Source organism: Cucurbita maxima, unplaced genomic scaffold (genome assembly GCF_002738345.1).
Source record: "Cucurbita maxima cultivar Rimu unplaced genomic scaffold, Cmax_1.0 Cma_Scf00199, whole genome shotgun sequence".
NCBI classification, from domain to species: Eukaryota; Viridiplantae; Streptophyta; class Magnoliopsida; order Cucurbitales; family Cucurbitaceae; genus Cucurbita; species Cucurbita maxima.
The window spans coordinates 1-52,656 of NW_019272215.1; the positions used below are offsets into that span (position 1 = coordinate 1).

At 34.1% G+C, this 52,656-nt stretch overlaps 1 protein-coding gene across 1 annotated transcript; it reads left to right on the plus strand.

Annotated features, from left to right (window-relative positions):
- Window positions 1-13,300: 13,300 nt before the first annotated feature.
- On the plus strand, window positions 13,301-13,648 carry LOC111473959 (S-protein homolog 1-like; the record flags this gene model as incomplete). Its single annotated transcript, XM_023119250.1, has 1 exon — window positions 13,301-13,648. A coding segment is annotated over exon 1 (348 nt), but the record flags the coding sequence as incomplete, so codon positions are not given.
- Window positions 13,649-52,656: the final 39,008 nt, after the last annotated feature.

Consider the following 52,656-nt stretch of genomic DNA (forward strand, 5'->3'; position numbering starts at 1 on the left):
ACTCCTGTTTATTCGAAATTATCCTTAGATTTTCATGTGTGAGAGTGGCTCAAGTTCGCCGACTCAATAGGTCTCCAATTTTAGGGGTAAGACTAGGTGAATGGCTGGGGACGTGGGGTATAAGATGAAATTCACTCCTACCCACTTTTAAAGATAGAAGAGAGGTAGTTCCCTTAGTACTGACTCAAGGTCTTGAACAAGGGGCCCCACCCTCTCATTGGCGTAAGAGGAATTTGGTTTTTGGTTGGACCAAAAACCAATTGTTCATTAGAGAATCAGTGGGACATAAGAAACATGAAGTAACTTCAAGGGTAAAACGATAAATTGACCCAGCTCTAGTTATGAACAACCTATGAAGGATCGACCGACTAATCATGATTATATCAAATGGACAAAAATATATCTATAGTGAGGGGAGTGCAACTACTAGGCTATAGTGGAGTGTCCTAGTAGTTAACGAATGTTGGTTAACAAGGTTAATGAGTTTAACCAGTTAATCTTGAATCGTTGGAGAGCATGAAATATAGGTCCATTAGATCCATCTGCTAGCTCATATCTGACAAAACCATAGAATAGTGTGATGAGTGAGTTCGAAATGTTCGAATTCAAATTAGGAAATATGCGCTACATATATACGATATATTTAATTGCATTTTTTTTATTTACGAATTAAACAAAAAGAGAGAATATGAGATATTTAAATAATATTTAAATATTTTAATCAAATATATGTCAGAATTGATTGGGATTGGCATTTGAATTAATATTAAATATTAATTAAAGAGAAAAATTAATGTTTTAGTGATTAAGGTACATGGAACTTCTCCCTTTAAAAAACCTCGGGAAAAACTCTCACAAACTCTCTCTTCATATATACTAAATCCCTTACAAGTTTAGTCCCTCACCAGATTTCTCAATCCCGTTCTAAGACCGGAGAATAGCGGAGAAGACACTAGTGGTTGTTCGAAACTAGTTCGTGAGTAAAAAGGAATTTGAACTACAAAAGGTTAGTACTCAAAGACCTTGAGTTTTAATAATTATGAACAAGCTAGTTATATTAACTCCATCAAAGAAAAATGTTGGGACCTCGTGTATCATTGTGTGTTCATGCATCGAGGGATACCCCTTCATCTTTAGCGATGGTACGAATGCGTACACTACAAGACAAGGAAACGACCATTATATTTGTTATAATGCTACGAAGGTTGCTATTTCTAATGGGTGTCCGACATCAACAGCTCCCAGATAATGCTCGCCTAACAAGAAAGGGGCCCAAGAGGTGTATGAGCCGACTTGTGGGTCCATACTCGTACGTGTAGACAGTGTGTAGAGCAGTAAATACACATCAAATTGACCCCGCTTAGTTTAGCTGCCTAAGAAATATAGATTGATATGATAGGTCTCACTCATGATTGCATGTGCTTGCATTTAATCCCAATAGTAGGGTGATTTACTGAGTATTTATCAAAATACTCAAGTCATGTGCTACTCTTATTTTTCAGGTAGAGGCAAGGCTCCCCTGCACGACTGACGATTGGGGAGTTTGCAAAATTTTAATTTCGTAGACTCTACAGTGTAGTAACAGTATGCATTTAATTTTGTTGCATATAGGTTAGTATAGGGCAGTTTTACTTTGTCTTTTTAATTTTTGGTATTTTATTTTAAAGACCTTCTAGAAAACATGTAAGTCCACAAAAACGTTTTATGATAAAGTTTTGAATGAAGTATTTTCCCATAAAATATTTTATGATATGTATATAGTAGCGGCTTTAGGTTAAATAGGAATCAAGGGCCATTATAGATTCTAAAACATCAAAAAATGAATGCTATGAATTGTCTCTGTGTGATTTTGTTGTTTACTTTTGCATCAACTTTTAATGCCTTCACTTGTTTATCTCTCCAATCTTGGGGGTCACCTTGGAAAGTGACAATTCTCAATTATAAGGAAGGAGAACTTCTAACGGTCTATTGCAAGTTGAAGGTCAATGATTTAGGTAAATAAGGGTGATGTATGATTTCAAATTTTCAACGACACCGTCTTTATATATATATGTACGTTTATATATATCTCTAAATTTATATAATTGATCGTCTTTATATATATATGTACGTTTATATATATCTCTAAATTTATATAATTGATGGTTTTTTTTAAAAAAAAGTTCAACCACGGGAAGTATAATATACAATGGAAAAAAAAAGTCTATCATCGATATTCAACTTCTATTGCGATTTATAAAAAAAATAATTATAGTTTGAATGTTTAAATAGAAGTTTAATACTTTAAGTTCAAAAGTGAAGAATTCTTAATGCTTTATGGTTTATTACAACTCCGGGTTATTATTATTATTTTTTTTTTTTGTTAAAAAAAAAAGTGGCAAGATCAATTTTTTTATCTCTTAATCTATGTCTTTTTTAACTTAATTTGTGCCCATCTAACCTAAATTTCTAATATAAGGAGCATGTCCTTCGGTTCAAACAAGAATACTATAACGACCCTAGATTTCTACTTATCTAGAGTCACTACCGTCTATCATAACTTAATCATTTTGTGAAAAAATTCTAGTGGTAGTGGGTCATGCGATCAATGGTACAGGTGGGCCGAGCATTACAGGTGGGCTTCAGGGATTTGTTCTGGATGCTGGGCTTCGCACTAGTCATGGGTCGAGGCTTCGGTTTGTCTTAATGTGAGTCAGAGGTTGTAATCACGGTTTACAAGAATCTGACCCGACCCGATGGATATTTTCTTCAACACATGGCTATATGTGAATTTACCGAAACTTTTATTTGTCTTCTCAAGAGCTCCTCACCGTTGAATTTTGATCCCTTTTTCATTCTTCCTGTCTTTCCTCGCTCTCCCATGAATTCACAAAGTCATGGATGGGACTACCATTCCAGACCCATGTTTCATTTCAGATTTCCAAAGCACACTGACGATTGCGGGCGTAACACCCAAAAAATGAAGGGAATTAGTTCTAACAAGAATAAGCCGCCCATGAAAGATCCAAACGATTAAAAGGAAAGAAATTAAAGGATTAAGCAAGAACAAGGGGATACTTATGGTCAGGGTCTTAAGGTTATCTCAAATCTTATCATAAATAATAACCCTACAATCATGCACCCAGTAACTTATAACCTTGGGAATACTTGACCTAAGTCTTAGAGGTGTACTTGCTTGGTCTCGGTAAGGTGTCCCTTGAGCTGGATCATAGAGAAACCTTTGGCTCTAATACCATTATTTTCATGACTTCATTTTTGAGCTAGAACAATGCATAGATTGCAACTAGAGTTGACTCCATAGTATAAAAAGACGACAGAGTTTTTACAAAAAATAATAATAATAATAAATAAACAATTTTAAACATAATATACAATATCTTTACATTATATAAAAATATAGTTCATAACAAAACATTTAAAACAAAACTATGTTAGACATGGATTCAGGTCTTCAAGTTTCTCAAATTTGACTACCTGAGTTTGAATCATTAAGAGAACTAGGGCCACAACTCTTGTTGTCTTGTAAATTTCTACTCGCTCAGACTACTAGAGACATTCCATCTTAGGCTACCGTCTAGCCAAACTAATACCCTAACCCTAGTCTTAATTTGTTTTATTTACCTACTCTCTACAGGGAGAATTACACATTTAATCACTTGAAGTTAATATATAGATATTCATGCGTACAGTCACACGTATGCTTAATGGGGCGATAACATCCATCAAGCACCCGGAGGCCAACGATAACATCCATCAACCTTTCAGGCACATGAAGAAAAGTTCGCCATTAGAAAAATTTGAACTAGTAAGTCTTGTTTTCAAATCTCTACTTACCTTAATTTGGTAAAGTTTCATTATAATTCTTAAATCTAGCTCAGAAGATTTAGTTTTGGATTGGAAAATACTATTGAATAAACTAATACAAATAGAAATAAAATGAAAAACAATCCAAGTGAAATGTTCTAAACTAATTTATATGTTACTAAATGGAAATGCAATTAACCTACACTAACCTATTGTCTACTAAAAATTAAATACGAAACTATCCAAGCATCTGTCACAGTCTCATGATTGCGATCATACAGAAGCGCCTTGCCTTTACCTGAAAAATAGAGTAGCACTTGACTTTAGTATTTTAAGAAATACTCAGTGCGACCCCCTATTGAAGTTAAAATACAAAGACACATAGTTACTTGCATGGGACCTATTATAATAGTTTATTTTTCTAAGGTGGCTATCCTAACGGTTGGATGTGTAATTAATTTCTCTACACAGGCCCACATGTGTGAGTATGGACCAACTAGTCGTTCGCACACCTCCTAGGCTCATTTATAGTCTGACGAGCATTCTTTAGGAGTTGTTGATGCTAGACACCCGTTAGGAGTAGCGACCTTCCGGATGTCAAACATAATGATCGTTCCCCTACCTATTAGCATACACATCTAGACTACCGTAAAGGAATAGGGTTACTCCCGATGCATCAACACACAATAATGCACGAGGTCCCAATATCTTTCCATTTTAATTATCCTTAATACAATCCCACTAGCGTCTTCTTCATATCATAACATTTTTCATATCATTTTTCATAACTTTTATCATATCATTTATCATAACTTTCATGCATTTCCCGGTGTTGTACTTCATGCTAGTTGTCATTTCTCATGTCAATCATATCATTCATCAAACATATAACTCATATCATATCGTTTTTATGCTTTCAGACACAATAATCCATATCGTGCACAAATCATATCATATATCATAACAGTCACATAATATATCCCAAGAACGTTTTCAACAAATCATATTGCATAGTATTTTCGTACTATTTCATAACGACATACATATATGATCTATGACACGTGCAAAACCACGAGCACGTGTCATCATTGATGGTGCTAATATAACACATGTGGAAGAAATTTAGATCTTAGGCACTTTTAGAAAATCAATTATAGTAAATAACTAGCATGTTCATAAGTATTAAAACTTAATGGGTTTGAATACTAACCTTTTGTAGTTCAAATTCCTTTCTCCACTACCCTCCGACCTTAGAACGGGATTGTGGAATCCGGTGAGTGACTAAACTTGGGGAGATTTTGTATATATGAAGAGAGTGTTTGTGAGAGGTTTTTCTCAAGGTTTTTCACCAAGAAGAAGACATTTCATGTATAATGATCACTCTATTTATAGAGTCATGTTTGCATGTTCTTGCAAATTTGAGATCACCAAATTTTGACACTCAAAATTCCACTCAAATTTGTGAGGTTTATTTGGCAAGCATGCAAGTTTAGTTAAACCAAATTTTGACACCTCAAAATTCCACTAACATGGATTTTTCCATTAATTGAAGTCAACATTTTGACTTTCTTCTTTTGATTCAACAATCCATTTGAATTATTAATTTCAAATAAAGTAATATTAAATGATTAATTAAACTATTTAATTAATATTTAATATTAATTCAACTATTTAATTAATATTAAATATTAATTAAACCATTTAATTAATATTTAATATTAATTCAAATGCCAATCTCAATCAATTCCGACATATATTTGATTAAGATATTTAAATCTTATTTAAATATCTCAGATTCTCTCTTTTTGTTTATTTTGTAAATAAAACAAAAATGCGGTTAAATATATCGTATATATGTAGCGCATTCTTCATAATTTGAATTCGAACACTTTGAACTCACTCGTCACACTGCTCTATGGTTTAGTCCGATATGAGCTAGCAGAAGGACCTGATGGACCTCTAGATCATGGGCTCCAACGATCCAAGATTAACCGGTTAAACTCATTAACTTTGTTAACCAACATTCGTTAACTACTAGGACATTCCACTATAGCCTAGTAGTTGCACTCCCCTCACTATAGATATATTTCTGTCCATTTGATATAACCATGATTAGTAAGTCGATCCTTCACAGGTTGTTCGTAACTAGAGCTGGATCAATTTACCATTTTACTCCTGAAGTTACTTCTTGTTTCTTATGTCTCACCGATTCTCTAATGAACAATTGGTTTGTGGTCCAACCAGTAAACCGAATCCCTCTTAGGCCAATGAGAGGGTGGGGCCCCTTGTTCAAGACTTGGAGTCAGTACTTAAGGGAACTACCTCTCTTCTATCCTTAAAAGTGGGTAGGAGTGAATTCCATCTTGCACCCCACGTTCCCAGCCATTTACCCAGTCTTACCCCTGAAATGGGAGGGCTATTGAGTCGGCGAACTTGAGCCACTCTCACCCATGAAAATCTAAGAATAATTCCGAATAAACAGGAGTTCATGGTTAGCTTAGGATTAAGATCGAGTTACCTAGGTCATTGAATGAAAAGAAAATCAGTCTCAACAGTAAAATTTATAACATGAAACTTCATTCTTATTCAATGTGGCATGAATTGAAATATCTTTTGATAATTTAAACAATATTTTCTTCACATCTTCATTGAAGCATATTGTATGATTGATGTCTCTTGGTTCATATCACCAAGTCAAGAACAAGTGGGCCTAAGTACTTAGAATAAGAAACAAGAACAAGAACAAGACAAGAAAGAGTGTGGTATCCTAGCATATCAACGACATACATTCACGTTCCAAGCTAAGCGCCATACATAGTATGCATTCACGTTCGCATGATTTAATACTTAAGGACATTAAACTAGCATACAATTTAATGACACGTGCAAATCCACGGACACGTGCCAACATAAAGCAAATAATGCGTAAACTACGATGGGTGAGCCACTTACTTGGTAGGCTTTAGCCGAAGTACTCCCTAGAATATAATGTAAGCTCCTAGCTCCTCGTGATCGTTCTACACTTCCATTGGTGGTCGGTTGCTATTGGTTCATTCGTCACTTTCGTTAGTATTTCACAAATATAATTAATTCCCAACTTGAATTTGTGAAATACTAACTTAAAATGTTCTATTTTACCTTAAATAGGGCCAAAACTAAGTCCGGGATGGTCGGAACGGTGACAAACGGGCTGGAAATAGGTTTCCCAAGCTGAATATGCCGTCGAAGCCGAGAAACCACCACCGAGCCGATTGAGCCGCCGGAGTCTAGGGGAGCCGCGCTGCAGACGTGCCACGTGGCACAATCAGAGAGCGACGTGTGTGCAGGGGTCTCAGGTCGAGGCGCGGGTTTTCAGATTGCTCACGGGTTTTGGGTCATACGCGGGTGACTGGCCATTTGCGGGTGATGGGTTGTTCGCGGGTGATGGGCCGTTCGTGGGTGATAGGCCATTCGTAGGTGTTGGGTCGTTCGTAGGTGACAGGTCGTTCGCGGGTGAAGGAAAAATGTAGGCGAGCTGGGCTTATGAGCTGTAGGCTGATTTGAGGGGACTAGGTTCGGTTTGGGTTACGAGATTCAAGCCTCGGGCCGAACTTTGTCCTCTTTGCTCGATTGCCTGCACATTTTTTCGGCGACCTTTCTCTCTCCTCGATAACGTTGTCTCGACGTCCTTTTCTCCTCCTTTTTTCTCTGTTCCCGTGTCTCTTCTTCACTCTAACCCCATTTTCGGTACAGATTTCTTTTGTAAGGGCCTCACACTCCCAGATCTAGAGAAGTTCGAAAGTCCGACGTTCCGTCTTCCTTTTCGATGGTGTTCAACGTAAATGATTCATCTAAATCTACTCATGATGGGTGTAAAAGGTTATGGGATTACTTTCGTGAGGTAGGGTGGAGGTTTTGACGTTGATCTCGTATGGTTCGGCTTTGTCGGACTTTCGTCGGAGTTTTCTATTCCTTCTCGTTTTTTTTCACTGTTTTCGTTCTTTGCAGGTCGTTTCGGGGTGGTTGAAGGTCGGGGTCGAGTTCTATGGCATCCCAGCCTTCGACTTCCCTTTGTGGGTTGTGTGCGAGCGAAAATTTTGGTTCAGTTTTTTACTCTGCCGACGACCCCCTTTTTTTTCGATTCCGTTACAAACTCAACTCGACAACGCGCCTCTCCACGACCAGGTATTCAGTCTAACCCTATTTAGTAGGTTATGATATGATGTAAAGCGTGTGAATATTATATTTGCCTTGGGTTACGTGGTAACTATAATTATGCCTATGCTACATGCGAGTTATTGTGAGGAGGCCGAGAGAGGTTATTTTATAGCTTACTAGCCTTAGGAAGATAGAGAGGTGACGCCGCAAAGTGCGAGACGTCCAAAGATGTACATGAGACTTTCTAAGGTCTAGTGATAAGAATCACGGTGTTCCAAATGAGCCTATTGCCAAGAAGATTCAAAAAAATATGTCAACAACACCTACGCACAAAAAAACTCAATTGATTTCAAACCTATCGCATTAGCCACTCAAGCACATCAACATTTGTTTAAAAAATCTATGTTTAGTTTCATAAATTATGTAAAAGTCAAATGGTCAATTTGACTTATTCTTTTGTGGAGATTAAAGAGAATCGGGAATAAATCTCATCCACAAACGTCTCGAATAAATCTCGTCCACAAACGTCTTTTGTCGGGAGACTATAAATACCCACAATATGTTATGTAAAATTCAAATTCGTTGATGAATGTAATTCAGATCTCAAATTAAGACGTTTCCCTTAGAAATCCGAGCATCATATTTTCCATTTCTAAGTTTCAAGCAATTCTTGTGGTTGAATTGCACCCGAGCCATTCAATCAAGCCTATCAAGTTAGATTGTGGAGTGACTCAATTTAGAACAAGGTTCCAAATCTTGCTTCTAGATATTCGATTGTAAGAGGTAATCTAATTCTAGCCTTATCTCTTGGTTGATCCAAATTTTGTATAAGGAGGTGTTAATTACTTTGATACAAGGATTCTCGCTAAAACCAAAGATTGGATCGTTGGGCCGAGGATTAGGGTTGCCTTATCAATTTGGTATCAGAGCGTAGATTGCATCTTTGTGGCTGACTCTAGAATTGATTTTATCTTTAATTTTCACTATTATTTATCGTTTCTTTAAAGCTGTTATTTATTTTCTTACTGTCATTTCCATCGTTCTTCATTATCTTTCTATTTTGTTCTTAGCATCCTCTTAAAGATCCTATTTAGATCTTGAAAAAAAAAAATCCTTATCATATTTCTCTTAATAAATCCTTATTATTAGATCATTTGCACATTTATTTGAAGATCAAATAAATTTCAATTCTCATTTTTTCCTAAAGCATATAAATCTGGAATTGTTGTGTTCGATCTTCACGACCATTCTCTTTGAAATTCTTTTTTTCAGTGTGCAATTATATTGAAAAATATCTTTGTCGCTTATTGGTTTGTTCACTTGTTTTATTTTGTTGTTATTTCATAATTAACTTATCTTGATTGCCTTGAATAGCTTGCTACTATCATAATTGTTTTACCCATATATTAGCCTACCTTGATCATAATTTAGTCACTTTCCCAAACAACCTACCTTTGTGTGTATAAACAAGAGTGCCCCTAAGTGTAAAATCAGTGAGTTCAGTGTCTGAGGTCCTAAACATATTTTACTACTGTGTGTACAATCATGAACCAAGACAAGGAAAATGGAGGGGAGATCAATGATCTAGTTGAAGAAGTCCAGAAGAATGAGGAGGAATTGGAAGATTGGATTCATTTGGCACTTATTACAAGAAGACTTGTTAAAACTCAAGTTACGGATGTTGATGATCAAAGAGGCAACTTGTTCCACACGCGGTGTTTAGTCAAGGGGACTGCTTGTAGTCTTGTCATTGATAGTGGAAGTTGCACCAATGTTGTAAGTACCATGTTGATCAAAAGGTTGCAAATTCTGACCTAAGATCATCCTAAATCTTACAAGCTCCAATGATTCAATGATAGGGAACAATGAAGGTAGTTTCTCAAGCTTTAATATCTTTTACTTTGGAAAAATATAAAGATGAAGTTTTTTGTGATGGCAATTTGATAGGAGGGTTATGTATGATAGCTATTTGAATAGGTATTCTTTTGTAAAAGATGGTAGAGAAACCATTCTTGTACCTTTGAGTTTTGCAAATGTATTTGCTGATCAATTAAAGTTGGAGAAAAGAAAGAAAGAGTGTGTGAGGAAAAAGAGTTAGAAAAACAAGAGTTGAGTGAAAAAATAGAGAAAAATCTAAGGAAAAAAAAAAGAAGAATGAAAAAAGAGATGAAATTGAAGAAAAAAGGAAGAGAGAGTTATTTGGCTACGGTTGTAGAGGTGAGAAGGTTTTCACAAAAATCGATTTTTGTACCTGTGTACAATGGAGGATTTTTGGTCTCTAACTATAACAACATGGCTTTGCCGGGTATTTTTCAATCTCTTTTCCAAGAATTTGAAGAAATGTTTCAAGATAAAGAAATACCTCTCATTGGAGGTACTGAACATAAAATAGATTTCATTCCAAGGACTGTTATTCCTTATAAGCCAGTTTATCGAGTCAATTCAACCGAGACAAAAAAAATTTGAAGGCAAGTGGAGGAGCTCATGGAGAAGGGCTATGTACGGGAAAGTTTGAGACCATGTTCTATACGAGACTTATTGGTGCCAAAGAAAGATGAAACTTGGTGCATATGCATGGATAATAAAGTCATCAACAAAATCATGGTAAAGTATCGACATCCTATTCCTAGGTTAGATGATTTGCTTGTTTATTGCATGATTCGTGTCTAGATATAAAAATTATCTTGAAATCTGGATATCATCAAATTAGAATGCACGTAGAGGATGAATGGAAAACAACTTTCAATATTAAGTTTGGATTGTATGAATGGCTTGTTATGCCTTTTATGTTAACTAATGCACCCATGCGCTTAATATATAATGTTTTGAGAAAATATATGAGAAAACATGTTTATATTGATGATATTATAATTTATTTGAAGATTTTGCTTGATCACGTGGAACATGTTAAACTAGTTTTGATTACACATAGAAAAGAGAAATTTAATTTTAATAAGGGTAGTTTTTGCATAGAAAAAGTTAACTCTATTGGCTTCATAGTTCGTAAAAGTAGAGTAGCTTTAGATAGAGACAAAGTTAAATTCATTATGGATTTGCCAATACCAAAAAGTGCACGTAAATTTTGGAGTTTTCACGAGTTTGCTAACCTCTATAAGAGATTTATAAATGATTTTAGAACCATAACTGAACTATTGAATGACTTAGTGAAAAAGAATATTGTTTTTAAATGGGGAGAAATGCAAGAGAATGCATCAAATTTTCTTAAGAAGAAATTAAGCAAACCATCATTTGTTATGGCTAGCTTTGATAAAATTATAGAAATTGAATGTGATGTATGTGGTTTGGGCATAAGTGTTGTTTTAATTCAAGATGGAAAGTACTTAATATATTTTAGTAAAAAACTAAATGAGCCAACATTAAAATATGCTACCTATGATAAAGAATTATTTGCTTTAGTTCATATATTGCATGTGTGGCAACCCTACTTATGGCCTAGAGAATTGGTGATCCATTTTGATCATGAAAGCTTAAAGTATGTGAAGGGTCAAAGCAAACTGAATCATAGACATGCAAAGTGGGTGGAATTTATTGAAACATTTTTGTATGTCATCAAATATAAGCAAGGTAATATGGTAGCTGATGTGTTATCTAAAAGGTACGATCTCTTTACTTCTCTTAGTGCAAAAATTCTTGCACTTGAGCATATTACTTAATTATATAGAGATGACCAAGATTTCAAAAATATTTATGTATCTTGTCTTGCAAAAAAAAAAGCTATGGATGGTTATTATTTGTTTCATAAATTTTTTATGCTTTGTATTCCTAAATGCTCTATAAAATATTTGCTTTTGAGAGAAGCACATGGTCGTGTCTTAATGGGACATCTCAGGATTAATAAAGTTTATAAGATGTTGCATAAACACTTCTTTTGGTCGAAGATGAAGCACGATATCCAAAAGTTTTGTAGCAAATGTTTTAAACGCAAAGAAACTAAATCTAGATCACAACCAAACGAATTTTATACTAATTTGAATGTACCTAACAAACCTTGGACTAATATATCTATACAATTTGTTCTTGGTTGACTGCACACTAAAAATGGTAAAGATTGTATTTTTGTTGTGGCAGATATGTCATTTTTTTTTCTGATTCGAGGACGAATCCGATTCAAAAAAATATGTCAACAACAGAATTTAAACATATGCGCAAAGAGCTCAATTAATTTCAAACCTATCGCATTTGAATGTACCCAACAAGCCTTGATCAAGTTACATTATGAAGTGACTCAATTTAGAACAAGGTTCCAAATCTTGCTTCTAGATCTTCGATCGTAAGAGGTAATCTAATTCTAGCCTTATCTCTAGGTTGATCCAAATTTCATATAAGGAGGTATTAATTACTTTGATTCAAGGGTTCTTGCTAAAACAAAAGCTTGGATCGTTGGGCTGAGGATTTGGGTAACCTTATCACCTAGTACGAGGTGAAATACCTTGGACCCAGCCCCCTATGACCATAATTCTAAATGGCAAGCATGCCTCCGTGGAGAGCACGTAGTAGCCCTAGACAGTATAGAAAATGCCTTGGTACAAACCACATAAGTAGACCTAAGAAATATTGTTCATACAACCAAAGACGATCACTATAGGAATTAAACACCCCTCAAAGCAAACCACTACCTCAATTGAATTGAGTTTTGGTTAAGTTGGGAAGTTGCGAGATAAAATCCACCAATAATGAGAATGAAGCAATGGAAGTCATGACTTCAAGGTTTGGTTGGAGGCTTCACGAACTAAGTTCAAGTTTATGGACTTCCAAAAGTGTGATGTGCCCTTTATGCCACTAATGAGATATGGGGTGTAGGATATTCCTATTGATGGATCACCTAATGGATGACAAGTCGTTGGACCTTATGGATGACAATTCTTATTTGAAACTATAGTTCTAGAATTTTTTGAACTTATCTGTTCTCCCTCACCTTAAAATTTCTAAGGTCCTCGTAAAAAGATTGAAAGTTCAACTTAAAAAAATAAATCAGGAATTTAATACCTTGAGTGCTATACCATATGTAATCTATGAATTGCTTTCTCTATTTTATATTTTCTACTGGAAAGTATGCATATTTTGTTGTCCATTTTATGAAAGTATTTTAAAAAGCAATCAAATATTTATTATTCTTGGGCTAGTAACTCAAGGAATTTTGTTATTGAAAATCTAATAAATCTCTAAAATTATCCCAAAATTAACCTTAAATTGTGTTGCATAACCGAAATTAGTTAAATCATTAAGTTTTTTACAACCATAGCATGCATTTACATAGTTTCTTGCATGTACTATAAGTATGTATATTTATTCACATGTCCAACACAAATTGGTAGTTAAGCTAAAGGTGTATTAGGAAATGATAAAGAATATTGTCGTTTTCTTTCTTTTCACGGTGGCTTTAGTGGGGGCTGAGGTTCCAAGGGTCGCGTTACCACCACCAGGACCTTCTAGATATTACATTCATGTGGTTAACGGGCTAAGCAAACTTGGGTTGCTTGTGCATTGTCAGTCTAAAGACGATGACTTGGGGTATCATCGTTTGCTTAATCATGGAGATGATTACCAATGGAACTTCAAGGTTAACTTTTGGGGAACAACCCTCTATTGGTGCAAATTGGAGACGCCACATGCGTATGTCTCTTTTGAAAGCTTTTGGCCTGAACAGCAGCACTTATGGCTCCGTGATAGGTGCAAACATGGAACTGTAGGAACTTGTATTTGGACGGCTAAAGATGATGGAATTTACTTGAGAAACTTTCTTGCTAATGTTGATGAATTGATACACAAGTGGATCTATAAAAGATAGAGAAGCTTTATTATCTCCTTTTGGTGGAATTATCCTTGAGGAACAAATGAAAAATAATGGGATAACACGAAAAGGGTGTTCGGATGATATCGATTTCATGAACATACCTTAGTCATATCGTTATAGGAATATATCTTAACACTATCGTTCTATCAATCTTTCATGATCCTATCCCTTTCTACCCATAACCTAACCATATACTTTTATCAATTGATTATAACCTTATCATTTTTATCAATCTCTCATATCAATTGCACTTCTATACGTAACCTAACCTTAACGTTTCATCAACATATCTTACTCCTATCATTACATTACGTTCAATGCATTATTTTCGCATCCTATCTCAAACATATCATTGAACACATCGTACCATAAATATTAACATACAATTAACATATTAGAACATATGAATACCATAGCATAAGCATATCGATCAATGAACAGTTCACACATATCAATATATATGACACGTGCAGAACCATAGGGCACGTGTCAACATCAAATATAATCATGCCGATAGTAAAGCCACTTACCTTATTAGCTTAGGCTGGTGTCACCAATTTATCATTGAGAAAGTTCGATTTTGTCCTTTATATTCAAGTCAATCTATAAGAACCATGACATCAAGTTCAATGTCAATTCTCTAAATTTTACAACGCTCCATGTGTTAGACTTCATGTGAATATTAGAGACTCTATGAGCGGAGTCTTGGAGGGTTATATATATATATAATTCCATTTTCATTAAATATGTTATTTTCTATTATTATTGTTTTAGGAAAGATATTATTACTAGAAAGAATTTGATGGAGTTTCTTGACATGACATTTCATCGGTTTTGTCTTTTAATTTTCACCAAATCCTTAATTTTTTCTCTATTAAATTTCCTCTATGTATTTTTAAAATTAATCGTATTTATTTTAATTCTTCAAATTTCCTCTTTTTCTTTTAATCAATTATTGCTCCTACATCTTGGCTTAAATTTTCTTACCATATTTATTTATTTTTTTTTCTTTTCTAGTCTATTCTTTTCCATTAACCGTTTGGCTCTACAATATCTCCTTTTTCTTTCTTTTTCTTATTGTATTTTTCTTTTATTTTTCTATTTTATTTTGTTCGGAGTATTCTTGATTTCCATTCGTATTGCATTTTGCTCGATTTGTGCTAATTAAGTGTCGTGAACTCGCATAGATTTACTTGGATTTCAAAAGGAAAAATTGAACTAGCTCCAAGTACAATTTAGGGACTTCAACTTAACTACCTTGGTAAGTTTCTTCACTACTGTTTTGGTTTGATGAATTGTTTGAAGCACGAGTGGCGGATTCCCCGTGGCCCTTGCTTGTGTCGTCCCTTGTGATTTCTATATTTGCATATTATGTTATGACGTGTTGTTATGATGACAAATGTTACGTTTTGTAATTTCATGTTTACTTATTATGCTATTGTGAATGTGACATATTATGAAAGTATGGTAGCATAGATTACATTCACTTTATGTAATGATAAGAAATGGTTATGTAATGTATGAAATGAACAAAGATATGCATTGCACCAAAGATATATGCCAATATTTTAATTGGGATAGCATGGTAAGTGCTAGGCTGCTCTCATCATCCATGGGAGGTTCGTTGGCGAACCCTACCCACAGGACAATCTAGTCACCCAAGGTTAGGGAAGTGATCCCCTATGCTTGTCAACTATTAAGATTACCCTCATAATCCTACGTCCCCTCTTTTGACGGATCAACTATGCAAGATAATCAAAATGAACTATCGTTCACACAATCCTGGTTGGCCTAGGCCTGGGTCGACAGTACTTGTACCAAAGTGTAAAAGGAAGTTGAAGTAACGGCCTAGATGCTACCTTTTCTTGCTTAATTTGTACCATCTTTCTATTCTTTGACCATGGAAACCTTCTTTGCTTATGCAATGAGGGATCGAATACCTAGATTGAGGCACGTCTTCATAAAATTCTAATCAGATATTATGGTGATTTCTAGTATGAACATCTTGGAAAAGAGGTTGGTTGGTTTCTTCCTTATGGCCAGAGAGTCACCTATATTTGGGGATGTGATAATTCTACACTAGCCAACAGTTAGGCTATCTCATGGTATCCCACACTCCCTTTTTAAGGAACAGGTTAACAACATAGTGGCTATATTCAAGAGGCTGCAGGCCATTCAACGGAACAAAAGCTCAAACTACTAGCATGTGCTTAGCTCAATAGTACTAATATTGTAGTGGAAAGGGATTGGAGGGTCTAAAGATAGCGTATCATCCACGCATCTCATAGCCTAGATAGTTACCTTGGTCATTCTTTGGAGTCGTGGAGATGTACCATTTTATTAGGGGCCTCTAATCACATCTTTGGGTAAACACAAGTCTAGATTTTTTATCACCGCTCACTATCCTACGGTATTTTCATAAGGCAACCCTAATCCTTAATCCAACGAATCATGCTTTTGTTGAAGCAAAAACACTTGAATCAAAGTAATTAACACCTCCTTATACAAAATTCAGATCAACCAAGAGATAAGGCTAGAATTAGATTACCTCTTACAATCGAAGATCTAAAAACATGATTTGGTAACCTTGTTCTAAATCGAGTCACTCCGCAATCAAACTTAATCAAGGCTTAATTGAATGGCTTGGATGCAATTCTATCACAAGAATTGCTTGAAACTTAGAAAGGACTAATATGATGTTCCAATTTCTAAGGAAACGTCTAAATTTGAGATCTCAATTTCATTCATCCACGATTTTGATTTTTACATAACAATTTCTTGGTATTTATACTCTCCATAAATGCATAAATGATGTTTGTGATCATGATTTAATCCCGATCCCCTTAAATCTCCAACAAAGACGAAGTCAATTTGGCCATTTGACAATTCCAAACAATATGAAACTAAAAGTAATAAAGTTTTCCACCCAACTTTGATACGTTTAAGTGGCTAAGGAGACGAACATTTTTTATTCTTATTATATTTAGTCCACTAGAAATCTATGGACCTTATCAAGATTCTACACACGCTATCTCGTCCTAATCTTATCACGATTTTCTAGTGCTTGCGAAACACATGTCGCTCTTACCAATTCTAATTTCCTATGCAATGGAAAACATAGAAAACGACATTCATACGAAATTTTATCATAGGGGAATTTTGGTAATTTCTTCCATCATGCATGATGTACTCATCCATATTGCTCAATTTTTATTTTAATCAAGCATATAATACATAAGAGACATACATACAATACATACTCACAAAAATAAAGCTTTTCTGAGGTCGTTAACATGTATTTTTGACCATCTAAGTTAAGGAATGCTCGTTGCATGCTATCATGTCCTAGCGATCTTTACAAGTATTACTTGCCTAAAGTCTATGTGGTTACTTACTTGAATGACGCTTACCTTCTTGAGCCAGCTATTCCACGTGTTTGGAGCTCAAGAATTTATGGAATTTCTCTCGTAGATCCTAATTCAAGCATAATTATGTTAATATCGAAGTAAAGACAAAAAACTGACAAATGGAGGTCGAACGAACAAAATGACACTCACATGCACTTACACACGTTGAGATAGGGTTTTCACGTGCAATTTCACGCATGGAGATTTTTTGTAGATCTCGGTTACTCATTGAGTCATTGGATCGGTTTCTGGTTGCATTTTTTGTTATGGTCAAAGGCTAACGAGTTGCACACGCAAGCTTTTTGATCGAATCAAGGTTCAGGGATCGAGTTAATCTACATGCACGTCACCATTAGTAGCTGAACGATTCTCTCTGCTCAGCATTTGCCACTTGTCCTGCTGAGCTTTAGACTCACTACGGTCAACGTCGTCCAACGCGTGCCTTCTCCCTTTTAGCCAACATTCATTATTTTAGAAATAGGATGAGGTTTCTATTACCTATCAAATTTCTTCTAAATTTTGTAACTTCTTATGGGTACACATAGGTATTTTCTCTTAAGTTTATTTTAGACACAAAAAGAAAAATAAAATGCAAATTCGGTCCAGAATTTAAAACTTAGGAAATTTACCATTTCTTTAAATTCAATGAAATACTGCCTTTAGATCGTAATGTACTCTAGCTTCGTGTATGAATCTTAGGTGAAATTCCCCCAATATGAACCTACTAAAAGTTTAGAACTTAATTTCAAGAAGCTAAATTAGAAAAAATGAAATGCTTGCCTACACTTCATTTATTCTTGACGGATTTGAATAGTAACACCCGAGCCGCAACAGATACATAACTCTTACTTTAATACCTTAAATTTGGAAATTTTTGGATTTTATTATTGACATAGAGGGTGAATCTCAAGAAAGGAAAAAAAAATACTTGAGAAGCCTTAAGGAACCTTTGGAGCAAAAATTCAATATTTATCAAATTAAGAAAAATTTAGATAAAAATCCACTAGACAAAAAGGTAATTTTTTCTACCTTATAATTTGAGGGGTCTGGGTTGACCGATATAGAAAACAAAGAAGAGAGAGGAAGGTAGAATTTCGGTTTTTGTGGAAGGAGGAAAAACAAGAAAGTAAATAGGACGTCAATCGGACACTTTAATGAAAAATTTGGCAAAGGATTTATCTCTAGTCCTAGTAAGAGGATCGATGAGTGTCAGTTTTGGTTGTAGGATAGTTCAATTTGACTACGATGTCCAAGAAAAGATTCTTACAAGTTTCATGTTGAAACTCGACCATGATTTGTTTCAGAATTAGATTCGAGAGATTTGTAATTTCCATAAGAAAATATATTTTTTCCAAAATTTGAACTCAATTAATATGGTCTCTGTCTTCCTAAAAATTAAAAAAAAAAAAATGGCATCAAATTGGTTGATTCGAGATCTTTATTTTTCGTGAATAAACCAAGTCATTTCTAGTTAACGATCGGAAGATAAAAAGCAATCCAAAAAAATTATTGAGATGCGTCGCTCACCGAAATCTTGAAAAATTGAACGTTGGAAGAATCGACCGTGGATACACAGCTGCCGAAGAGGAGAGAGAAGCGTAATAGGGAGAATGCACTACATATATACATTGAGTCATGTTTTTTTGGAAAATTGAACTTGGAAGAATCGACCGTGGATAACAATTTTTCTCAAGGTTTTTCCAAGGGAGAAGTTCCATATACCTTGATCACTCTATTTATAGAGTCATGTTTGCATGTTCATGCAAATTTGAGATTACCAAATTTTGACACTCAAGCATCCAAGTTTGAGTTAACCAAATTTTGACACTCAAAATTTCTCTCAAATTTGTAGGGTTTATTTGGGAAGCATGCAAGTTTGGTTACACCAAATTTTGACACTTCAAAATTCCACTTACTCAAACATTGATTTTCTATTAAATGAAGTCAACATTTTATTTTTTTTTTATTTTATCTCAACATATGAATTTCGTGGTATGAATTTTCCAGAGAGCGTAAAAGGAAAACGATGTATCTCATATACCTTTTTCCTCCCACTAAGTATTTTAGACGGTTGGGTATACTTATTACTTAGGTATATTCTGGCTAATTAAATATAACTCAAGTCTAGGTGATTTTTCTAAAACTTGTATCACTTAAGCATGCTCATAAAACTGGGCTAAATAAACTCAAGTACTTGTCCGATCTCCAGGTAGTAGGTGTTCCGTAAACCGTCAACTTAAGTACCTCTAGCCTTAGACAAGATCGTGTCAGGTGAGCTTTCTTGTAACTGCAATTTTGTAAGACATCGACCTATTTTAACTATTAAAATTGATCGTGCTTGGTTCTTAAACCTAAGTGAGCATGCACTTATCTTTATTATAGATTTTAACGTCTATCTCGTTTTATGAAATTGAAAATAACCTATAACATGCATCTAAAATGCTTTATATAACAATTATATAATCATCCATTCCATGCAATAATATAAGAATTTATATCTATCACTCATGGAACCCTCAACATGCATATTATAAATTATAACACTTATAACATACTTGGAATGCATGAAACATGCTTAGCCTATAGTGGGATTTTAAAAAAATATGACATACTTTATGCATATACATTTTCTATTTAATTCAAACATACATTCATAATGCATAATTAATTAAACACGCTAAAGTTGATTGGTTTTGGCATTTTAAAACAAGCAATTAACTAAATTATTACATTAATCATTAAAAATAACTTGAACCGCTCCCAAGGATCACGAACTGGGCGAACTAACCCTTAAAAACGTTGAACCGGACCCCAAAGGTAGAAAAACCACCCGAACCACCTCTTCCATCTTCTTTTTCGGTTCAGCTTGCTATTGCTTCTATTTTCAATCAATTACAACTTAAAATGGACTCTAATGACTCCATAAAAATTACAGACCTTTCTTCATTCATTAAAGCCCATACACATTAGGCTTATTACAAAAATTGTATCAAATGGAAGCATAAAAAAATGTCAAAACAAAAACCATCCACTTTAGCAACCACAAAATTTCATTCATGAAATGGTACTCACCATGATGAAATTAATGTAAATAAAGTGCCTAAAACTTGCTCTGATACCAATTGATGGTGTTAATATAACACATGCGGAAGCAATTTGGATCTTAGGCACTTTTAGAACATCAATTATAGTAAATAACTAGCATGTTCATAAGTATTAAAACTTAATGAGTTTGAATACTAACCTTTTGTTGTTAAAATTCCTTTTTCCTCACGAACCGGTTTTGAACCACCACTAGTGTCTTCTCCACTATCCTCCGACCTTAGAACGGGATTGTGGAATCTGGTGAGTGACTAAACTTTGGAGGGATTTTGTATATATGCAGAGAATGTTTGTGAGAGGTTTTTCTCAAGGTTTTTCACAAAGAAAAAGACCTTTCATGTTTTATGATCACTCTATTTATAGAGTCATGTTTGCATGTTCATGCAAATTTGAGATCACCAAATTTTGACACTCAAAATTCCACTCAAATGTTTGGGATTATGTGGCAAGCATGCATGCTTGAGTTAACCAAATTTTGACACTCAAAATTTTACTCAAACTTGTGGGGTTTATTTGGCAAGCATGCAAGTTTAGTTAAACAAAATTTTGACACCTTAAAATTCCACTAACATGGACTTTTCCATTAAATAAAAGTCAACATTTTGACTTTCTTCATTTTGATTTAACAATCAATTTGAATTATAAATTTCAAATTAAAGTAATATTAAATGATTAATTAAACTATTTAAGTAATATTTAATATTAATTCAAATGTCAAACCCAATTAATTCCGAGACATATTTGATTAAGATATTTAAATCTTATTTAAATATCTCAGATTCTCTCTTGTTGTTTAATTCGTAAATAGAACAAAAATGTGGCTAAATATATCGTATATATGTAGTGCATTCTCCTTAATTTGACTTCGAACACTTTGAACTCACTCGTCGCACTGCTCTATGGTTTAGTCCGATATGAGCTAGCAGAGAGACCTAATGGACCTATAGATCATGGGCTCCAACGATCCAAGATTAACGAGTTAAACTCATTAACCATGTTAACCAACATTCGTTAACTACTAGGACATTCCACTATAGCCTAGTAGTTGCACTCCCCTCACTATAGATATATTTCTGTCCATTTGATATAACCATGATTAGTAAGTCGATCCTTCACAGGTTGTTCGTAACTGGAGCTGGTCAATTTACCGTTTTACCCCTGAAGTTACTTCTTATTTCTTATGTCTCACTGATCCTCTAATGAACAATTGGTTTGTGGTCCAACCAGTAAACCGAATCCCTCTCAGGCCAATGAGAGGGTGGGGCCCCTTGTTCAAGACTTGGAGTCAGTACTTAAGGGAACTACCTCTCTTTTATCCCTAAAAGTGGGTAGGAGCGAATTCCATCTTGCACCTCACGTCCCCAGCAATTTACCCAGTCTTACCCTTGAAATGGGAGGCCTATTGAGTCGGCGAACTTGAGCCACTCTCACCCATGCAAATCCAAGGATAATTCCGAATAAACTGGAGTTCATGGTTAGCTTAGGATTAAGATTGAGTTACCTAGGTCATCGAATGAAAAGAAAATATGTCTCAACAGTAAACGACATTATAAAGTGAGAGTGATTTTCTTCATGGTCCGATCTTATGCAATACTCATTGCATAGGACGCCCCCACTCACATGTCTCCACTTGTACAATTTCAGTGATCACATTGTTTATATCATATACAAAAGTGGGCCCCAGAATAAGGTACTCAGCCTTATCCTTATACTAAAGATCATTTTGACTATATACTTGAACTTGATCAACTCTTATGTCTCTACATATAGTTCAAGTAATCGTACTATAGCCAAAGTGTTCTTAGTTTATTGAATTTAGATTAATGATCGTAAAGTTCACTTTATTCAATAACAATATTTACTAAATAAACAACAATAATAACTTTATTAAAAATAGAATATGTTTTTGTTTACAAACTATGAGTTTTAGGACATAAAATTCAACCGAAAGAAGGTTTCTTCATAGTCCACCCCCTCTCTTTGGGTATAACCCTTTGCTACAAGTCGATTTTTAAAGGTCTGTACCTTACCGATTTAGTCTCGTTTTCTCTTATAGATCCATTTGCAACCAATAGGTTTTATCCCATCTGGTTGATCTACAAGTTCCCAAACTGAATCGAAGTACTTTGACTCCATTTCAAGATTCGTGACTTTGATCCACTAATCTTTATCTTCATCATTCATTGCCTGTTTATAGGTCAATGGATTCTCAACGCCATCATCAGGTATGATGACTTGTGTTTCTGCCAAACCCAAGTAACGATTGGGTTGAGTTATAACCCTCCCACTACGTCGAGGCATTCTCAACTCTTGAGAAGGAAGTGATTGACCAGAAGTGCAGCTCCATCAACAACTCTTGTTGAAGGACAAACCTAATCAACAACTCTTGTTGTTTTATCAGTAGCTTCTTTATAAATCTCACTTAATACTAGTTTGCTGCGAGGTTGATGATTTCTTACATGGTCTTCCTCTAAGAATGTAGCGTTTGTTGATACAAACACTCTATTTTCTTGAGGGTCATAAAACAAACCACCTTTCGTCTCCTTGGGGTATCCTACGAATATACATAATTTTGAACGACGTTCTAATTTCTTGGAGTTTTGCAACAACACATGTGCTGGGCATCCCCAAATCCTGAAGTGACGTAAAGTACCTTTACGCCCTTTTCATAACTGATAAGCTGTTTCTGAAACACTCTTAGAAGAAACCATGTTCAAAATGTATGTAGCAGTCTCCACTATATATCCCCAAAACGGATCAGGTAATTGAGCGAAACTCATCATAGACCGAACCATGTCTAACAGAGTTCTATTTCTTCTTTCTGATACATCATTCTGTTGAGGCATACCAGGGGCTGAGAGTTGAGACGTTATTACATGTTCTATCATATAGTCTTGAAATCTTAAGTCCATATACTCTCCATCTCGATCTGATCGAAGTGCTTTAATAGTTTTACCTAATAGATTCTCAACCTCAGTCTTATACTCTCTGAATTTTTCAAGAGCTTCAGACTTGTGATGCATTAGGTAAAGATAGTCATACCTTGAATAATCATCAATAAAACTGATGAAATATTCATACCCTCCTCGTGCTTTGACATTCATTGGACCACAGAGATCTGTATGCACGAGTTCTAAGGTTTCTTTGGCTCTATAACCTTTTTCGAAAAATGATCGTTTAGTCATTTTACCCTGAAGACAAGACTCACATGGAGGTAAAGAGTTGTCTTCTAACTCATTTAGAAGTTCTCTTTTAACCAATATCTCAATCCTATTGAGATTAATGTGGCATAGTCTTAAGTGCCAAAGATAGGTATTAGGAGAAATCTTTTGTTGTTTATTTTGAGTTTCAACTGTTTTAAACATCTCGGTATTTAAAATAGCTTTTGTTTCACTCGGTTTTAACATATATAAGTTGTTTTCTAGTTTTGCAGAACAAATATGAATACCTCTTTTGCAAATGAACACTTTATTGATTTCAAAAGATACTTTATACAATTTTTCTAATAAACAAGAGATAGATAATACATTTCTTTTTATTCCAGGAACAAAAAGTACATTATCTAATATAATGAATCTATCTCCAAAAAACAATTTTAAATTTTCTATTGATCCTGCTGAGACAACCTCTCCTGTTCCAACCTTGAGTTTTATCTCGCCGTCCGCAAGCATTCTTCAGGAGCTAGTTTCCAGGTAAAAAGAACAAATATGATTAGTCGCCCCTGAATCTAGTATCCAAGTTGAGGTTTCATACTCTACTAAACATATTTCTATAATGAGTAAATCATATTTACCTTGTTGTGTCTTTTTGGCTTTTTTCTCTGAAAGGTATTTTGGGCAATTTCTCTTCTTGTGCCCGTTTTCATTGCAATGGAAACATTTTCCTTTATCTGCTTTTTGAACCTTGTATTTGCGGTCAGTAGGAATCCTATTTTTCCCTTTACCCTTCTTCTTTATCAAAACACTTTTAGAAGTTGAAGGTCCGGACTTATTTTTGGAAGACGATCCTCGTAGTAATTTCTTAGAGATAACAACATTTGCTTCTCCTCTTTGTCCCTTGTTCGTTAAGAGAGACTGATAAGTCTGTAGCTCATTGAGAAGAGCAGTCAAGTTATATTTTATCTTGTTCATCATCAAATTTGTGCAGAACTTGAAGAAGCTCTTAGGAAGAGACTCCATGATAAAACTGACTTGACTCTTCTCATCAATGACATCTCCATTTTCTTCTGCCACATTGAAATGGACCATGATGTCCAGGACATGTTCTCTAACTGAGGTCCCTTCTTTCATACGGCAGTTGTAAATGTATTTTATGGCGTCATGTCTAAGAGAGAAGGACGGTTGTCCAAACATCCATTTCAGAGATTCCCTAATCTCTTTAGTAGTACCCATGACGTCGTGTTTCTTAGCCAAAACATCAGATAGGCTGGCTAAAATGTACACTCAGGCTTTGTAATTTGCCTTTGCCTATCTGTCATATACATCCCGAACTGTTCTGTTTGCATTTGAGATGGGGTTTGGAGGACATTCCTCAATTAAAACAAACCTTAAATCATCAATTACAAGTATTGTCTTTAGGTTTGATCTCCAAGTTGCGTAATTGTTGTCGTTTAATTTATCAGAAGCGAGTAATTGTACTATTGAGTTTGTCATGTTGTGATATAAAGAAAATTCTATTAGTGATTTGATTTAATCCTTTTTAATCCAATCAGGTTTAGCAAATGTAATAATGTACCCAAAAATTATTAATTTGCAACGATACTTTAGTGAGTTAGAACAACTGCTACCGAGGGGTAGTCAATCACTCCACTAAACCAAGACAGTCTTGACTTAAACACTAATCCCAGAATAACTCTTGTTCCTATAGTGTTTTAGTTATCGCTATTTTGGTAAAAAATATACTAATTCTTAGTAATTCTTCGTAAATGTGACCCATCAATTTCAAACCTCAGAGATCGATCCCAACAACGCTATCGAATAAAAAAGCCAAAGTTGGGAATGGACCTAAGAAATCCTATCCATTTCTGAAGTTTGCATTGTTTCGACTCCCATGTTACGACCCTCCGAATAGGGAGTTGCTCTAGGACAGCATGCAGGTGGAACATGGGAATCTCACGGTGAAACCTAGTGGTGGAGACCATAGGACGTGTTGATATACTATCTCATATACATTTTTCCTCACACTAAGTATTTTTTACGGTTGGGTACACTCATTACTTAGGTATATTCCGGCTAATTAAATATAACTTAAGTCTAGAAGATTTTTCTAAAACTTATATCACTTAAGCATGCTCATAAAACTGAGCTAACTAAGTTCAAGTACTGGTCCGATCTCCAGGTAGTAGGTGTTCCATAAACCGTCAACTTAAGTACCTCCAGCCTTAGACAAGATCGTGCCAGGTGAGTTTTCTTGTAACCGCGATTTTATAAGACATTGACCTATTTTAACTATTAAAATTGATCCTGTTTGGTTCTTAACCCTAAGTGAGCATGCACTTATCTTTATTATAGATTTTAACGTCTTTCTCGTTTTATGACGTTGAAAATAACCTATAACATGCATCTAACATGCTTTATATAACAATTATATAATCATCCATTCCATGCAATAATATAAGAATTTATATATATCACTCATTGAACCCTCAACATGCATACTATACATTATAACACTTATAACATACTTGGAATGCATGAAACATGCTTAGCCTATTGTGGGATTTTAAATCTATATGACATACTTTATGCATATACATTTTCTATTTAATTAAAACATACATTCATAATGCATAATTAATTAAACACGCTAAAGTGGATTGGTTTTGGCATATTAAAGCAAGCAATTAACTAAATTATTATATTAATAATTAAAAATAACTTGAACCTCTCCCGAGGATCATGAACTGGGCGAACCAACCCCTAAAAACGTTGAACTGTACCCCAATGGCAGAAAAAAACACTCGAACCACCTCTTCCATCTTCTTCTTCGGTTTAGCTTGCTTTCTCTTCGATTTTCGATCAATTACAACCTAAAATGGACTCTAATGACTCCATAAAAATTACAGACCTTTCTTCACTCATTAAAGCCCATACACATTAGGCCAATTACAATAATTGTATCAAATGGAAGCATAAAAAAAATGCCAAAATCAAAAACATCCACTTTAGCAATCACAAAATTTCATTCATGAAATGGTACCCACCATGCTCAAATTAATGTAAATAAAGTGCCTAAAACTTGCTCTGATACCAATTGATGGAGTTAATATTACAAATGCAAAGAAATTTGAATTTTAGGATCTCTTGGAACATTAATTATAGTAAATAACTAGCATGTTCATAAGTATTAAAACTCAAGGTCGTACCAACCTTTTGTAGTTCAAATTTCTTTTTCCTCACGAACAGGTTTCGAACCACCACTAGTGTCTTTTTTCAATTCTTGGCAGAGTTGGATGCATGGTACTTTTCAACACACGCCCACGTACGCATACATGGACCCATCAGACGGATTAGTATACGTGCCCCTTAGGCCGGACTTTGTTGGGCACAACACAATACACGTCACTGAACCCTCATAAAAGAAAAGGTCTTCATGATAACATGTCGAACATAAATATCGAAGGTATGCATCCGTACTAGCATAACATAACGGGAAAGTATCCCGATACACATGACATACATACATGCACGATGTCCCATGATTTTTATTCATAAGATAACATTTATTTCATTTCTTTTCTCCTTCCCTCCATAACATACTTCATGTATGTATCACGCATACACGGATAAACATCACATAATCCATCACATAACTTTACGTGGAAAGATGTAACATTTCATACCTATCATACCATAACATATACCATCACAATATATCATATCATAAACATGTCAGTTATCACATGTCTCGTACCATAACATATTTCATATCATTCTCATATCATATCATAATGTATATATATATATATATATATATATCTGTCATTCACGTGTCGTATCATAATCATATCGTATCGTAAACACTTCATGGTCTTATCGTTCCTTAGTTTATAATAGCCTTAACATTCTTATACCTAACTCAGCGATATCGTTTCATGAACGTGCCTTAATCATATCATTACAGGAACGTATTCTAACGCTATCGTTCTATCAATCTATCATAATTTTATCCCTTTCTACCCTAACCTAACCATGTACTTTTATCAATCGATTGTGACCATATCGTTTTTATCAATCTCTCATATCCATAGCACTTCTATACGTAACCTAACCTTAACGTTTCATCAATATATCTTACTCCTATCATTAGATTACGTTCAATGCATCCTTTTCACATCCTATCTCAAACATATTATTGAACACATCGTACTATAAGTATTAACATACAATTCACATATTATAACATATGAATACCATATCATAAGCATATCGATCAATAAACAATTCACACATATCAATATATATGACACGTGCAGAACCACAAGGCACGTGTCAACATCAAATATAACCATGCCGATAGTATGGCCACTTACCTGATTAGCTTTGGCTGGTGTCATCAATTTATCATTTAGAAAGTTTGAGTTTGTCCTTTATATTCAAGTCAACCTATATGAACCATGACATCAATTTCAATTTCAATTCTCTGAATTTTACCATGGTCCATGTGTTAGACTTCATGTGAACATTAGAGACTCTAGGAGCATATTCTTGGAGGGTTATATATATATAATTCCATTTTCATTAAATATGTTATTTTCTATTATTACTGTGTTAGGAAAGATATTGTTACTAAAAAGAATTTGATGGTGTTTCTTGACATGATATTTCTTCAGTTTTATCTTTTAATGTTCCCAAATTCTTAATTTTTTCTCTATTAAATTTCCTCTTTTTCATCTACTTCCCTTTTTATTAATTTTAATTATGTTCACCATTTACTCTATTAAATTTCATCTATGTATTTTTTAAATTAACCGTATTTATTTTAATTCTTCAAATTCCCCTTTTTCTTTTAATTAATTCTTGCTCCCACATCTTCGCTTAAATTTTCTGATCGTATTTCTTTCTTTTATTTCTTTTCTATTCTATTCTATTTTTTTCAGTTAACCGTTTGGCTTACAATATCTCCTTTTTCTTTGTTTTTCTTCCTGTATTTTTCTTTTATTTTTCTTTTCTATTTTGTTAACAATATTCTGGATTTCCATCTGTATTTCATTTTGCTCGATTTGTGCTAATTAAGTGTTGTGAACTTGCATAGGTTTACTTAGATTTCAAAGGATCATTCTTAATTCTTATCATATTTAGTCCACTAGAAATCTATGGACCTTATCAAGATTCTACACATGCTATCGCGTCCTAATCTTATCAAGATTCTCTAGTGCTTGCGAAGCACATGTCGCTCTTACCAATTCTAATTTCCTACGCAATGGAAAGCATAGAAAACGACATTCATACGAAATTTTATCATAGGGGCATTTTGGTAATTTCCTCCATCATGCATAACATACTCCTCCATATTGCTCAATTTTTATTTTAATCATGCATATAATACATAAAAGACATACATACAATACATACTCATAAAAAAAAAAAAAAAAAAAAAAAAAGCTTTTCTGAGGTTGTTAACATGTATTTTTGACCACCTAAGTTAAGGAATGCTCGCATGCTATCATGTCCTAGCGATCTCTACAAGTATTACTTGCCTAAAGTCTATGTGGTTACTTACTTGAATGATGTTTACCTTCTTGAGCTAGCTATTCCACGTGTTTGGAGCTCAAGAATTTATGAAATTTCTCTCATAGATCCTAATTCAAGCATAATTATGTTAATATCGAAGTCAAGATAAAAATTTGACAAACGGAGGTCAAACAAACAAAATGAGACTCACATGCGCTTACACACGTCGGGAAAGGCTTTTGACGTGCAATTTCACGCATGGAGGTTTTTTGTAGATCTCGGTTACTCATTGAGTCATTGCATCGGGTTTGGGTTGCATTTTTTGTTTGGGTCGAAGGTTAACGAGTTGCACACGCAAGCTTTTGATCGAATCCAGGTTCAGGGATCGGGTTAACCTACATGCATCTCACAATTAGAAGCTGAATGATTCTCTCTGCTCAACATTTGCCACTTGTCCTACTGAGCTTCAGACTCACTACTGCCAACGTCGTCTAACGCGTGCCTTCTCCCTTTTTGCCAACATTCATTATTTTAGAAATATGATGAGGTTTCTATTTCCTATCTAATTTCTTCTAAATTTTGTAACTTCTTAAGGGTACACATAGGTATTTTCTCTTAAGTTTATTTTAGCCACAAAAAGAAATAATAAAGTGTAAATTCGGTCCATAATTTAAAACTTACGAAATTTACCATTTCTTTAAATTCAATGACATACTGCCTTTAGATCGTAATGAACTCTAGCTTCGTGTATGAATCTTGGGTGAAATTCCCCCAATATGAACCTACTAAAAGTTTAGAACTTCATTTCAAGAAATTAAATTAGAAAAAAGGAAATGCTTGCCTACGCTACATTCATTCTTGACGGATTTGAGTGGTAACACTCGAGCCGCAACAGATACATAACTCTTACTTTAATACCTTAAATTTGGAAATATTTGGATTTTATTATTGACATAGAGGGTGAATCCAAGTGTAGAAGGAAAAAAAATGCTTGAGAAACCTTGGAACAAAAATTCAATATTTAACAAATTAAGAAAAATTTAGATAAAAATCCACGGGACTAAAAGGTAATTATTTCTACCTTATAATTTGAGGGGTCTAGGATGACGTGTATAGAAAACAAAGAAGAGAGAGGAAGGGAGAATTTGGGTTTTTGTGGAAGGAGGAAAAACAAGAAAGTAAAGAGGACGCGCAAATAAGACACTTTAATGAAAAATTTGGCAAAAGATTTATCTCTAGTCCTAGTAAGAGGATCGATGAGTGTCAGTTTTGGTTGTAGGATCGTTCGATTTGACTACGATGTTCCAGGAAAGGATTCTTACAAGTTTCGTGTTGAAACTCGACCATGATTTGTTTTAGAATTAGATTCGAGAGATTTATAATTTTGATAAGAAAATATATTTTTTTTAAAATTTGAACTCAATTATTATGGTCTCTTTCTCCCTAAAAATTAAAAAAAAATGGCATCAAATTGGTTGATTAGAAATCTTTATTTTTCGTGAATAAACCAAGTCATCTCTAGTTAACGATTGGACGATAAAAAGCAATCCAAAAAAATAGATTGAGATGCGTTGCTCAGCGAAATCTTGAAAAATTGAACGTTGGAAGAATCGACTGTGGATACGCTGCTGGCGACGAGAAAGAGAAGCGTATTAGCAAAAAGTTGAAATGTATCACAACGTGGCAAGAATGACGGGTCAACCAGTCAACGAGGACGTATTGTGAGACACCACTTTACTCGCTAAACCGCACATGACCCAGTCTTCCCTTTGTAACTCAAACAGTACCAAAGAACTGGAATTCGATCCGCGTGCTCAAAATCCTACCCGACTTGTTCACTAACCAATGACACGCGTCCCCCTGATTGTACCACCGCCAGACGTGTGGTAAACGCACGTAGAGAATATCTGTTGTGCTTGAAAAGCACGTGAGCACGTGCATGGACTTTCTTTTTGTCCTGTAATCCTACTCGAGAAGGCACATGACAAATCTATTTATGTTGAAAGTCATTTTACTTCTTTTTCTGATTCTTTTTGCCGTTGGCTATGGGGTGAGGAGATAATTGTGGGGAGGGATGGGAGGTTAGTGGAGAGAAGGAGAAAATGTTGTTTTTGTTTATTTATTATTATTATTGTTATTTAACTATTTATTTTTATAATTATTTTTATTTATTAATTTTATTTTGGGCTATTACTTTATATCTCTCTAAAAGAAACTTTGTCCCTAAAGTATTTTTGTAATAGCCAAAAAATAAATAAAGAAATAAATAAAACAAAAAAAATAGTTAAAATAATAATAATAATAAATTAATTAATTAATTAAAATTAGAATTAAAAAAAAAAAAAGAAAACTTCCTCACCTCTCTCCACTAACCTCTCATCCCTTCCCACAATTATCTCTTTTTGTCCGTTATTACCGTAAAATCGTATCTCAGATTTCCTTTTTCTCTAAAGTTATGGTTAAAAGAAATTAATTTAGGATCTTGCATATTTAGGGATTTTTCTCATATAAAATTAATTAGATTTTTGTTAGTATTTTTAATTATAAGAAAGAAGGTTATAAGGTTAGATTCAATAAAATTTTAGTTGGTAGATCTATAAACAATAGACTTAAATTGGCCAATAATATCTGTGTACACAATTGAAAAACAAAACCTATTTACAAAATGAAAATAACTAGAGAGAGAGAGGGAGATTGAGAAAGATTGGTTAAACAGTATTTAACAATCAAATAGGAAATATCATAGTGGAGTGAGCTTCTTTAAATTTTGTCTAAAAGACAAGATCAGAATTTTGATTAGAGGGCAGTGTGACCAATGTAAATTAGGGAAATAATTTTATAGGGTTCAAACTTGAAACAGATGTCATGAGCTCATATAGGTTAACTCGGATATCAAAGGACGGAATTGAACTTTCATTAAAGATAGATTTGTGACAACGACTTAAGCGAGCCAGATAAGTGACCTTACTATCGGCATGGTTATATTTGAAGTTGACACGTGCCCTGTGGTTCTGCACGTGTCATATATATTGATATGTGTGAATTGTCTGTGGATCGATATGCTTCCTATATGATATGTTATGTTATAACATGTGGATTGTATGATAATAATTATGGTACGATGTGCTCAAGGATATGTTTGAGATAGGATACGAGAATGATGCACAAAACCAAATGTAATGATAGGAGTAAGATACATTCATGAAACGTTAAGGTTACGTTACATACCGGAGTGCTATGGATAGGAGAGATTGATGAAAGAATACGGTTAGGTTATGGGTATAAAGGGATAGGTTTGTGATAGATTGATAGAACGATAGCGTTAGGATACGTTCTTGTGACGATATGACTATGAAGTGTTTACGTTATGACTTGTTTATGATATGATACATTGTATGCTAGATTATTGTGCTTAAGTACGTAGTCATGTGAACGTGAATGTATGCTATGTGTAATATGTAATGCATGTAACGATATGTTGTTCTTGAATGGTTATGGCATTATTGTATGGAATGTTTGAATGTAAACAGCATGAATTGTATGACATGAAATATGGTAAACTGTCTGGAATCATAACCTCGATAGGAATATGTATGAAATGTAAATTGAAAATGAGAAGGACGTGAAGCATGGAACGTGACAGGGGGGTTATGTTCATTAATGATAAATGTAGAAGTAGTAGGGACCTCATGCATTATGTGTGTTCATGCATCTGGGGGGATACCTCTATCACATCACGAGGGTATGGCATGACAACGATCGTTATGCTTTGCATAGCGCTGCCGTGACGGTTACTAGTTTAACGGGTCCCGACATAAGGGGCTCCCAGAGTATGCCCACCGGATAAGGAAAGTGGCCTAGCGGTGTGCGAACTAGCTGGTGAACCCATACTCGCACGTATGGGCTGTGTGTAGAGTATATGGTACACGTCCACAATTACCCGTTAGGACAGCACCGTAGGGAAAACGAAACGAAACGAAATGAAAGATAGGTCCCATCATTTCATTGCATGTGATTGTTGCATTTAACCCCAATAGTGGGGTCACTTACTGAGTATTTCTTTCAATACTCAAGCCACGTGCTACTACATTTTTCAGGCTAAGGCAAGGTATTCCTGTACGGCTGACGACGGCATCGCAACTCAAGACCATGAAACATGCATAGGGTAGTGGTATTTATTTTCTTAGTCTTAGGCTAGAGTAGATGTTTTTTTAACTTAAATTCTTATTCATTTTTATTTAGTCTTTTTTTGTGTCATTTTAAAAATGTTTTCGAAACACGTAAGTCTATAGCTGTGTTTTAAGATAAAGGTTATGTTTTATGGAATTTAAATGAAGTCTTCCACATTCAATGTTTATGCTATGTTTACAGTAGCGACCTTAAATTAAGTGGAAAATTTTGGGTCGTTACAGTTGGTATCAGAGCCAGGTTATAGATCTTGTAGACTAGCCTACAATCTAGGCTTGGCATGTTCCATGGTCCCACCGTTGATGCCCTGTCTCCATCAGGTATGTCTTGCTTAAGATAAAAAAAATGAAATGTCGTTAATTGTGTATGTTGTTAATGCTTGGTCATTATAAAATATAACTCGTAATTGGACTTTTACACCATTGATTGTATTATAATTTACTGCATTATTATTGGCTTAATTCTATATTTATTAGAATGTAGAATATGTTATGTTTTACCTTGCATGGAATGTGAATGCAAATTGTTGTATTGATGATGTTTTGATTTACTGAGGTTGTTATTGTGAATGAGTAGCTATAGTTTTTGTAAGCTACTAAATGTTAGTGTATGCTTGAAGATGATTTTTCTAAGAAATGTCATATTCTTTAGTTAGACATCTCGAACATAAATAAACTACACAGTCTTATGACCATAGAGATGGGAATGAATGTACCAATGTATACTGAAGAGTAAGTAGTGTCGGATGAAATAAAATGACCTGAGAAGCTTGATAGATGTGCGAGTAGGTTGGTGGGTCGAGACTTAGGATTGAACACCTTAAGTCGATTGATTGGCTACGATCTTCCAGTTTATAGATTGCCAACTAAAATTTTATTAAATCTAACCTTATTTCGTATAACTTATGATTGTTTGGCTACGATCTTCAAGTTTATAGATTGCCAACTAAAATTTTATTAAATCTAACCTTATTGCTTATAACTTAGAATGCTAACAAAAATTTAATCAACCTGGTAAAATATGAAAGAAGATTTGATCCTAAATTAATTTCTTATAACCATAACTATAAAGAAGAAGGAAATCTTAGATAGGATTTTACATAATGACTAACCAAAATCTCTAAATCTGCAATTTGTTTATGTTGAAAGCCATCTTACTCCTTTTTCTCGAATTGGAGGTTAGTGGAGAGAAGGAGAAAATGTTATTTTTATTTATTTATTTATTTATTATTATTGTTTAACTATTTATTTTTATAATTATTTTTATTTAACTTTCTTCCCGTGAAGTGTTTTTGTAATAGCCCAAAAATAAATAAAGAAATAAAAAAAAACAAAACAATAGTTAAAATAATAATAATAATAAATTAATTAATTAATTAAATTAGAATTTAATATATATATATATATATATATATATATATATATATTTCCTCACCTCTCTCCACTAACCTCTGGTCGCTCCCCACAATAATCTCTACTCGACCCATCCCAACTGCAAAAAACCAAAGAAACTGAAAAACAACAATGGTCAGATCTGAGAAAAAGTAAAATGACTTTCAACATATTGGAGATTTAGAGATTTTTGTCAGATATTACAGTAAAATTCTATCTCAGATTTCCTTTTCCTCTATAATTATTGTTATAAGAAATTAATCTAGGATCAAATCTTCTTTCATATCTTAACAGTCTGTAATAATCACATCTCATATACAATTGATTAGATTTTTGTTAGCCCAGTAATATCTGTTTACACAATTGAAAAACCTATTTACAGGATGAAAATAACTAGAGAGGGAGGGAGATTGAGGAAAGATTTGTTAAACAGTATTTAACAATAAAACATGAAATATCAGAGGGTAGTGAGCTCCTTTAAATCTCGTATAACAGAAAAGATCAGAATTTTTATCGGGGGCAGTGAGCTCCTTTAAATTGTCTAACAGAAAATATCAAAATTTTACGATGACCTTTACCATGGTCAATGTAAATTAGGGAAATAATTTTATAGAGTTTAAACTTGAAACAGATGTCATGAGCTCATATAGGTTGACTCAGATTTCAAAGGATGGAATCGAACTTTCATTAAAGATATATTTGTGACAACGACTTAAGCGAGCCAGGTAAGTGACCTTACTATCGGCATGGTTATATTTGATGTTGACACGTGCCCTGTGGTTCTGCACGTGTCATATATATTGATATGTGTGAATTTTTTGTGGATCAATATGCTTCCTATATGTTATGTTATGCTATAACATGTGGATTGTATGATAATAATTATGGTACGATGTGCTCAAGGATATGTTTGAGATAGGATACAAGAAGGATGCACAAAACGAAATGTAACGATAGGAGTAAGATATGTTCATGAAACGTTAAGGTTAGGTTACATACCGGAGTGCTGCTATGGATAGGAGAGATTGATGAAAGAATACGGTTAGGTTATGGGTAGAAAGGGATAGGTTTGTGATAGATTGATAGAACGATAGTGTTAGGATACGTTCTTGTGATGATATGACTAAGGTAAATTACGTAATGATATGTCTGTGATAGGTATAAGAACGTTAAGGCTATGGTAAGTTAGAGAACGACATGACTATGAAGTTATTACGTTATGACTTGTTTATGATATGATACATTGTATGCTAGATTATTGTGCTTAAGTACGCAGTCATGTGAACGTGAATGTATGCTATGTATGCTGTTTAGTCTGATGTGATGTGTAATGCATGTAACGATATGTTGTTCTTGAATGGTTATGGCATGATTGTATGAAATGTTTGAATGTAAACAGCATGAATTGTATGACATGAAATACGGTAAACTGTCTGGAAACATAACCCCGATAGGAATATGTATGAAATGTAAATTGAAAATGAGAAAGACATGAAGCATAGAACGTGACAGGGGGGTTATGTTCATTAATGATAACTGTAGAAGTAGTGGGGACCTCATGCATTATGTGTGTTCATGCATCTGGGGGGATACCCCTATCCCATCACGAGGGTACGGACGCATATATCCAATGGAAGGACAACGATCGTTATGCTTTGCATGAAAGAATTCGAACCTAAGCGCGAAGAGCTCAATTAATTTCAAATCTGTCGCATTAACCACTCAAGCACATCAACATTTGTTAAAAAAATCTATGTTTAATTTCATAAATTATGTAAAAGTCAAATGGTCAATTTGACTTATTCTTTGTGGAGATTAAAGGGGATCGGGAATAAATCCCGTCCACAAACATATCGGGATTGAATCCCGGCCACAAACGTCTTTTTTCGGGAGACTATAAATACCCACAATATGTTATGTAAAAATTAGATTCGTTGATGAATGTAATTCAGATCTCAAATTGAGACGTTTTCCTTAGAAATCCGAGCATCATATTTGCCATTTCTAAGTTTCAAGCAATTCTTGTGGTAGAATTGCACCTGAGCCATTCAATCAAGCCTTGATCAAGTTATATTGTGGAGTGACTCAATTTAGAACAAGGTTCCAAATCTTGCTTCTAGAGCTTCGATCGTAAGAGGTAATCTAATTCTAGCCTTATCTCTTGGTTGATCCAAATTTCGCATAAGGAGGTGTTAATTACTTTGATTCAAGGGTTCTTGCTAAAATAAAAGCTTGGATTGTTGGGCTGAGGATTAGGTTGCCTTATTAGTGGTATTAGAGCCAGGTTGCATCTTTGTGGCCGACTCTAGAATTGATTTTATCTTTAATTTCCGCTATTGTTTATCGTCTCTTTAAATCTGTCATTTATTTTCTTACTGTCATTTCCAACGTTCTTCATTATCCTTCTACTTTGTTCTTAGTGTCCTGTTAAAGATCATATTTAGATCTTGAAAAAAAAAAAAAAAATCTTATCATATTGTCCTTAATATATTCTTATCATTAGTCCATTTGCACGTTTATTTGAAGATCAAATAAATTTCTATTCTCATTTTTCCTAAAACATATAAATCTGGAATTGTTGTGTTCGATCTTCACAACCATTTTCTTTGGAATTCATTTTTTTTTCAGTGTGCAATTATATCCAAAAATATCTTTGTCCCTTATTTATTTGATCATTTCTTGGTTTTATTTTGTTGTTACTACATAATTACCTTGTCTTGATTGTCTTGAATAGCTCGCTACTATCAGAATTTCTTTATCCATATTATCTACCTTGATAAGAAATTATTAACTTTTCCAAATAGCCTACCTTTGTGTGTTAAACACGAGTGTTCCTGAGTGTAAAATCAGTAAGTTGAGTGTGTGAGGTCCTAAGCTTATAAAACTACTGTTTGTAAAATCATGAACCAAGACGAGAAAAATGGAGGGGAGATCAATGATTTAGTTGAAGAAGTCCAGAAGAATGAGAAGAAACTAAAAAATGGTATTCATTTGGCTTTTATTACAAGAAGACTTCTTAAAACTCATGATGTTGATGATCAAAGAGACAACCTATTTCACACGCGGTGTTTAGTCAAGGGGATTGCTTGTAGTCTTATCATTGATAGTGGAAGTTGCACCAATGTAGTAAGTACTATGTTGATCAAAAGGTTGCAAATTCCAACTCAAGATCATCCTAAATCTTACAAGCTCCAATGACTCAATGATAGTGGAACAATGAAGGTAATTTCCCAAGCTTTAATATCTTTTACTTTGGGAAAATATAAAAATGAAGTTATTTGTGATGTGTTGCCAATGCATGCTGGAGACATATTGCTTGGTCGATCATGGCAATTTGATAGGAGGGTTATGTATGATTGCTATTTGAATAGGTATTCTTTTGTAAAAGATGGTAGAAAAACCATTCTTGTACCTTTGAGTTCTGCAAATGTATTTGTTGATCATCAACATCATTCTCCATAACTTTGAGTTCTTCTTGTTTTATTTTGTTGTTATTTCATAATTAACTTATCTTGATTGCCTTGAATAGCTTGCTACTATCAGAATTGCTTTACCCATATATTAGCCTACCTTGATCATAATTTAGTCACTTTCCCAAACAGCCTACCTTTGTGTGTATAAACACGAGTGTCCCTGAGTGTAAAATCAATGAGTTGAGTGTCTAAGGTCCTAAACATATTTCACTACTATTTGTACAATCATGAACCAAGATGAGGAAAATGGAGGGGAGATCAATGATCTAGTGAAGAAGTCTAGAAGAATGAGGAGGAATTAGAAGATTGGATTCATTTGGCACTTATAACAAACAGACTTGTTAAAACTCAAGTTATGGAGGATGATGTTGATGATCAAAAAGACAACTTGTTCCACATGCGGTGTTTAGTCAAGGGTACTGCTTGTAGTCTTGTCATTGATAGTGGAAGTTGCACCAATGTTGTAAGTACCATGTTGATCAAAAGGTTGCAAATTCCGACCCAAGATCATCCTAAACCTTACAAGCTCCAATGGCTCAATGATAGTGGAACAAAGAAGGTAGTTTCTCAAGCTTTAATATCTTTTACTTTGAGAAAATATAAACATGAAGTTCTTTGTGATGTGTTACCAATGCAAGTTGGAGATATATTGCTTGGCCGACCGTGGCATTTTGATAGGAGGGTTATATATGATGGCTATTTGAATAGGTATTCTTTTGTAAAAGATGGTAGAAAAACTATTCGTTTACCTTTGAGTTCTGCAAACTTTATTCAAGGGTTCTTGCTAAAACAAAAGCTTGGATCGTTGGGCTGAGGATTAGGGTTGCCTTATCACCTAGTACAAGGTAAAATACCTTGGACCCAGCCTCCTATGACCATAATTCTAGATGGCAAGCATGCCTCCATGGAGAGCACGTAGTAGGCCTAGACAGTATAGAAAATGCCTTGGTACAAACCACATAAGTAGACCCAAGCAATATTGTTCATACAACCAAAGACGATCCCTATAGGAATTAAACACCCCTCAAGCAAACCATTACCTCAACTGAGTTTTGGTTAAGTTGGGAATTTGCGAGATAAAATCCACCAATAATGAGAATGAAGTGATGGAAGTCATGACTTCAAGGTTTGGTTGGAGTCTTCACGAACTAAGTTCAAGTTTATGGACTTCCAAAAGTGTGATGTGCCCTTTATGCCACTAATGAGATATGGGGTGTAGGATATTCCTATTGATGGATCACCTAAGGGATGACAAGTCGTTTTGGACCTAATGGATGACAATTCTTATTTGAAACTATAGTTCTAGAATTTTTTGAACTTATTTGTTCTACATCACCTTAAAATTTCTAAGGTCCTCGTAAAAAGTTTGAAAGTTCAACTTAAAAAAATAAATCGGGAATTTAATACCTTGAGTGCTATACCATATGTAATTCATGAATTGCTTTCTCTATTTTATATTTTCTACGGGAAAGTATGCATATTTTGTTGTCCATTTTATGAAAGTGTTTTAAAAATCAATCAAATATTTATTATTCTTGGGCTAGTAACTATTATCTATTCGAGGAATTTTGTTATTGAAAATCTAATAAATCTCTAAAATTATCCCAAAATTAACCTTAAATTGTGTTGCATAACCGAAATTAGTTAAATCATTAAGTTTTTAACCACCATAGCATGCATTTACATAGTTTCTTGCATGTACTATAAGTATGTATATTTATTCACATGTCCAACACAAATTGGTAGTTAAGCTAAAGGTGTATTAGGAAATGATAAAGAATATTGTCGCTTTCTTTCTTTTCACGGTGGCTTTAGTGGGGGCTGAGGTTCCAAGGGTCGCGTTACCACCACCAGGACCTTCTAGATATTACATTCATGTGGTTAACGGGCTAAGCAAACTTGGGTTGCTTGTGCATTGTCAGTCTAAAGACGATGACTTGGGGTATCATCGTTTGCTTAATCATGGAGATGATTACCAATGGAACTTCAAGGTTAACTTTTGGGGAACAACCCTCTATTGGTGCAAATTGGAGACGCCACATGCATATGTCTCTTTTGAAAGCTTTTGGCCTGAAACGCAGCACTTATGGCTCCGTGATAGGTGCAAACATGGAACTGTAGGAACTTGTATTTGGACGGCTAAAGATGATGGAATTTACTTGAGAAACTTTCTTGCTAATGTTGATGAATTGATACACAAGTGGATCTATAAAAGATAGGAACAAATGAAAAATAATGGGATAACACAAAAAGGTTGTTTTGTTTTGTTTTGAAATGTATTTGATAATGAAGTGTATTGTTTTTCTCCAAAATTTTAAATTATAAAAAAAAAAAATTTAATTTGTATATGAATACAAGTTTTCAAAATTGTAATATCATTTTTATATTAAAACTAAAAAAATAATGAATTTTATTGACCAATCTTAGAGAAAGTTTAGAATAATAAAATCTAAAATAGATATTAAACGCTCATGTTACTGTAATCTTCACATCGATTTTAAAATAGGATGGTAGGCATAATCCTTGAATTTCCATATATCTTATTAAAAGTTTCACATATTATATTGTAGTTCCACAACCTTTTTTGATGTCCGATTTTCAAGAATTTAAATTTCTGACCAAAACTAAAATTATGAAAAAGCAAACAAAAAAAATGAAAAGTAAAATAAAATAAAACATGAAAATTCGATAAAATATAAATTTAAATGAAGATAAACAACACAAAAATTTAATACAAAATAATATTTAATTACAAGAGGGTGCTGTTAAATGTTTTTATAAAGGCAAAAATGGTGTTGGGATATACAAACACAACTAGTGAGGCAAACACCTTATATCGTGTAAAGTTATATTATTCCGTTAATAATGCAATCACACACAATATATGACTGTGACCTATCGATTAAACCATAGCATGACCTTAATTTTTTTTTAATTCTTGGCAGAGTTGGATGCATGATACTTTTCTACACACAGCCTACGTATGCATACATGGACCCATCAGACGAATTGTTATACGTGCCCCTTACGCTGGACTTTGTCGGGCACAACACAATACACGTCACTGGACCCTCATAAAAGAAAAAGTCTTCATGATAACATGTCGAACATAAATATCGAAGGTATGCATACATACTAACATAACATAACGGGGAAGTATCCCAATACACATGACATACATACATGCACGAGGTCCCATAATTTTTATTCATAAGATAACATTTATTTCATTTCCTTTCTCCTTCCCTCCCTTATATATTTCATGTATGTATCACGCATACATGGATAAACATCACATAATCCATCACATAACTTTACATGGAAAGATGTAACATTTCATACCTATCATACCATAACATATACCATCACAATATATCATATCATAAACATGTCACTTATCACTTGTCTCGTACCATAACAAATTTCATATCTTTTTCATATCATATCACAATGTGTGTGTGTGTATATATATATCTGTCATTCAGGTGTCGTATCATAATCATATCATATCGTAAACTATTCATGGTCATATCGTAACCTAATTTATTACAGTCTTTACGTTCTTATACCTATCACAGTGATATCGTTTCATGAACGTACCTTAGTCATATCGTTACAGGAATGTATTTTAACGCTATCATTCTATCAATCTATCATAATCCTATCCCTTTCTACCCATAACCTAACCATATACTTTTATCAATTTATTGTGACCATATCGTTTTTATCAATCTCTCATATCCATAGCACTCTATACGTAACCTAACCTTAACGTTTCATCAACATATCTTACTCCTATCATTACATTACGTTCAATGCATCCTTTTCGCATCCTATCTCAAACATATCATTGAACACATCGTACCATAAGTATTAACATACAATTCACATATTATAACATATAACTACCATATCATAAGCATATCGATTAATAAACAATTCACCCATATCAATATATATGACACGTGCAGAACGATAGGGCACGTGTCAACATCAAATATAATCATGCCGATAGTAAGGCCACTTACATGATTAGCTTAGGCTGGTGTCACCAATTTATCATTGAGAAAGTTCGATTTTGTCCTTTATATTCAAGTCAACCTTTATGAACCATGACATCAATTTCAATTTCAATTCTCTAAATTTTACAATGCTCTCTGTTAGAATTCATGTGAGCATTAGAGTCTCTATGAGCGGAGTCTTGGAGGGAACTACCTCTCTTTTATCCCTAAAAGTGGGTAGGAGCGAATTTCATCTTGCACCTCACGTCCCCAGCAATTTACCCAGTCTTACCCCTGAAATGGGAGGCCTATTGAGTCGGCGAACTTGAGCCACTCTCACCCATGCAAATCCAAGGATAATTCCGAATAAGCTGGAGTTCATGGTTAGCTTAGGATTAAGAATGAGTTACCTAGGTCATCGAATGAAAAGAAAATATGTCTCAACAGTAAACGACATTATAAAGTGAGAGTGATTTTTTTCATGGTCCGATCTTATGCAATACTCATTGCATAGGACGCCCCCACTCACATGTCTCCACTTGTACAATTTCAGTGATCACATTGTTTATATCATATACAAAAGTGGGCCCCAGAATAAGGTACTCAGCCTTATCCTTATACTAAAGATCATTTTGACTATATACTTGAACTTGATCAACTCTTATGTCTCTACATATAGTTCAAGTAATCGTACTATAGCCAAAGTGTTCTTAGTTTATTGAATTTAGATTAATGATCGTAAAGTTCACTTTATTCAATAACAATATTTACTAAATAAACAACAATAATAACTTTATTAAAAATAGAATATGTTTTTGTTTACAAACTATGAGTTTTAGGACATAAAATTCAACCGAAAGAAGGTTTTTTCATAGTCCACCCCCTCTCTTTGGGTATAACCCTTTGCTACAAGTCGATTTTTAAAGGTCTGTACCTTACCGATTTAGTCTCGTTTTCTCTTATAGATCCATTTGCAACCAATAGGTTTTATCCCATCTGGTTGATCTACAAGTTCCCAAACTGAATCGAAGTACTTTGACTCCATTTCAAGATTCATGACTTTGATCCACTAATCTTTATCTTCATCATTCATTGCCTGTTTATAGGTCAATGGATCCTCAACGCCATCATCAGGTATGATGACTTGTGTTTCTGCCAAACTCAAGTAACGATTGGGTTGAGTATAACCCTCCCACTACGTCGAGGCATTCTCAACTCTTGAGAAGGAAGTGATTGACCAGAAGTGCAGCTCCATGAACAACTCTTGTTGAAGGACAAACCTAATCAACAACTCTTGTTGTTTTATCAGTAGCTTCTTTAGAAATCTCACTTAATACTAGTTTGCTGCGAGGTTGATGATTTCTTACATGGTCTTCCTCTAAGAATGTAGCGTTTGTTGATACAAACACTCTATTTTCTTGAGGGTCATAAAACAAACCACCTTTCGTCTCCTTGGGGTATCCTACGAATATACATAATTTTGAACGACGTTCTAATTTCTTGGAGTTTTGCAAAAACACATGTGCTGGGCATCCCCAAATCCTGAAGTGACGTAAAGTACCTTTACGCCCTTTTCATAACTGATAAGCTGTTTCTGAAACACTCTTAGAAGAAACCATGTTCAAAATGTATGTAGCAGTCTCCACTATATATCCCCAAAACGGATCAGGTAATTGAGCGAAACTCATCATAGACCGAACCATGTCTAACAGAGTTCTATTTCTTCTTTCTGATACATCATTCTGTTGAGGCATACCAGGGGCTGAGAGTTGAGACGTTATTACATGTTCTATCATATAGTCTTGAAATCTTAAGTCCATATACTCTCCATCTCGATCTGATCGAAGTGCTTTAATAGTTTTACCTAATAGATTCTCAACCTCAGTCTTATACTCTCTGAATTTTTCAAGAGCTTCAGACTTGTGATGCATTAGGTAAAGATAGTCATACCTTGAATAATCATCAATAAAACTGATGAAATATTCATACCCTCCTCGTGCTTTGACATTCATTGGACCACAGAGATCTGTATGCACGAGTTCTAAGGTTTCTTTGGCTCTATAACCTTTTTCGAAAAATGATCGTTTAATCATTTTACCCTGAAGACAAGACTCACATGGAGGTAAAGAGTTGTCTTCTAACTCATTTAGAAGTTCTCTTTTAACCAATATCTCAATCCTATTGAGATTAATGTGGCATAGTCTTAAGTGCCAAAGATAGGTATTAGGAGAAATCTTTTGTTGTTTATTTTGAGTTTCAACTGTTTTAAACATCTCGGTATTTAAAATAGCTTTTGTTTCACTCGGTTTTAACATATATAAGTTGTTTTCTAGTTTTGCAGAACAAATATGAATACCTCTTTTGCAAATGAACACTTTATTGATTTCAAAAGATACTTTATACACTTTTTCTAATAAACAAGAGATAGATAATACATTTATTTTTATTCCAGGAACAAAAAGTACATTATCTAATATAATGAATCTATCTCCAAAAAACAATTTTAAATTTTCTATTGATCCTGCTGAGACAACCTCTCCTGTTCCAACCTTGAGTTTTATCTCGCCGTCCGCAAGCATTCTTCAGGAGCTAGTTTCCAGGTAAAAAGAACAAATATGATTAGTCGCCCCTGAATCTAGTATCCAAGTTGAGGTTTCATACTCTACTAAACATATTTCTATAATGAGTAAATCATATTTACCTTGTTGTGTCTTTTTGGCTTTTTTCTCTGAAAGGTATTTTGGGCAATTTCTCTTCTTGTGCCCGTTTTCATTGCAATGGAAACATTTTCCTTTATCTGCTTTTTGAACCTTGTATTTGCGGTCAGTAGGAATCCTATTTTTCCCTTTACCCTTCTTCTTTATCAAAACACTTTTAGAAGTTGAAGGTCCGGACTTATTTTTGGAAGACGATCCTCGTAGTAATTTCTTAGAGATAACAACATTTGCTTCTCTTCTTTGTCCCTTGTTCGTTAAGAGAGACTGATAAGTCTGTAGCTCATTGAGAAGAGCAGTCAAGTTATATTTTATCTTGTTCATCATCAAATTTGTGCAGAACTTGAAGAAGCTCTTAGGAAGAGACTCCATGATAAAACTGACTTGACTCTTCTCATCAATGACATCTCCATTTTCTTCTGCCACATTGAAATGGACCATGATGTCCAGGACATGTTCTCTAACTGAGGTCCCTTCTTTCATACGGCAGTTGTAAATGTATTTTATGGCGTCATGTCTAAGAGAGAAGGACGGTTGTCCAAACATCCATTTCAGAGATTCCCTAATCTCTTTAGTAGTACCCATGACGTCGTGTTTCTTAGCCAAAACATCAGATAGGCTGGCTAAAATGTACACTCAGGCTTTGTAATTTGCCTTTGCCTATCTGTCATATACATCCCGAACTGTTCTGTTTGCATTTGAGATGGGGTTTGGAGGACATTCCTCAATTAAAACAAACCTTAAATCATCAATTACAAGTATTGTCTTTAGGTTTGATCTCAAAGTTGCGTAATTGTTGTCGTTTAATTTATCAGAAGCGAGTAATTGTACTATTGAGTTTGTCATGTTGTGATATAAAGAAAATTCTATTAGTGATTTGATTTAATCCTGTTTAATCCAATCAGGTTTAGCAAATGTAATAATGTACCCAAAAATTATTAATTTGCAACGATACTTTAGTGAGTTAGAACAACTGCTACCGAGGGGTAGTCAATCACTCCACTAAACCAATACATTCTTGACTTAAACACTAATCCCAGAATAACTCTTGTTCCTATAGTGTTTTAGTTATCGCTATTTTGGTAAAAAATATACTAATTCTTAGTAATTCTTCGTAAATGTGACCCATCAATTTCAAACCTCAGAGATCGATCCCAACAACGCTATCGAATAAAAAAGCCAAAGTTGGGAATGGACCTAAGAAATCCTATCCATTTCTGAAGTTTGCATTGTTTCGACTCCCATGTTACGACCCTCCGAATAGGGAGTTGCTCTAGGACAGCATGCAGGTGGAACATGGGAATCTCACGGTGAAACCTAGTGGTGGAGACCATAGGACGTGTTGATATACTACCTTCTCACACTTACTATAAATACTTTCTCTATTCACCTCGTTATTGACTCGTGCAAATACCTTCCAAATGGAGGACGCTCCCATGGCGACATGAGGCCGAGAATGAATCTCACGGCGTAAATTTTCAGAGAGCGTGAAAGAAAAACAATGTATCTCATATACATTTTTCCTCAAACTAAGTATTTTTTACGGTTGGGTACACTCATTACTTAGGTATATTCCGGCTAATTAAATATAACTTAAGTCTAGGAGATTTTTCTAAAACTTATATCACTTAAGCATGCTCATAAAACTGGGCTAACTAAGTTCAAGTACTGGTCCGATCTCCAGGTAGTAGGTGTTCCGTAAACCGTCAACTTAAGTACCTCCAGCCTTAGACAAGATCGTGCCAGGTGAGATTTCTTGTAACCGCGATTTTATAAGACATTGACCTATTTTAACTATTAAAATTGATCCTGTTTGGTTCTTAACCCTAAGTGAGCATGCACTTATCTTTATTATAGATTTTAACGTCTTTCTCGTTTTATGACGTTGAAAATAACCTATAACATGCATCTAACATGCTTTATATAACAATTATATAATCATCCATTCCATGCAATAATATAAGAATTTATATCTATCACTCATAGAACCCTCAACATGCATACTATACATTATAACACTTATAACATACTTGGAATGCATGAAACATGCTTAGCCTATTGTGGGATTTTAAATCTATATGACATATTTTATGCATATACATTTTCAATTTAATTAAAACATACATTCATAATGCATAATTAATTAAACACGCTAAAGTGGATTGGTTTTGGCATATTAAAGCAAGCAATTAACTAAATTATTATATTAATAATTAAAAATAACTTGAACCTCTCCCGAGGATCATGAACTGGGCGAACCAACCCCTAAAAACGTTGAACTGTACCCCAATGGCAGAAAAAAACACTCGAACCACCTCTTCCATCTCCTTCTTCGGTTTAGCTTGCTTTCTCTTCGATTTTCGATCAATTACAACCTAAAATGGACTCTAATGACTCCGTAAAAATTACAGACCTTTCTTCACTCATTAAAGCCCATACACATTAGGCCAATTACAATAATTGTATCAAATGGAAGCATAAAAAAAATGCCAAAATCAAAAACATCCACTTTAGCAATCACAAAATTTCATTCATGAAATGGTACCCACCATGCTAAAATTAATGTAAATAAAGTGCCTAAAACTTGCTCTGATACCAATTGATGGAGTTAATATTACAAATGCAAAGAAATTTGAATCTTAGGATCTCTTGGAACATTAATTATAGTAAATAACTAGCATGTTCATAAGTATTAAAACTCAAGGTCGTACCAACCTTTTGTAGTTCAAATTTCTTTTTCCTGACGAACAGGTTTCGAACCACCACTAGTGTCTTTTTTCAATTCTTGGCAGAGTTGGATGCATGGTACTTTTCAACACACGCCCACGTACGCATACATGGACCCATCAGACGGATTAGTATACCTGCCCCTTAGGCCGGACTTTGTTGGGCACAACACAATACACGTCACTGAACCCTCATAAAATAAAAGGTCTTCATGATAACATGTCGAACATAAATATCGAAGGTATGCATCCGTACTAGCATAACATAACGGGAAAGTATCCCGATACACATGACATGCATACATGCACGATGTCCCATGATTTTTATTCATAAGATAACATTTATTTCATTTCTTTTCTCCTTCCCTCCATAACATACTTCATGTATGTATCACGCATACACGGATAAACATCACATAATCCATCACATAACTTTACGTGGAAAGATGTAACATTTCATACCTATCATACCATAACATATACCATCACAATATATCATATCATAAACATGTCAGTTATCACATGTCTCGTACCATAACATATTTCATATCATTCTCATATCATATCATAATGTATATATATATATATATATATATATATATCTGTCATTCACGTGTCGTATCATAATCATATCGTATCGTAAACACTTCATGGTCTTATCGTTCCTTAGTTTATAATAGCCTTAACATTCTTATACCTAACTCAGCGATATCGTTTCATGAACGTGCCTTAATCATATCATTACAGGAACGTATTCTAACGCTATCGTTTTATCAATCTATCATAATTTTATCCCTTTCTACCCTAACCTAACCATGTACTTTTATCAATCGATTGTGACCATATCGTTTTTATCAATCTCTCATATCCATAGCACTTCTATACGTAACCTAACCTTAACGTTTCATCAATATATCTTACTCCTATCATTAGATTACGTTCAATGCATCCTTTTCACATCCTATCTCAAACATATTATTGAACACATCGTACTATAAGTATTAACATACAATTCACATATTATAACATATGAATACCATATCATAAGCATATCGATCAATAAACAATTCACACATATCAATATATATGACACGTGCAGAACCACAAGGCACGTGTCAACATCAAATATAACCATGCCGATAGTATGGCCACTTACCTGATTAGCTTTGGCTGGTGTCATCAATTTATCATTTAGAAAGTTTGAGTTTGTCCTTTATATTCAAGTCAACCTATATGAACCATGACATCAATTTCAATTTCAATTCTCTGAATTTTACCATGGTCCATGTGTTAGACTTCATGTGAACATTAGAGACTCTAGGAGCATATTCTTGGAGGGTTATATATATATAATTTCATTTTCATTAAATATGTTATTTTCTATTATTACTGTGTTAGGAAAGATATTGTTACTAAAAAGAATTTGATGGTGTTTCTTGACATGATATTTCTTCAGTTTTATCTTTTAATGTTTCCAAATTCTTAATTTTTTCTCTATTAAATTTCCTCTTTTTCATCTACTTCCCTTTTTATTAATTTTAATTATGTTCACCATTTACTCTATTAAATTTCATCTATGTATTTTTTAAATTAACCGTATTTATTTTAATCCTTCAAATTCCCCTTTTTCTTTTAATTAATTCTTGCTCCCACATCTTCGCTTAAATTTTCTGATCGTATTTCTTTCTTTTATTTCTTTTCTATTCTATTCTATTTTTTTCAGTTAACCGTTTGGCTTACAATATCTCCTTTTTCTTTGTTTTTCTTCCTGTATTTTTCTTTTATTTTTCTTTTCTATTTTGTTAACAATATTCTGGATTTCCATCTGTATTTCATTTTGCTCGATTTGTGCTAATTAAGTGTTGTGAACTTGCATAGGTTTACTTAGATTTCAAAGGATCATTCTTAATTCTTATCATATTTAGTCCACTAGAAATCTATGGACCTTATCAAGATTCTACACATGCTATCGCGTCCTAATCTTATCAAGATTCTCTAGTGCTTGCGAAGCACATGTCGCTCTTACCAATTCTAATTTCCTACGCAATGGAAAGCATAGAAAACGACATTCATACGAAATTTTATCATAGGGGCATTTTGGTAATTTCCTCCATCATGCATAACATACTCCTCCATATTGCTCAATTTTTATTTTAATCATGCATACAATACATAAAAGACATACATACAATACATACTCATAAAAAAAAAAAAAAAAAGCTTTTCTGAGGTTGTTAACATGTATTTTTTACCACCTAAGTTAAGGAATGCTCGCATGCTATCATGTCCTAGCGATCTCTACAAGTATTACTTGCCTAAAGTCTATGTGGTTACTTACTTGAATGATGTTACCTTCTTGAGCTAGCTATTCAACGTGTTTGGAGCTCAAGAATTTATGAAATTTCTCTCATAGATCCTAATTCAAGCATAATTATGTTAATATCGAAGTCAAGATAAAAATTTGACAAACGGAGGTCAAACAAACAAAATGAGACTCACATGCGCTTACACACGTCGGGAAAGGTTTTTGACGTGCAATTTCACGCATGGAGGTTTTTTGTAGATCTCGGTTACTCATTGAGTCATTGCATCGGGTTTGGGTTGCATTTTTTGTTTGGGTCGAAGGTTAACGAGTTGCACACGCAAGCTTTTGATCGAATCCAGGTTCAGGGATCGGGTTAACCTACATGCATCTCACAATTAGAAGCTGAATGATTCTCTCTGCTCAACATTTGCCACTTGTCCTACTGAGCTTCAGACTCACTACTGCCAACGTCGTCTAATGCATGCCTTCTCCCTTTTTGCCAACATTCATTATTTTAGAAATATGATGAGGTTTCTATTTCCTATCTAATTTCTTCTAAATTTTGTAACTTCTTAAGGGTACACATAGGTATTTTCTCTTAAGTTTATTTTAGCCACAAAAAGAAATAATAAAGTGTAAATTCGGTCCATAATTTAAAACTTACGAAATTTACTATTTCTTTAAATTCAATGACATACTGCCTTTAGATCGTAATGAACTCTAGCTTCGTGTATGAATCTTGGGTGAAATTCCCCCAATATGAACCTACTAAAAGTTTAGAACTTCATTTCAAGAAATTAAATTAGAAAAAAGGAAATGCTTGCCTACGCTACATTCATTCTTGACGGATTTGAGTGGTAACACTCGAGCCGCAACAGATACATAACTCTTACTTTAATACCTTAAATTTGGAAATATTTGGATTTTATTATTGACATAGAGGGTGAATCCAAGTGTAGAAGGAAAAAAAATGCTTGAGAAACCTTGGAACAAAAATTCAATATTTAACAAATTAAGAAAAATTTAGATAAAAATCGGACTAAAAGGTAATTATTTCTACCTTATAATTTGAGGGGTCTAGGATGACGTGTATAGAAAACAAAGAAGAGAGAGGAAGGGAGAATTTGGGTTTTTGTGGAAGGAGGAAAAACAAGAAAGTAAAGAGGACGCGCAAATAAGACACTTTAATGAAAAATTTGGCAAAAGATTTATCTCTAGTCCTAGTAAGAGGATCGATGAGTGTCAGTTTTGGTTGTAGGATCGTTCGATTTGACTACGATGTTCCAGGAAAGGATTCTTACAAGTTTCGTGTTGAAACTCGACCATGATTTGTTTTAGAATTAGATTCGAGAGATTTATAATTTTGATAAGAAAATATATTTTTTTTAAAATTTGAACTCAATTATTATGGTCTCTTTCTCCCTAAAAATTAAAAAAAAATGGCATCAAATTGGTTGATTAGAAATCTTTATTTTTCGTGAATAAACCAAGTCATCTCTAGTTAACGATTGGACGATAAAAAGCAATCCAAAAAAATAGATTGAGATGCGTTGCTCAGCGAAATCTTGAAAAATTGAACGTTGGAAGAATCGACTGTGGATACGCTGCTGGCGACGAGAAAGAGAAGCGTATTAGCAAAAAGTTGAAATGTATCACAACGTGGCAAGAATGACGGGTCAACCAGTCAACGAGGACGTATTGTGAGACACCACTTTACTCGCTAAACCGCACATGACCCAGTCTTCCCTTTGTAACTCAAACAGTACCAAAGAACTGGAATTCGATCCGCGTGCTCAAAATCCTACCCGACTTGTTCACTAACCAATGACACGCGTCCCCCTGATTGTACCACCGCCAGACGTGTGGTAAACGCACGTAGAGAATATCTGTTGTGCTTGAAAAGCACGTGAGCACGTGCATGGACTTTCTTTTTGTCCTGTAATCCTACTCGAGAAGGCACATGACAAATCTATTTATGTTGAAAGTCATTTTACTTCTTTTTCTGATTCTTTTTGCCGTTGGCGATGGGCTGAGGAGATAATTGTGGGGAGGGATGGGAGGTTAGTGGAGAGAAGGAGAAAATGTTGTTTTTGTTTATTTATTATTATTATTGTTATTTAACTATTTATTTTTATTTATTAATTTTATTTTGGGCTATTACTTTATATCTCTCTAAAAGAAACTTTGTCGGTAAAGTATTTTTGTAATAGCCAAAAAATAAATAAAGAAATAAATAAAACAAAAAAAATAGTTAAAATAATAATAATAATAAATTAATTAATTAATTAAAATTAGAATTAAAAAAAAAAAAAAGAAAAATTCCTCACCTCTCTCCACTAACCTCTCATCCCTTCCCACAATTATCTCTTTTTGTCAGTTATTACCGTAAAATCGTATCTCAGATTTCCTTTTTCTCTAAAGTTATGGTTAAAAGAAATTAATTTAGGATCTTGCATATTTAGGGATTTTTCTCATATAAAATTAATTAGATTTTTGTTAGTATTTTTAATTATAAGAAAGAAGGTTATAAGGTTAGATTCAATAAAATTTTAGTTGGCAGATCTATAAACAATAGACTTAAATTGGCCAATAATATCTGTGTACACAATTGAAAAAACAAAACCTATTTACAAAATGAAAATAACTAGAGAGAGAGAGGGAGATTGAGAAAGATTGGTTAAACAGTATTTAACAATCAAATAGGAAATATCAGAGTGGAGTGAAGGGAGATTGAGAAAGATTGGTTAAACAGTATTTAACAATCAAATAGGAAATATCAGAGTGGAGTGATTCTTTAAATTTTGTCTAAAAGACAAGATCAGAATTTTGATTAGAGGGCAGTGTGACCGATGTAAATTAGGGTAATAATTTTATAGGGTTCAAACTTGAAACAGATGTCATGAGCTCATATAGGTTGACTC